This window comes from Protomyctophum bolini (assembly GCF_963924005.1).
Source record: "Protomyctophum bolini genome assembly, chromosome: 10".
In the NCBI taxonomy this organism is placed as follows: Eukaryota; Metazoa; Chordata; class Actinopteri; order Myctophiformes; family Myctophidae; genus Protomyctophum; species Protomyctophum bolini.
The window spans coordinates 9,008,187-9,074,867 of NC_137871.1; the positions used below are offsets into that span (position 1 = coordinate 9,008,187).

Consider the following 66,681-nt stretch of genomic DNA (forward strand, 5'->3'; position numbering starts at 1 on the left):
TGATGCTGAATCCATTTCAAACGTTCGTTTTGCAAAAAAACACTCATTGGGCTAAAAACGGCCAATGCCGTCATCACAAATGTGATGATGTCAGAAGTTGGCATGGCAGTTTTAAGCCCAATGAGTGTTTTTCTTTTGTTTTTATAAAATAAACACTTGCTAATTGAAAGAGGATAATTCAAGCTTTTCGTACAGCTGGAATGTTTGGTGAGTTTGAAGTCGTTTAATACAATCAGATAGGACTTTTCTGTTTGGATGTACGGGCTCCTGGGCTGTCAATGGGAAATTGCAGCTAGTTAATTACCACCTTGCTGGCAAGATGGGCCTGCCTTTCCAGTTTCCACCCTCGAAAAGGCTAATTGTGTTCAGGGACCACCCGATTCAAACCCCATGTTACACAACAGGACGGAGATAACTGAAAAGCTGACCTCGCCAGCAAAGACAACTATTCCCTGTATGTCTTCACAAAGCTGTAGGACATCTGAGCCCTTATCTGATGTCTTTGGTCCAGTGGGTGACAAAGAAATTCATAGGATCTGGGACCTCCGAATTAAACGGAAAGAAATAAGGTTACATTGATTGTAAGCAAAGAGAAACCGTTTGCATGGGAGTGAATGCAGGTAAATGCTAAGGAAAGCTGCAGCCCCAAATCCTCAGTCAACTTGCATTATTTCAACATTGTGTACGACTATCGATCCAGTCATTCTAAATGAATGTCTGGATCACTCAAATGTTAAACATACTGTAAATGAGTCTACTCATTTGCACAATAGTTTATAGAGGTCAAGGATTTCAATTTCCTAGAAAGCAAATTAATATACCTCCTGGTCAAGGACTCTCCAACATATCAACAATATATCTAAACATCTAATAAATAATTTATTAAATAATTGATTTGGAGCTGAAAAAGGCTCACCACTTTTTTAACACTGTCGTACGATACAGTATAATTAGACAGGTTCATAATTATTAACAGATTGAAAATAAATCTATTTGAAATCAATTTATCAGAAAAGTAATAGAAAATCGATAGTTACGGTCAATTATTCCTATTTTCTACACTGACCAGTATAGTGCCAATAGTGATGAAATCTCATTTCTTCTCTCATAGCTTAAGTCTTGGGTAATATTAGCCGTTCTGACCTGAGATCAGATTCTAAAAATGTCTTCTACATCCTGACAGCTTTCTGAAAAAGCTATGTCAGTCGTTCTTCGATTTTTCAAAAAATAGCAGACCTACAAGCTCGTAGCGCGCCACTCGGTGGCACGCTATGAGCTTGTAGATCTGATCTTTTTCAATAGCTAAAGCATAACATAATGCTAACACCAAAAGGGGTTCCCGCCCAGAATGGGTTTTAATCACTCAGCTTATCAGGTAAAAACCTTTAAATCTGTGGATCCATATCGTAGAAGACACCTAACATCCCACCATCATCCCTTTCTTGTCAGGACTATAGGGAGGATGTGACCAAAATAGTCTGTTCCTTGGATCTTGTCCCAGAATCTGTATGGAAGCTGCAGAGCGATCTGCAGGATGTTTTAAAACAATGTTTCATTTATTAAGTGACAAAGACATGGCAGGAAATTCACTGTGGTACAGTATATCTCAGAAGATCTGAAAAAGAAAAACAATAATCTGCTTCTGTCAGTGCTTTATCAAGCAACAGGATTTATACAATACAGCAAATTTGAGGTTATGCCACAGTTACCAGTCACAGATTACAACATTTTGGATTATAGCTGGTGGTAGTCTACAGCCAGTAAAAATCTAAAATATCACTACTCACCTTTTCTATGATCCCTGCTCCAAGACTAGGAATTGCCTTCAGCTTTCTTTCAGGGAAAGGGATAGAGGATAGAACTGAATCAATTTATTTGGGGGGGGGGGGTTCCTTATACCCGTTTAGGTTCCTGTTGATATTGTATTAACCTGTTATGCCGTTTTAGATATATCCTAGCTGATTGTTGAATCCTGATCTAGTATATTGACTTTGCAGAACACTACTCAGTCTGACCTTGATGTGTCTTTAAGGCTCCTTCGAGGATTTCTGTCTTGGGTCTTCCGTTCGTATATGTCGAATCTTTAAAGGGACACTTCACTCTTTTTGCAAAAATAATATGTTAATGAAGTTTAGAAGATTTTAGTAATCTTGTATAATATGTTGTTTTAGAAATTTTAACCACTTCCTTCCTGGACAACATGTAGTCCAGGAAGTAAGTGAGCCCAGTGTCCATGATGTCATGGACACTGGGCTCACTTACTTCCTGGACTACATGTTGTCCAGGAAGGAAGTGAGCCCGGTGTCCATGACATCATCGACTGATGATTAACCACTGACACGTAGCGGAGGTGATTTATCTATAAACAATGACCACTCGGCCATACATTATACCGCTTAATACACGGCTACTTGAATACATAAATTACTAAATTGACCCAAAGCGCACAGTCGGAAAACAATTGAATCCATGTTCGGGTACTGCATCGTCTATTCCTCGCTCAAATGTTTTCAAAAACCTTTTGGAGAGCAATGTTTAGCTGTAAATGACATTGTGTGTGTTTACATGGCTGTCATGTTGGAAACAGCAGTAAATCAGCGGGGCACAGCAGGTGCTCCGAGGGTTTGATTAGGCCTCGGTCTGTTATAGAGCGGAGCGGTCATTATCCAGAAATAACAGACCGCTGAATTTTCAACCAAGTTTAATGTCTTCTGCCCAGAGCCGTAGAAGAGTCGCGGCACGCTTTAATTTCGCCACAAAGCGGGGTGCTATATGGGCTATAGTTCCAAACATTGGAACTATCCCATTGAGATAGAATGAGCACTTCCGCATTCCATCGTTACAATGGGAGTCAGTGCTAGTGTCGTCACTCTCATACTAGATCACGCTGCTTCTGCCGTCCTCAATTTTGCGGTCACTACTAAAAGCTACCATTCAATCTCAACGGCCTTCCCCTTCATGCGGTAGCTGTTTTTTGTTCGGGGATATGACATACCTTTACTTTTATTATTTATACACTTATTTGCCCTCATATGATTGGACAATATACGGTGACGGGTGACATCACAATATGGATTTATATTGGCTATATTATTATTTGTTTAAGATAATTTGGGGGCTTTTTTGCCTTTGTAATACGGAAAAGTAAACCACAGTGACATAACATCACAGACAAACCCTTGGTATTGGCGTCGGTATCACGCAAGTGCGACAGAGTCAACTTCTCTCCGCTGGAAGGTCACAGATTCCCGGCCAGGAAACTGAATTCCTGACCGCCTTCTTGTGTACCGGTGGTTGGGAACCCCTGCTATAGAGAGTAGTTTAAAGAGATGGATGCCGGTCTTTGAGTCTGCTTTTTAATGGAAATAAATGGTATTCAATATTTACAGTTAACATTTTCATACCTAGTTGGGTATAAACACAAAAACATGCAGCTCACTTTTCATACAAAAGTATACGTGATGTCAGCTACAAAAACAAGCCGTTATTTAAAAGTCGGGGGGGGGGGGGCAAAAACCACCGGTCAGAATCCTACTGACAGATGGAGTTCAACTGGGTGCGGCGGTGGGAAGGAAATCATCATCCGATAATCAACAGCTCTAAAAGCAGAGATGAAGGGAAAAGAATAGGGGAAGTGGATGCAGAAGGCCCCAGGACGGTCGGTCACTGCCTCAGGAAGGCGGCCATGGGGTCGTCCTCCCGGCAGCGTTTCATTCGGAACGCCTCCAGCTCCTCCTCGGTGGGCTCCTTCACCTCCTGGAGGCTGCTGTAGGGCCTCTTCCTCTCGTCCAGCTGCATGAGGGCCTCCACCTCCTTTATCCTCTTGTCCTCGGCGCTGAGGGCCTGGGGAGACAAGAGAGAGAGTGAGACAAACATCTTAAGCCATTCTGACCCGAGATCAGATTCTAAAAATGTCTTCTACATCCTGACAGTTTTCTGAAAAATTCTTTCCATGTCAGTCGTTCTTCTCGTACTCAGTGGCACGCTATGAGCTTGTAGATCTGCTATTTTTCAATAGCTAAAGCATGACATAATGCTAACACCAAAAGGGGTTCCCGCCCAGAATAGGTTAAGCGTGACAGACGGATGACGGAAAACATTGTTCTTGTATCCTTCGACACCGTCAACGTAAAGTAATTCCCCCAATAACAGTAACTTTATGGTGTCTCCATTGCTTTCCGTTTAATCCATTGTTATTCACATTTATTCCAGTAAATAAACAGATGAAAAAAGGGGGGCCTCAAATTTGAGGAGCAGTAAATAATTGTTTCATTGGCAGCAGGACTGATTAAAGTTTAACGTGCTGAACCGTTCTAACTGCCGCCAACAGAGTAGACTGAGACATATTGAATTTCATTGCCTCCAACTCAGCCCGTGTCCCCTATTCATTCTACATGGATTTCTAAATAAAAAGGAAGAGGGTCGGGATGTAATGTGTGTTTGCCATTTAGATATGGCTGTCATTTGTCAAACTCGCACACGGTCAGCTTAACACATTGAGTACGCCAACGTGCATCAAAATAAAGGCCGCTATAGTGCCAGAGTAGTCTGATCGCTTTTACTCTGAAAGCCATGAACCGGAAATACTTTCTTAAAAAAATTGACTTGACAAAGTGAGCTCATAATCCCCGATCATCTTAATATATTTATATAAACTTCAAAAAGCGTTCATATTTTGCGGGAGAGACGGATGAGGAGCAGAAATGCAGCGCCAGCATATCGATCCATTCATCACCACGGAGAGCGCCCTGGATGAGGAGATACGAGTCATTCTTTCCGCCGCGCTAACATGGGAGTCAATGACAAGCTAATATTTGCACAGAGCGTTAGCATACGGCAAGCGAAAAGCGAAATGCCAAAAAAAAAAAAGGAATAATTCTGAATATTATTATCTCGCCCCGCGTCGTTTGGACGTCGCTAGGACGTCCACAGACGTCTAAGGTATTACTCGTTTCTGATCCTTATGACGTTTCCAGACGTGTTTTGTACAGAATGTGTTAATAATGCAGTGACAGCCAAATCAGGAAAGTCACATCCACTGCAGCGGTTCAGGCTCATACACTGTTGGGAGTGCATGGAGTTACAAATGGAGAGAGAAGTTCATACCACACGCATTCATACAAATTGTATTTATAACTTCCAACCTTTTGGGAAGAAAATGATACTGTGTGTTAAGATGAGACAGTTGGTAGATATGCATTGAATATTTGTGTACACACACACACACAGTGACACACACACACACACACACACACACACACACACACACACACACACACACACACACACACCTTCTTCAGCTTTTCCTTCTTCTTCTCTTCATCCTCAGAGTCACTGCTGTCCGAGTTGCGTTTCTTCTTGTTCTTCTTGCTCTTCTTCTTCTTCTTCTTGTCTTTCATCTTCTCTTGATGCATCTGGTGATCAGAAAACATTTTGACTGTTATGTTGATGACGTCATCAGGAAATGTTTATTCAAAGCTGCCTTAAGAGGAAATGAAAACACGAATGAAGAATAATTATGCAATCATCACATATTGCATGCATCCCAGCTTTTCTGGTCATTTGCGGTTGATGCATTTAGTTGCTGTATACTTTTTAGAGAGATGACTTCGGCAGCTGCGGACTTTGAAATCACACCTCAGTAGAGTATTTTTTGGATGTCTCTCCAGTATTAACCTATTTCTCTACCCATGTCGCTGCTTGCCAGGTAATCAGATCTCCTCTGACTAGATGATGATCTCATCTGCCCCACCAGACCAGACGTCTAATATAAAGATCTTATCTGTCCAGACGAGATGTCTCATCTCATTTCATCTGACCGGACCAGGCATCTCATCCCATTTCATCTGACTAGACCAGACGTGGATGATCATCTCCAGGTGTCTTCTTACCTCCAGCAGAGTCCTTGGCTGTTCTTCCTCCTGTGGTTCCTCCATTCCCTCCTCGAATGGAACACAAGCGGAGGTGCTCTATAGACAGATCATCAATGATTAACCATCAAGTAATCATATATATATATATATATTAAATGGACCAGAATGTCTGGTTTCAAGTCATGTAAATCAACTCACCGCCGTTCTGATCCCCGCCTCTCCTGTGCAGTAACTCAGTTTGACCATCGAGTGGCAGCACTTGTATCCCCAAAAGCCATCCCTCCAGAACGAACCCCAAATGAACTGCAGAATGAAAGCAAAGAATAACTTCACTGCCGAGTAGGAGATTCCCTCTACTCCTTAAAACGCGCCATAAAAGAGCATCCGTCTGCAATTTGGGACTGGACCTAGACAGGTCTTCTAGCTTGCTAAAAAATAAATGACCCCTCCCCCACCCACTGTTTTTTGTAAATATACTTTTACTGCTCGTAATATTGATGGTTTCTTATAGAATTATTTGTACGTCTTCATACGTCTTGATGAATCGAATACATTGAACCACAATGGAAACAACAAGCCCTCAGGGCTTTTTGAGTTATCCTTTCAGCATTATCGTTTTAACCGCAACTCTGTACTTTTTTAGCAAACTGTTAATAAAGTATTCAATCAATCAATACAAGCACATTTCTGGCCACAGATAATGTGACCAATGTTAACTTACTGGTGATATTTTACGGTAAAAACATCCGGCACAGTTATGCCGAATATGAGCAGTCGTGGAATCGCTCTCGACTGGAAATAATAATAATAATAAATAAATAAATAATAATAATGAAACGCAGGCAATGACTTCAAACACCAGCAGCAGATACCGTACATGCCGTACTAGTACTACAGAGAGCAATGCGTACAAAAATGAGCAAGAAATAAATGTCATCAAAACCACACTGGCTGGTGAAGAGACTATGCTGCGTACCATGTGGTTGTTGACGACGACGTCCTCCTCGTACTTGGAGCGAGCGACGGCCTTCTCCTGCCCCTTCAGCACGGCGCCGTGTCGGGAGTACTCCACGTAGTCCTCCGTCTGGGCCAACAGCAGCTCGCGAGGAGGAGCGTCCAGGTGCTCCTCGCCTCCGTACTGGTCAACAACAACACAGGACATCATATCAGCGCCACAGGACTGGGTCTCAGTGTTGTTTTCGTCGACTAAAACTAAGACGAAAAATGTTCGTCGACTACCTTTTTTCTCTGACTAAAACTAAATAAAAACTAATCTATGATGACTAAAACTAAGACTAAATATACTGACAATTTCGTCAACAAATAAAAACTAGACTGAAATGTTAGGAAGGGACTAGTGGACAAGAGATCCAGTTTTATGCTGGGTTGCATGCTGAAAATAGCAGATATACAATCACACAACGCGTCGCAGAGTGACGCGTTGTGATATTGTATATCTGCTATTTTCAGCATGCAACCAAAGTGTAAAATATGTCATTACAACGACATCAAAACACATTTTAGTCGACTGTGCAGGTAGATCACATGACATGTCCCTAAAGAATATTACATTTAAATATAAAAAACAATTTCTGGCATCTGCCTCTTGAATTACCGGTAAGTTGACTTGATTGATTGACTGACATTAAAAAAAGTGCTTGTGTCAGCTCAAACCCATAATGCAATACTTTGTTTTCAAGAGTGTTGCTGCGCAAAAATGTCGGTAGGCCTATATTGCAAATGAAATGCAAAAAAACCTCTACCTATTCCATTTCTCCCCTTTCCCATTCCAAGTGCTTTTGTCTTAAATATACTGATGGTGAAATGACCTGGCTGTGAGTATGTGTGACTTATACCGTGTGAGGAACTAAAGTAAGGTGTAGCGTGTAATGTAGGAGGTGTAGGGTGTACCCTTTCCAAGATGGTCTCCTTCTGTTTCTCTTTGAAGTCCTCCTTTTTGACTTTAAAGGACTGGTGCAGCAGCTCCAGCTTGGTGGGGTCGGCCTGCAGGTGCACCTCGGAGCCTTTCTCATACGCCTCCCAGGCAAACACTAACACACAGGAGGAAGAGAGGCAAGGGAAAATTAACCCATTCTGACCTGAGATCAGATTCTAAAAATGTCTTCTATATCCTGACAGTTTTCATTCTGACCTGAGATCAGATAAAAAAAAAAAAAAATCTTTTATGTCAGTCGCTCTTCGATTACAAAAAAATAGCAGACCTACAAGCTCGTAGCGCGCCACTCGGTGGCGCGCTATGAGCTTGTAGATCTGCTATTTTTCAATAGCTAAAGCGCGACATGATGCTAACACCAAAATGGGTTAATGTGATCAACAGACATGCCATGACTGAATCATTTCGGTCCGAACAGAACTTGTTTGATGTTCTATCCAGACTCAAACACACATATTATCAATATTATATTATTACACAAAACAAGCGGTGGGTAACCCCGACAATGATAGAACAAATATCATCTGGAGAAAGAAAAAAAAAACTATTAGGAACATCTGGAAAAACATGTGAAAGGAGAGAGGTGACGGTTATCTTGCAGAGTACTTACATTGTGTCTGAGCCATGGTAATCGTGTCCCCAGAGTAGCGCACAAAGTTGTCTCCAGCAAACCCCACCCTGTCAAATGTAAAAGGTTAGGATGAATATTTATACATTTTCTTTGAAAAGGTGTTGATTTATGATGTTTGGTAGCAACAGTAACGTACTCATCATCTGCCATGCCAGTATTGGAATAAGGGTTCTCCCTCATAGCTCTCGTCTTGGGATCATAATAGGCTGAATTGGGATCCAGGTTCCTCAGGTACTAGAAGACAAAAGACACCACGGGTTGACTTCAGGACTAGTGGGCATCTCTAAATTAATTTTCTGGGCCAATGAAGTAGATGTCCGTCATGGTACCTAGTACGGTCATGTGCCCGAGACGGAGATTGATTAATCTCCGTCAAATTAGTGATATCAAAACCGGTAACATCGCTCTAAAGCCTGGGAGTGCTTGTTGTGCGCAGTCCTCTGTGTTGCACAACAGCGACACGTCATCGAAAATGTTCCCTGCCCGTTTAGCCGACGACGACAAAAATCTTAAAACGTTAATAACTCGCGATCTAAATCATCCCGTTCAATTCTAAGAAAAGAATATGTGTTTTACGGGCCCCCCGCCGTTCCTTCAGCTTGAACGCATTATATACTGTAGGGCGGCCTACTGTAGGTACAATTGGTCAAACATGCATACATAAGCTTGTTTAATATACTGTATCTCCAGGCTGAATGCCTGCACCAGTGAATATAGAGACTCAAATATTATAACAAACATAAAGTTTCCAGATGTTCCCCATTTAGATAACATGATACGACTACATAAAACATAGCTTTCTTACCTTAGCAATGTCTTCTCTGATACGCAGATTTCTGACTGTGATTCGTCTCTTGGAGTCAAAGTTCTGACCGGGCATGTCGATGTCATCGGCATATTTATCATCGTCCTCATCCTCACTGTTGTGTTCCTCCTGCACAGGAGGGATGAGAAGTACAATCTAAATGTCAACACATTCTGACCTGAGATCAGATTCTAAAAATGTCTTCTACATCCTGACAGTTTTCCATTCTGACCTGAGATCAGATTAAAAAAATGTCTTCTATGTCAGTCGCTCTTCGATTTTTCAAAACATAGCAGACCTACAAGCTCGTAGGGCGCCACTCGGTGGCGCGCTAGGAGCTTGTAGATCTGCTATTTTTCAATAGCTAAAGCACGACATGATGCTAACACCAAAATGGGCCACATCCACAGGTCATGGAATAATAGGTCAGGTCATGTAATAATACAATATTTTGAGTGGTGCAACCACTCCTATAACCAGCAATGTCTGTCCCCGTCCATGCGTGTACCTATACCGAAGTATGTGTGTTTAGGGTGCTGTGGCAACACTCACTTTAGACGGGTCTGATTTTTTATTAATAAGAGACATTCTAGATTGAAGACTTACAGCTTGGTCCAGTTTCCCTGAAGCCAACTCATCCTGCAACTTCTGGGCCTTCAATGTCCGTTTGCACTGAAACGAGAAACAAAATGTCAGTCATGTACCGAATCTGAAAAAGGCATCCGACTAGGGTTGTAGTGTATATGATAAAACAAAGATGATCAATTATTCTTCTTTCACATTGATCAAGCGCTACGCTCAATATAAACAATACATTTGGTTTCAGGTCACCTACATTCATGTTGCAATCGTAAACGCAATGATTCAAATTGTCCACTAGATGGAACTGTATATTGATGGGTTAAACTATATCAGGGTAGTGGGCGGCTGCACGATTCTTGCTCAAATGTGAATCTTGATTTTCCTCCACAAGTTGCTGAACATTCAAAATGTGGCACCTGGAGCCAACTACTGTGGCTAAAGTGCTTGACTTAAACCTCTCAAAGTCTCTCTCAGTCTCTTGTAGCAAAAACATAAGAGTAACTGAAAGGAATTGGACAGCCAACTAGTGCTGCATGATTCTTGCTCAAATTTAGAAATAAGATCTCATGGGTGAATCTAGCTTGCGATCTTTTTTCGATTCATTTTTAGAAATTTAATTTTCTAAACCACGACCCCATTTTATGAGGGAAATCTTTTGGTAACTCTAGACATTTACAGTGCAGTTTCAAATTCAAAGTGGGAATTCTTAAAATAAAAGCATAAATTGTCGACCTTGAATATGAATATTTATAATAGAAAATGCAGGCAACCAAATGGATTTGATTCTATTAATACACTGAGTTACAAGTAAAGAGCCACCCGCTCATTACTATTGAACATAATAGTAATTTATAATAAAAAAAGAAGTCACCTTCCCAATATACTTGAATGACTATTGATTAATCATTTAACGTTAACAATCATGGATCAAAATTATTAATTTAATCTGCATGCCTATAGAGCACCGAAGTCTGACGTCAATATCGGTAGAGGGCGCAAATCCACAGGTTCATGTACTTTTTATTTGCATTATAATCCCCATAGGGGGGATTTTAGATCGCCTCATATAAGAACTGTGTTTGAAAAATAAACATGTCATCCCGGCCGCTTCACTCATATGGATATGAAGAATCAACTGACTGAGAGAAAATGCCATTGTTACTGCTACTGAATTAGTTGAATTTTCGCTAGAAGCAGACTGTATCATATATGAGTGACTGACTGTTGCAAACGATACAGAGACACCTCCATGACAATAACGCCGAGACAGCTTGTTTATTTTTGGATATCGAAGGGATGAGCGAGTTACGTCAGGACTTCGGTGCTCTACATCTGACCCATTAGAATTAACCATCTCGCGATGGCTAATTTGAGAGTAGATGAAGATCCTTATCCTATATATCCTTATTAATATTTTCACTGATATGTTTGCCCCAGAATAGGGACACTAGGGTTTGTGTGATGTGACTAGAAGGATTGGTGAGAACTTTGCTTACCTGATCTACTTTGGCATACTCTTCCACAATGCGCTCGTGGTCTTCAGGGTCGTATCCGTTCCAACGATCCCTCTTCCCATCGTAGTCCAAGTCCAATATGAGCTGAGAGTGCTCGTCTGGAGCCATTCCGAAACCCGTGTACTTTGCGCCGATTTTTCTGGGCCTCTGACAGAGACAAATGCAGAAATTGGTGGCGACATTTTTTTCCCCACTATTTGATATAGTTCAATTAGGTTCAATTATTCTACTGCGTTAAAAGATAAACGTCGTTTTAATTGTTTCAACATTTTTACCTCTAAGCAGTCTTTCTTCTTATGAGTCATTGCACCGCAGTTTTCACACGAACCCTTCCGGAACTTTGTGCTGGTTGGTTTCTGTTGAAAGGCAAGAACTCAAGTTCAAATACTATTTCTAATACACCACTGGATTATCCCATTTTGGGTGGGAACCCCTTTTTGTGTTTTAAACATTATGCTATAATTTAGCTGTTGAAAAATAGCAGCACTGCTATTTTTGAAAAATCGTTAAAAATGTGGCGCAAATCTTTGAATATATATTCTTTCAAAGTGAATGTTTTTAAAGCTGAGTCACTGTGTGCAAAGTTACCTCCTGCGTCCCTCTCTTGTACCACTCTCCAATGGTGGAGTACTGTTCATGGAGCTCTTCTTGTGGCCTTTGATGCTTCAGGGTGGGCCGCTTGGAAGGGTCGATGTACCACGGCACTGAACTGATATACTGTGGAATGTGAGGGTTAATATCCCTGGGAAAATAGAACAGGAGACACGTGTTTTTAGTGACATTGCAGCAGAACACTTTTAGGCCTGACATCGAACATTTTAAAAAATGTCTTCGAAATCCTGACCGTTTTCTGAAAAACCTTGTTTCTGTATCAGTGGTTCTCAAAAAAAGGCACATTTTCACGATTTTTCAAAAATAGCAGACCTACAAGTTCTATGAGCTTGTAGATCTGCTATTTTTCAATAGCTAAAGCATACCATAAGGCTTAAAACACCATTAGGGGTTCCCGCCGAAAATGGGTTGAGACTAGAAAATAGAAATGCGGTCAAATATCCATGATTTTTGGGTGGGTCAATATGATTTACTGGGGAACACCGAACACGCAAGTCGGGAACAATGTAGTTAGTATCACGTAGACAACTATTCCACAATTTCCAATTTGAAATTTGTGGGAGGCAACAGGCAACAGTCTGGCCGCGCGAGACTAGGAACGATGCGAGGGAATGTATGCACAGCTCGGTTATGCAATGCTCATCATTGTAGTGTACCCATGGCTACTGTACAAGGCGATACCAAACTGACGACATTATCGTCACGCATGGCAAAGCGTGATGTCTGCTTGTATTATTATTATAAACTGCAGCACTGGCAGTTAATGTCCGCTTTGTACATCGACATGTACATCGCTTTGTACATTTCAGATCGGCTATTTCCAAATGGCGTACAGTACAGTATAAAGTGTTTTGTAATTATATCAAAATCTACAAAGTAACTAAGGTTTTCAAATAATTGTAGCGAGTAAAAAGTACAATATTTGTCTCCGAGATGAATATTGGAAATACTTTAGTAAAGTAAAGGTACCTCAAATTTTTACTTATATGTACAGTACTTGACTTTACCTTACACCACTACTGAGAAGCAGAGACAACTTGTCTCAGAGTCATAGCACTTACTTTCCCTCCTCGTCCACCTCAGCTGGAGCATTTCCGAGTTTTCTCTGTTCCTCGAGTTCCTTCTTCTTCCTCCAGTCCTCTCTGGTCATCTTTTTAGGTTCATCATTCACGGCCACGGTGCCATCGGAGGGGCCTGCAGCGACCGCTTCCTCCTCCATGACGACTGGAACCTGCGACAGTTACTCGTGTTAAACTTGACTAACCCAATACCACTGTACTGTATATGACTGTTAGTACGTATATATGACTGTTAGTACGACTGTTAGTACGTCGGACCGAGCCGCTTGCCAACAGTTAAGTAATTAGCTAAATAACAATGAGAGGCAATCTTGTAGAACAGTGGTCGCCTGGTCGGTAAGCAACACCACCGAACAAATACATTTTAAGCGTATTTAATTTAAATGTGCATTATCCTCTTAGCACTAGCAGACCTGTATTTTCGTTGAACTGTACCCATTCTACAAACTGTTGACACAATTTTCAATCAGCTAGCGCTAGCATAGCATTAAGGACTTCTTAAGGTATGGACCAGAGCTAAGCTAGTCTTAGAAAGAATGGCTGTGATGTTACATAGCCATAGGTCTACTAAATTCCAAATTCACAAAGTTCACATAAATGTACGTAATAACATCTCAGCCATTCTAGGGCTAAAGTAGAGCTAAACACCAATACATTATTCATTCTCACCACCACGTTATGAGACTGAGTAAGAGTATCTGCGTTATTAGCCATAGAGGCTAATGTTACCTTACCATGGCTTTTCTTTGGTTTGTTTAATGTATATACAGCTATGTAATGTTCAACTCGAACACGCCGTGTTTTTGTTTACCTTGATCCACAAATGGAAACGCTGGAACTTGTATCACTATCTTCTTAGTAGTAGTCTCCGTCTACTGTGTTTACATTACAAGAAGAAGCTCACACAGCCAGTATATTTTTTGGCAGGACACACACCATCTTACTTCCCCTGCTTTGCCAATCGCAAAGGTGCATATTGCCACCTACTGGACCGGAGTGTAGACTATGCCCCAGACAGACAGTAACCTACACATTTTTATTTCACATTCCTTATTTTGGTATTTGATTTCCATTTTAAACTTGCATAGGCTCAATTTATGTAACATGTAGCATTTTTAGACATAGCACTGTATATTCCACTGTTAGGTTCTTAGCTTACCGTAAACTGTATGATATATATATATATATATATTATATTTTAGATGTATTTAGCATGTTTTTGTTCTTGCTTAGTGTAAATCGCTCTGGATTAAGAGTGTCTGCTAAATGCCTAAATTGTAAATTGTTCTCTGAAAGTACTGAGATCAAACATATGTTTTAGAGGGAGCCCTGGCCAAGACAGCTAGTAGCAAAATTATAAACATTTAAACATTTAAATGAAAAATATGTCTTCTCGGAAGGCAGATCTCCGCCAGGCCTGGTTGATAGAACCAGAATCCACAGAAATGTCAAAGGAAATGTGTAGGCCTACACACACAGGGATAAAACACAAAATAAACAAAGCAAGCATGTTTTGTATAAAATAATTTATTCATACAAGTTCAATACAAGTTTAATATGCACAACAAAATAGAATGGGGGGACGCTCATCTATTCCAACATTTGTATTGTCATTGTTGATGCCTGGCTACAAAAGTAGGCCTAAAGAGAACATTATGTAGGCCTATATGATTTATTTAGACAACTGATTCAAAGTAAAAATGGTCGAATGTCCAGTGTGTCTGGCCTACATTGTATTTTTCATCAAAGTCATGCCCCTCAACTGGCCTTAAAATAATGTACCCTGGTTTACAAACACTCTCTCGCTCTCTCTCTCTCTCTCTCTCTCTCTCTCTCTCTCTCTCTCTCTCTCTCTCTCTCTCTCTCTCTCTCCAGATCACGGTTTCTTTTTCTTAGGCTTGGATTTGGCTACCACTTTAACAGTGGCAGATACAGATTTGGACCCTTGCAGGTTCTGTGCGGTGCAAGTGTAGATTCCCTGGTCCACCTCCCTCACCCCATCCACCAGTAGAATAGACTGAGACTGTTGTCTGGCTGCACCCCCACCTACAGGCGACACATTGTCCTGCGTGTATGGAGGTCTGCCAATCTGCAATACAACAAACAGGTATACTCAGCATGAATACATATACTTTGTTGACTGTGGTCCCCTTGGAGTCTATCCTTGGTCGTTGTCCGTCCCCCCCCCCCCCCCCTCCGTTTTCTTCTCTATAACCAAAAATAGCACCAAGATGCCAGTGCAGCGCTTTGTTAGCTTGTAGATCTGATATCTTTGCCTGATGTTCACCTATTAGGCCTATACCCAGCCAGAATATAGAGACCCTACAGTTAACGGGTAATTTAACTTAACTTATGAGCCAATTAAGTGTGTGCTTACAAACAATTAAACTACTGTGGTTGGTTGGTTTCTAGGTTCACATAACAGCATAAATAAATATAAAAAAGTAAATAATTTGTGGCACAATTTCCAGAATCAATGTATTACAAGGTGTGCTTTATATAATAAATACACATTTGTATTTGTAGACATATGGACCGTTAAATGCAGAAATCCTGACCACATTCTCATTGAGCAGCAGTGTAAGTGTAATAGGCCTATCTCACAGACCTAGTGGTGTTCCATAGACATTACATGTTAAAAGACCTACATTCAGAAGCCATAAACAACGCTTTTTCTGAAGGTAAACTTTATTCTATTTGTTTTAGCGGTCTTAACATCTTGTTTTCCTCATAATAATATTGGTCTTTTACAATTTTAAGTTTTTAACATTTGGAAACGGCCTTAAATGGTGCAGAGAAAGCAGGTATAGGGATGTAGCTCTGGTCCATAGCCTTACATGGACCAGCACTTTGTAGATTTTGATATAATTACAAAACACTTAAATACTGTACTGTACGCCATTTGGAAATAGCCGATCTGAAATGTACAAAGCGATGTACATGTCGATGTACAAAGCGGACATTAACTGCCAGTGCTGCAGTTTATAATAATAATAATACAAGCAGACATCACGCTTTGCCATGCGTGACGATAATGTCGTCAGCCGCGGACAGAAGAAGCTGTGTTTTACGTCATTTCCGAGTTTTTAGACAGCTGGTGGATGGAAAAGAAGCTCCACCGTTTCCGGGAATCTGTCCGTCGCGGCAGTTAGCCGCGAGGGTGGAGCTTCTTTTCCATACACCAGCTGTCTGTCTGTCGGAAATTACGTAAAACACAGCTTCTTCTGTCCGCGGCTGTCGGCTCAAGCGTGTCCCTGCTGAACGTAGGTCTTTTAACATGTAATGTTTATGGAGTGAAGTCACGTCATCACCACTAGGTCTGGAAAGGGCGTGGAAAGGGAAGGGCTGTGAGATAGGCCTAGATAGCAGATAGGACAAGTAGCAGAGTTGCAGAAGAAGTCATGCTGTAAGTACAGTACCTCCTGTCCGGGGTAGTCCCAGGTTATGTCTACAACCACACCCTGCTCCCCTGTCACTGTGCAGCTGACCTGCAGGTTCTCTCCCTCAACCACTGAGGTGGATGACGCCTGGATCACAGGGGCAGGAACAGCCATGGGGTCTGGTGAAAACAACAGTTGAAATTATGCCTGAAGTCCTGAAATTAGGGGTGCAGTACTTAGTTTAGACAGTTTTTGGTTTAGACTAGTCATTGGTTAGACCAGTCATTAGTCCTACAACTACAACCTATCTCAAACCCTCATCCTAAACTAAACCTAACCTCCCACGGGGCAGCACACCTAAACCTAACCTTAACCCATGTCTAACCAATGACTAGTCTAAACTAAGTATGCGTCCCGAAATTAGGTCTGGTAATATTATATATTATATCTATCATTTGGGATTTGGGATATCAGTTAATTGTGAATTTATGATGGCATAAATGTTGTCTTTTTTCCTAGTTTTAATAGTGAGGTCACTTTACCTGACTGTTCTATAGCTGTTCTATTATATGCCTTTAACCACTTAGTTATTAGGCGGTACTGATGATTATTTATCAAGTCAATATATTGTGAAAGCACATTTGGAGAAAAACTGTGATATTTGATCTTCAAATTTAAACGAGGTTGGGGTTTGGCGGTAAGGAAAGGAAAGGTACTATGTTTACCCAGGGTAACTGGACTAAGCTCAAGAACTTGTTTACAGCCAGGCCCTGCTCATAGAACATTTCATGGTAGGGGTTCAATGCCTTGTCCAAGGGCACTTCAACGGTGGTAATTTTAACTAGCGACCTTCCGATATCAAGACCTCTCCGCAAACCGTTCGGCCACCGCTGCCCGGTATAGGCTGACCACATAATATGTCACCAAATAATCGCAGTATCCCCGGTTCGGTTCCATCCAGTGACCCGTGTGTTGCATGTCCTTTACCCTCTCTCTGCCCCCAGTTTACTGTCTTTCTACGCTATCTACACTAGTATACAAAGCAGAAACTGCTTTGTATAAGCTTTGTGAAAGGGGTGATATAATATAACTCACAGTTGACATAGATGAGCATGTACTTGGTGGAACTCTGCCTGAGGTTGCCCAGGCTGGCCACGCAGAACAGGGCCCCGGCGTGGTGTAGGCGAGGCCGGTGGATCGTGATGCCCCTTTGGACGTTGAAGGTGATCTCTGCCCCGTCCACCGCCACCTCCGCCGGGGGAAACTCGCGGTGAAGTGTCACCTTGGCGTCCGGGGACGTCACCTGGCAGGGGAGCACCGTCGGCCAGTTGGTGCGGAGTTGAATGACCTCATAGTAGTTGGATGATGGCACGAAAAGCTCCTGTGGGTCTACACAGGGCGTTACAATTAGTGATAAGATATGAGATGTCCCTCCTCCTTGGAACAGCACGTTTGAACTGCAATAAAGGTTATTCATCCCGCGGGGTATAGATGCATCCTGGGATGCAGGAGCCCATGTTTTTCATGCCCCCCCCCCCCCCCCCCCCCCCTTTTCTCCTCATTTAATTTACAATTAAAACCCCCCAACAATATAAATGATTCCAATCTTTTAACTGTCACAGTCTAAAAATGTCATATCTTTATTGCCCCAACCTTCTTATAGTGCCTCTCGTTAAATCCCATTTTGGGCTGGAACCCCTTTTGGTGTTAGCATTATGTTATGCTTTAGCTATTGAAAAATAGCAGATCTACAAGCTCATAGCGAGTGGCGCGCTACGAGCTTGTAGGTCTGCTATTTAAAAGAAATCGAAGAACCACTGACATTCAGAAAACTGTCAGGATAATAGAAGACATTTTTAGAATCTGATCTCAGGTCAAAATGGGTTAATGCAAGAGCAATTATAAGAAAATGTTGATGGCGTCTACATTGAATTCCCCCCCCCCCCCCTTCCCCCCCTGGTGCGTTCACCTCACCAGGAAAGAAAACGAAGACCTTGAGAGCTTTGTCGTACAGCCTCCTGCACTCTGTGTCTTCACAGTACATAGGGTAACAGGTGTACTCTCCTGTGTCTGCTCCTGTACTGTTCACTAATGTCAGTGTCCCGTACCTCTCGTGTTGGACAGTTCTGTGGAACAGGACACCATGCAGACACAAGATTAATACATAATAATAATAATAATAATAATTATACGGCAGGACTTGCTGCTGGCCATAATCGTTCCAGGAAAACCCTTCAAAGACTATTCGTGATCATTTAAAATCCAATTCAATCATTTATTTCAGACCTATATAGGGGGGAGCCATATCACAATAAAAACACAATAAAACAAGGGGAAAAAGAAAACCTTCCACAATGTTCAGTTTTTAACACACAGACAGACATGTGCGCCAATGGTTCCACAGAACTGCGTATAATGGTTGGTTTTAACAGCATTGTTGATGTCATTAGTCAGTCTGACTAAGATGCCCCACACATAAATCCATACGATTACGTAGCACAGCAGAGCAGGTGGGTTCATTAACGGAGGTATATGATGCATGTCAGAAGGAAGGAAGTCCGCACACTGATTCTTAGCTCTGCATTAGCTCTACAAATTGAAGAGCAAATCGTTCAGTAACAGGTTGTGTCTACATGTGTCTGCGCATCTACATCACCCTGCCTTTATTTACCATTGCTGAGTGGGTGATAAGGACAGGGAGCTTGTGCTTATTCGCTCACATCTTCTAATAGGACCAATCAGTGCTAGCTAAAGTGCCACCTTGTGCTGAACTTGAAAGGGAACTTAGCAGGTAACGCACATCGGCTGTTGGGTGCTGGGCTTCAGTTCACAAAGCGTAGAGCCCGCGCACCAAATTAGGTACAAAAACGTCTTCATTTGTCTGACATAGGATCTTCGATCCTGTTGTGGAATAGTAAGAGAGTGCCAGTGGCGACACGCTTTGATCTCGCCGCAAAGCGGGTGCCTATGGGCTATAGTTCCAAACATTGGAACTATCCCATTGAGATAGAATGAGCACTTCAGCATTCCATTGTTACAATGGGAGTCAACGCTAGTGTCACCACTCTCTTACTAGATTACTCTGGGTTAGACAAACCTCTCCACCAATAGTTTTCCTATGTGATAAAACAGTGTTTTAAAAGAGAAATGCCATGCACATATTTTTCCAATTGCATATGGCAGGCCTTGTTGACGGATTTGGAAGAGATCTTGAAGGTCTGGTTCCAAAAATGAACCAGTATTTAATGTGTAAAATCCACAATATTTACATTGGAAAAGAGCCCGGCTGGAAAGTGTCCAAGTGGGAGTGTAGGTTTGCATCAGAGGAAAAGGGCTCAAAGAAGCAGAAATTCAGAGTAGAAAATAACTGTCGGTTGACAGAATGGCTTAGCAATTGTGAGGCAGGCCATGTTTTTAACCAGCTATACCGTAGTACCTTCCACCAGCATTGCAGCAGGACTAATATTTTGCAGTTCTATTGAGAACAACAAATGAAATGCTAACTCATGTGCACAAGTCACTAACTTGAGCACTCAAGTAAAACAAATTCTCTCTCTCGTATATGAACACTTTTGCCACCTACTTTAGCCTCCCTTCATCGTCTTCCTCCAGGTATGCTGGAAGGCTCCACTGGACTGGCTTGCCCTTGCACCTCAACTCCAGGGTGTCTCCTGCCCGAACACTTAGGGTGTCACCCACCCTATGGAACTTCCCCCTGTTGAGCACCTGTATGTATACCATGCGTCAAACATGTGAATGTACATGTTTGGTATTGGTACCCTTCCAAAATTCACAGTAATTGGCACATGTTTGCATAATCCTTTTCATGTTATTTATTTGTGATTAAATGTATAGCGCTGCAGCGGCTGAACTGAAAGGGAAAACATGTCGCACCTGTGTCAAGAAGGTTTGTCTCGTAGCCGCCGGTGTCGCTTTGATCTTGGGTTTTGCTGTGACAGCCCCGGGCTCTTTAACAGAAGTTTGTCCTGGTTTGGGTGTAGTGGATTTGGGCTTTCTCCCTGGGGTGGGCTTAGGGTCTTGGGCATGTTGCTGACAATATCCTAGAGTTAAGTACATGCTAGTTGGGTTAGTGAACAGTAATATGCTGTATTTTGCTTATAGAGTAGGCAATATATGGTTTAAAGTGCCCATCGGAAACTAGCAATAACCACCCAATGGTCTGACAAAGAAGAAATCAAGGCAAGGGCACTGTAGTATATGCAAAGCTTATCAATGGGTACATTTGTCTATGAGATTGCAATGTCTGGAGTGAGCCTTGCTTAGCATTAGGCCAACAGAATTTTTGCCTACTGAACCCTTTGTATACTTCTAGGAATGCACAAAGTCAAACCACTAAACAAGGGAATCAAATCACTTACCTAATTCCAGGATTATAGCACAAAAGAACAGAGCACTCAATGCCAGCCTCCAATTTTTTGCCCCAAATAATGTCACCAAAAGCATGACTGACATATGGATTTGTATAGCGGCCTATGGATTATTAGTTCATGTAGTTCAACACACTTCACTATAGGACCCGCACTGGAGAAACAAGGATTGATGGAAGGAGAGAGAGAAGTACAAGGGAAAAAGAGGAGGAGGAACCGCAAAGTTGGTAGTCAGCTGTTTCAAAGACTCACACAAAATTCCTCCTCCTAGTCCGGAGAGTGGCATTAGTACCCCAAATTCCTCCTGGCTGGCTCAATGGAGCCTTTCAACCATCTCTGGACCAATGACGGCCCGGGGATGGAGGCCCCTCCGTCTGGAATAGCACGGGCCTGTTTGTTTAGCTGCTGAAGTGGAAGTGCTCTCGCACCATGGCTCTCCAAAAACACCCCACGTAGTACCTGGAGGAGTATACTGTGGTGTGCGGCTTTTATGAACCTTGGCAACAACATTTGTCACCCATTAAAGCCTTTTAATATAAGATGTACAAAACAAATCGTGTGGATTTGATCCCACCCGTAGTAGTGTTAAAACAAAACATTCGTACATTTCCGTGCTTACATATATCCATCTAGTCATATGTTGAAACATTTTACGTATAGTGCATTTAGAGGATATCACAACCAAGGTTGTAAAATATTATGAATGTCTTGAAACATTGATTGAGGTGGCTCTTTACTGTGTAAAGATAAGAGTTCATAAAGTCGGATCCTGTGGAAGACCATTAACCAACCATTAACCAACACCCACCATAAGAATCGGCATCGTTGCACTTTGATCCTTCTTAACAGGCAACGTAGTAATGTATTTATACAATTCTTGAACAGAGTGGCCGTTTGCTGAATTACAGTCCTGAATTATTAGTTTTCTTATTATTGAGTGGTGCAGCCACTCCAAGGAACAGCAATGTCCGTGTTCACCTATACCATATGGGACGTTAATGAGCACCAGTATATGACTATGAGTACCTGTTGTGCCAGAAACAGAGAGAGGGATAGTGCTGCACTGTTGCCTGCTAATGAGAGAGAGAGAGAGAGAGAGAGAGAGGTGGGGGGTTGCACCACTCAGTTCACACGGGTGTGATTTATTACTACATCTGGTTCAGGAACCTTTGACGGAGCAACTTTTGCTCTTGAATGACTAGCTTTGGCTAAGCCATGCTTATGAACATGACCCACTGACCAGCTAAACCCACGAGAAAGGTTCTATTGTTCTCAGGGAATCCCTGGGAGGTAAAAGCAGGCATTCTGGGTCTTTATCCCAGGAATGAAACTGGTCAATACAATTAAATGTGTTAATGGAAAAAAATGTGTACCAGATTGCATCTTATTTTTTTTAATTAAGATATACATTATATATATATATTTTTTTACAAATGTAACATTTATCTACAAGTATTCTACAGTTTTCATAGTTACACAAGTTAAAACAATAAAACGTTAAAATATTACAATTTGGTAAATCACCTCACCATTCTACTGTATATCAACATTCCATACCTATACGTTGAGTGGTGTACTTCAGAACACAAAAATGAATTGTCATTTCATTTATAAAGCAAGATTTAAATAATATTTTATATAATATATATTTTACATTTGTAAGTTGAAATGTAAACGTGTTGTCAAGCTGTAGTAAAAATGAAAAATGCCATTCCCTAGTTCTTGACTTATATTAAATCACACTGTACAAATTAATGTAGGAGTTTAGTACAGTGCCTTAGAGATGATGTTGTTTTGTAGGACAACCCAGAAGTTACTCCCCAAGGCAGATTACCAATCAAACCTTTAGATAAATTACGAGAATTATCTCTGTAGCAAACAAAGGCTTGTGATATAAATGCATTTTTCTCAACAAGCTAATCTTTACAAATAAACACACGTTTGAAAGCGAAAATGCATCACATAATATATGTCACATATACAGTATACAACATGATCCATACATATACAGTCTATTCAAGGACAACATAGTGACATCTTCTCATTGAAGAAAAATCATAAAATACAACCACAGACCGTATATCACTGTGTAATACAGTAACATCGGGGAATAATACAAGGCGATAGGTAGACTCTGTCCATCATTATGTACATGTAATTTTGACACCGATGAAAACTGAACAAATTTGGCACCACGGACCAAATAGAACAGTACTGTGTGCAATTCCAGTAGCTGTAACATCTCAACCTATCTGTCTTTCTCTGTTCCTTTCGTCCGCCAACAAGCCTAGAATTTCTCTTCTTTGATGACGTCATTGTCCGACCTGGCACTGATAGTTTCGATATTCACGTGGCTGGCCATGAGGCGCTTTCTCTGAACACTGTTGCGGATCCCATAGCCGAAATAGATGACGAACCCTATACAGACCGACATAAGGATTCATTACATTTCACCATGTAATAATTTCAATGAACCTTCAAACCTGCTCATGCAACGGCTCGTTCTCCCAGCCATTGTATAAACTGACTGCATGATCTTACCGACAAGCATCCAGATAGCGTAACGTATCCACGTCTCTCCTCCTAACTGGACCATCAGGTACATGTTGATGAACACACTCAGTATTGGCAGTGCAGGAAGAAATGGAACCTTGCATAGAAAAGAGGGACATATACAGCTCTTGTAGTCAACAATCGCACAATCATCTGTGTATTGTATATGGCATCTCTGTTAGGTGATAACACCCCAAACCCCCACCGCAAGACTAAACCCCTAGGCCTAGGGCATAGATTCCATTGGATGCTCCAATTATGTTACAATGACCATAATGCTTTGGTGCAATACCCCTCCTTGTGGAGAGGGGGGGGGGGGAGAGCGCACATGGAGGTATGATTTGTAGTCCAGGAAGGAAGTGAGACCACATTTTCATAGAATATAACGCATATTACACACGCGAAAACCTCCGGAAAGTGTTTCTTGTGTCCTAAACATCATTACACCCACCATAAGAATGGACCAACACGTTTCGGCTACCTGACGAAGGCTTGTAGCCGAAACGCGTTGGTCCATTTTTTTAGGATCTTTGCCATGCCATAAAATAAAGGCTTTTTCACTTTGGACTGGAACTGGAGTGCCTTGGACCCCTTTTTTATCCTTTCATGTTTGAACCCTCGCCAACGAGCAACTGTTTTCTGTTCACAACAAACAAAGGACCACGGCAGCGCGTCCTTCCTCTATTCAGCATCATTAAAATAAGATCTGGTTGCAAAAGTGGTGAAGTGGCCCTTTAGCCTCATTTTCCAGACCAACACACACCCATGGGTGCGCAGAGGAGTGCAAAAACATTTGGTAATTATACAACGTGGGCGTAAAAATAACAATTGCCTCAACTGGAAACTAGCGATGACACCTGAACACCCCTTTTTATAGTACCACTTTGCGATGTGTGCCACAGTGCCAGGTGCAAGAAAGGGCCCATAGATTTACACTTAAAATACCTACCATGAAAGAGGCCTTGACTCCACTCTGTGGATGTCTCCAGATAAAGAAGACGATGGTCACCAATGTGAGCAATAAGACGGTGACGAGTACAATGACCCACGCCTTCCCCTCGGCCAGAGCATCCAGGGCTTGGGTCAGGAGCACACAAAGGACAATGATGATAACAACTGCAAAGAAAGAGAGAGGGAGATTAGTGAAGGAACATTTGAATAAGCCCTATAGACCAGTACTTTTAAAACGTTTTGTGTCAAAGGCACACCACGGTTCAAATCAAAATCTCAAGGCACACATGTATTCACATCCATGCAAAACAGACTCTATTACACACGTGTTATCACTCTTATCGCTCTGTAAATGTTGGCACACCGTTTGGGACACACTGGCTTATAGACTCAGAGGGGTGACATGCTTGTGTTGTGTGTGTTGATACTTACTACAAGTTACAGTCAAGATTGTTACTGTTCTTGTGGTGACTGCAGTGGGTCCTGATGGAGGCTTCAGGCAGTTATTGTTTGATTCACCGACCTTCACTTCTTTCGGTTCATTTTCATCCGCTCGATACCTTGATGGCAAAGATTACAAATGTATTTTTAATACATTTATTTTGGTCTAGCAGACAACGACTGCATTTCTGGAACTTATTTTGGTAGCACTTCTTATTAAGCCCATGTTTATAATGCATTATATATATATATATATATATATATATATATATATATATATATATATATATATATATAATGCATTATAATCTGCGTATAGACACTGTATAATCATAGTTATAACAACTCAAAAATCCTCCTAATGCTTTATAACAATAACCCCAACAATTATAAAGCCTTTTACTAAATAAATGCATTGTAATCGCCACTGTATAATAATAACAAAAAACATTGCATAATGCATTGTAGTGTGAAAAAGTAACTACAGTATAAGCAGTGATTGGTTGCTTTAAGTAAAGGATAAATAGAATTAGTAAAGAAAGTCATTGAATCTATGGAACAATGAGATTTGCCGTATACATACCTCAGTATAAGAATGCACACCGCCACAAGAGTGTAAGCAAACAGAGTCCCAATGGACATCATATCCACCAGAGCTTTCAGGTCAAACACAAGGGCCATGATGGCTATAAGATACAAGGAATACAGATTATTATCATCATCATTATTTCAACACCATACAACTATCTTGGTGGAACATTAGACGAAGATAGCAGATCTACAAGCTCACAACGCCTCGCTACTATTTTCGGCAAATACTTTGGTGTAGATGGAAAAAAAAGGGCAGAGTGAAAGTATTGACGATGTAAGTGGTTAAATTGTGGTTAAATGTCTGAAAATACATATTAATTACACACTATATGACACAATTTCATATACTGTCTGTAGTGGGGTATGCTTCATCTCTATCTCAGCTAAAGGGATCTTTGGCTTGAAAAGCGTTGAAGACCCCTGCCCTATAGCCAGTATAAAAACAAAAACTATTGTACCTGCCACAATCCCAGATGAAATAGTAGCTATAGCAGGACTCTGGTTGGCACTGACTCTGGTTAGTACTGTGAAAAGCAGGCCATCTCTTGCCATGGCAAACAGCACACGGGGCATAGGGAACATGGAACCCAGTAGACTGGGGGAGGAATACACACAACTTTTTGTAAGATTTACCAAAGTATTACCAAAATATACATATTTTAATTAATACAAATGTATTTCAAGTTAACCAATCTGTATGGTAGAGTTAGTATCGTATGTTAATACAATACAACTATAGCTGCACGTCTGCAGTGGTCGGAGGTGGTCTCTCTACTCTTCCACTAAGACATTATAATTTAAAGTGGGCTGTATTTTGCGTGTCCAGGTCTTATTACTTAACTTAAGACCTGGAGGCGTGGTCAATGCTCTTGGAAACAAAATCATCAGCCACAGTACTTGAGTAACTGTACTTTACACCACTGGGTAGGACAACTACTGGTTAACAAGTTGCTGCCTTGAAATTTTAGTACGTAAAAGGTACGAATTGCAGCTTTAACAATAATGAACATAAGGAAAAGGGTTTATTCTTATGAGTCATTCTAGTCATGATGACATACACACACACACAAAACATATTCATCCACCTGGCCTTCATCAGTGCGTGTCAGCTTTAAACTAATATAAATATTGAAATGTATTTGATTCTTCTAAATTCTTTAAATGCTTTTCCCTTCTGAAAGGTAAGCGAATAACAGACAGACAAGACTAGGCTGGCATATATAGAACACAAGCAGACAGAGACTGCAGGCTGGCAGACTAGACCATGCAGTGCGCTCATGCACTGCACAATGACAGCCAACAGCAATGCCGGCCGGCGCCGGCCACCTCCATTTCTCACCTGGTAGAAAGGGCACAGAGTGACCCCACGGCCACTACGTATTTGGCCGGACCCCAACCGATGTACTCAAAGGCCACGGGCAGGGGGCTCTGCACGTTCAGCTCGTAGTAGGGCTGCATGAGGGTGAGGGAGGCCGACACGGCGAAATAGGCCACGAAGCAGATGAGCAGTGAGACCACGATGCCGATGGGAATCGACTTTTGTGGGTTCTTACACTCTTCACCTATATGCAAAGACGAGACACAAAGACGATGTTGTACATTTCTTTGTTTGATCAGAAGAGGGATGGATTGATTACAGTTCTGAGAGCAATTAGAGATTGCTTTTATTTATTTTTGTCATTTCACCCTTAATTGAGGTCACAACAGAGCATGTGTCACGGGTATAGCCATGTGTCACGGGTATAGGGTGTAGCCTTATATTGTCTTTGAATGGTAGTGTATGTGATTGATTGATTGAAATATTTATTAATAGTTTGCAGAATTACAGTAATTTGGCGGTGGCTCAGGGGTAGAGTGGCTGGTAACCGTAAGGTTGCCAGTTCGAACCAACAGAGTTGCTGTCGAAGTGTCCTTGAGCAAGACACTGAACCCCTAATTGCTCCTGATGTGCTGGTTGGTGCCTTGCATGCATGGTTTCCGCCGCCATCGGTGTATGAATGTGTGTGTGAATGGGTGAATGTAATGCACAATCTATATGTAAAGCACCTTGGTTAAAGGCGCTATATAAATGCACCATTTACCATTTACAGTACATTTCAAGCACAAACTCAATACAAAGACTGTTAACTGTGAGTGGACGACCCAATTAAGCATTACACTTGTTTACAAGAGGGTCCACCTTGTTCAATTCATCAAAACATTTAGAGACGTACAAATAGACACTTCTATATAGTCAAAGAACAGAACAGGAATTCATCATAAAGGAGGTAAAAGAAAAGAAACAAATACATTGAGGGGAAAAAGGGGTGGGCGGTGGGGGGGATTCAGAATTTACGGGGGCCAGTTTCGAATTGCAGACGTCCGTAGGTGCCTTTTGATAGCGGTTTTGAAGGAGTCAAGGGATTTGCATGTCTTAATGACTGTTGGTATAGGGCGTTCCACATTTTGTTTCGCCGAGACAGTTTGCTTATTTTTGGACCACAATGCTTATATGAGACGATTTTAAGATGACCCCATGTTATTCTCCATAGAGAAAAACTTCCATGAACCAGGGGATGAGCGAGTGACGTCAGGACTTCGGCACTCTGTGGTTATCGTACATCACGATTGGGGTGTGGCCAAGTGTGAGTAGTGCGACTAAAGGTCCTTACTTAATTTATTCGTGTGATTAATTATGATGAAATATTATTTTATATGTTTGTATATAGAGTAAGGCTATATCCACACAGAACATGGGTGTTATGAGGCGATAAAGCAACACGGCCGATTCGATTCTTGCTGCGAATATAGGCATCAACCTGTATGAATGAGCCTGTATCAAGTTTCTATCAAATATATTAATAGTTTGATGGGAAATATTTGGAGATGCATTTTTGTATTGTTTATTATCCGCCACACCCCCAGTTTCTAAAGACCTTTATTGTGGAGTTATTTTTGTCAGGTGAAACCTGGCTAATGAAAGCTCATGAAATGTAAGCGTCCTATAGTCATCAATGGGAGTCGCCCCCATGCTGCCTAAGCCAATGGGAGCCACCAAAACGTCGCCTAAGCCAATGGGAGCCGCCTAAACGCCTCCAGCCAATCGCATAGTAGCGAACTATAGTCATGATTGGCTGCCTCTTACGCTATGACACGGGCACGGTGGAAGTCTGCAATGCCCAGACCACACTCTCAACCATAGACATACCGGTATATAAACACCCCAGTGGAGCGGAGTGCCTTAGTAATAACACCTCCAAATGTTATGAGCAAACTGGAGAGCAGGAAAGATGCACAACGGAGACAGCGTTTGATTCACCTGACAAATATGACTATGTAATATTTCTTGTTATTCCACGATCCCTGTGGTTCACATACCAGTTGTAGCAATGCAGTCAAACCCAACAAAAGCATAGAAACAGGTTGCAGCTCCTGCCACGGTTCCGTCAAAACCATAGGGGAAGAATCCACCGATACCAAACTCACTTGATGTGGCATTGCTAATGGTCTGGTTTCTGGACGGGAGAGAAATGTTAGTCGACATTTAAAGCTAAACTTAAACACATTCAACCTGGCATCCCTTTTTGGGTATGTCATTATACTATAGGTGAAAATATTTGGCTGTAATAATCTCACATCGCGAGAAGAATATTATTGGACTTAAGTGGTTAAAGCTAAACTAAAAGCGAAACAATGATGTGATGGTATGGCTTTTAAACATGACTTACACCGTTGCGTTAAACACAGCCTCTTCAGTGATCTGCCAATTAGCGATGTCTCCCTTGATGAACCCAGAAATCACAACAAATACCAGCACCAGGATGTTGACGGCTGTGAAGATCTTGTTAATTGTTGTGGACTCCTTCACACCGAAGGCTAGCACGCCTTTATAAAAACAAAAAAAAGAAGAAAAGGAAAAACACTGCTGCTGATTTGGTGGTTGGTGGGGTGGGTATAAATGTATGTATCTGCATATTATATGTATCTGTATACTGTGTATTTCTATGTATCTTGTTTTATGAGGTCCCAAAATCTGAAATCTATATCACCACAATGTCAACTAGTGATGTGCGGGTCAGAATTGACATTATCACTATACCAGCCAGTTATAGTTGTAGCTGTGACTGATATGGTGATTATTGTAAATATCACAAACCCACATATCTGCATAGAACAGAGAAAATATGTCAACTATGCTCATTTAGGTAAGGATATCGAAAGGCCTAATCGCACGCGGATGCCACGCGTGTTAACCGGCGGCCACGTATGTCGGACTATTGGTACGTCGGAGTAAAGAAATTATCAGTTCGATAATAATTTTCCGAACTGTTGGTTTTTTTCTAGGATGACAAGTTGACCCGCGCATCAAATATATCAATGTTCATGTTGTGAACCGACAGTAAAACTGTTTGACTATACCAAGTTATGTGACATTATACCTGCTAATAGTATAATAAGACCAGCAGCAAAGAAGTCTGGGTAGGGTGCCAGGCCGGGTTGGCCCATGGCAACATGCTTCTCAAAGAACTTGGCCATGACACCCCCTATCAGGTCATCGAAAGTGCCACTCCACGCCCGTGCCACACTGGAGGTCCCTGAGGAGATAAAGGGAGGATATAACAATAATAAAGCAATCAACCACAACGCGTGGCCATTTAATGGCAGCCATAAATAGAGGAAAAACTGAGAATGTATCAGTCGGATTACAAATGACGTACCGTTGGACATATACAGTATGTCGTGTCGTTTAAGTAACATGGATGCAGTGAAGTTAATGAGCTGTGTAACCACATACTAAGGTCCATTTGCTAAATGCTCCGTTGTGAACATGATTCATCATAAAATTGCTTTTTACAACGGGTGAAAGGTTACAGGATATTATTAGATTCTAGTGTACTTGATGGTTGATCATTTATGAGGCTTTAGGTTCATGGTGAGTCGAGCATGTTCTCTGAAGAAAAACTAAAAACGCAATTAAATCCGTAGCCTGCACTTTTTTTGCGTTATTGGTCATGAAAATAAATGCCAATATTGTAACTATTAAACATAATACACCTTTTATGATTTCTTACACTATAAATATATATTATATATATATATAGGACTGGCCTCAGTAAAGAGGCAATCATATATACCTGAGCTATCAAAAAAGCACCTGTAGCTATACAGACAGCCATTAATCATCATTCAAATTATATTTAACAGCAGCAAGGCCAGTTGTCCTGTTGAATATTGTTTGAACGATGATGAAGTGACCCTTTTACTCTCATCAAATGAAGTGACCCCGTTGTTAAACTTGCCTATGACGTAGGAGAGAAGCAGATTCCACCCGGTGATGAATGCCAGCAGCTCTCCGACGGTCACATAGCTGTAGAGGTAGGCCGAGCCCGTCTTGGGGACCCTGGACCCGAACTCTGCGTAGCACAAACCGGCGAACACGGAGGCCACGGCGGCGATGAAGAACGAGATGATGATGCTGGGGCCGGAGGTCTCCCTCGCCACCTCTCCGGACAGCACGTAGACCCCGGCGCCCAGGGTGCTGCCCACGCCCAGGGCCACCAGGTCCAGCGTGGTCAGGCACCGTTTGAACGTGGACTCCTCATCCTTGCACTCCAGGGGTTTCCTCCGAGACAGGCTGAACAGGAATGACTTTAACATCCCACAAGGCATGGCTCCTCGTCCTCTCCCTCTGGGGGTATAAACCGGGGTGCTATATGAGAAGTTTGGTCAAAAGGAGGAAAATAAATGAAAGTGGAAGCTTACAGGTGGGAGTGCAACATGAGTGAGAGACTGAGAAAGAGAAGGAACGGTCGTGTGTGTGAATGCCAAGAAAAGAGTGGGTGGGGAGGGTGGGCAGTGGGAGGGAGGGGGGGGGGGGGGGGGGGGGGGAGGAGGACGGATCACTGAATGTGTCAGTGAATAATTGTCAGACCATCCGCACACTCAAAGATCTTGTTTTGTTCACACACAACATTCATTTATTGATTGATTTACTTTACTTCTTAGATAAAGCAGCCTTTCGTCAAACATGATGATGTTTAAATGATCACTATATAGTATATACTGTGTAGTGTATATACCATATAACATTCAGTGTATATAACTATTCAATTAATCAGCCATCTGGCTTTAATATGCAACAGATAGCATTTTCCTTTTCTCAAAACCATCAATATTTCATTATAGGGTTAAATCAAGGATAATAATAAAGGATTTATAAATGAGATTCGCTTACCTTCCGAATTATCGCCTGCTAAAGACGTGTGCTAGATCCAATTCATAGAGATTGTTACTCCACTAATTCACATTTTATATGACTTTTATATGTACTTTCTGTTATCATCTCTCTGATATGATAGTGCTGATGTCTGTTCTTTTTCACACAGCACCTACATAACGCCCTACCTCACTCCCTGCTCACTTACACTAAGTGAGATTAAAGTATTCAATTATGACACATTAACTCTATACTACATTTGTATAGCATTTTGTCAAATACTAAGTAGCCTATAAGTGCTAACCTCCTCAGGCTTGAAATGTTCTAAGAGCTGCGTTCAGGTGTAGATGGCATTCTGTCTCAATGTGACAATGTAACTTTTAAATGCAGTTCTGCCGCCTTTCGTCAGGTGTCCTTGAAAATGCATTTTTAACCTGAAACAGAAAACGGCAAAAAAAAGGACAATGACAATGTAATTAGTAGGCCTTTTCACTGTAAGACTAAATCATAAAACATCTAATTATGATGAATAGGTGTTCCCTTTTGTGTGTTTTATGTCCTGTGATCATTTGCAGTTGGTAGTAATTCTACCTTTTATATGTCTAGCTATTATTATTATTATTATTATTACATTTGTTTTGGTGCTGAAGAACCTATAGTCACATGCTAATTAACTTCTCCAAATTCTTTCTTTGTATAAAAGGGTTAAACATGTGGTTAGGATTACATATGCTTGAATGTATTAGCACTATCTGTGAACAACAGCTTTGGTAATCTTTTTTATGATTATGCTTTTAAGATAAACCAAATAGTAACCTTTGAGGCACACATGCTTCCTTGACTTTGGGATCGTCCTTCACATAACGGATTAGTATTAGTATTAAGTATTAGAGAACTGTGGTACATAGCTCAGTGAAATCAAATAAATGAGGGCTACATGATGGGATACATCGAGTATGCCGTTTTTCATCTTCAAATGCATTGTTTTCAAGAACTGTATGAAGTCTGTGTGTAAGTACAGTATCAGCTATACAGTAGTTTGAAGTACTACTAGTAGTTATTATTAAACCTTATTAAAGGAGTCATTCTCATTTTCTATCAATTACACACCCCATGAAGCCTTGAGTTTGTGGCCTTTTTATTTTTGTCGCAGTCCTAAACTAATAATTTGATGACCGGGTCATTGGTCAATAGGGGTCTCGACTCCGCCGGTCATCAAATTATTGGCTTAGGAATGCGACGAAAACTAAATAAATCTCCATGAATGCAAAGCTTCATGGCGTGTGTAATTGATAGAAAATAAGTAATCCTTTGGGTGAACTACTCCTTTAAGGCATACGTATGTTGGAACGACAACTGGTCTTAACAATCTGATCAGCTGAACAACGAACTGCCATTGAAGACACAAACAATTGCTATCACTATCCAATCAAATCATACAATACATTACAATGATATATTGTACTATACTATACTATACTATACTATACTATACTATACTATACTATACTATACTATACTATACTATACTAGTTGGGACATTCCCTTTCATCTGACTGGCACTTGGGCATCGAGATTGAAAATCGGAGGGAAGCTCTCTTTCGAGGAGAAGTAACATGTCTACAATGAAGGATTAGGGGTAGGCTATGTAGACTTTGTGCTACAAACGACACGACACCAGGGTCGAAATGACTCAATGGAAGAGTATAGGGACTTGGGAGACCACCTTCAACCACTGCAGATTTGTTATATTGCAACATACTCTACCATACAGATTGGTTAAATTAAGATTGTATTCATTAAAATAAATTCTGGATTGTACCACTAAATGGTAAATGGTCTATATGCAAGGCACCTGCTCCTTGGGAGAAGTTAGGGTTTCAGTGTCTTGCTCAAGGACAGACACATCAACATAAAGGCCAGACCGCACCAGTGCAACTAGTCGCAACTCCTTGAATTAAAACAGTTTTAAGGCCATTCCACAGTCACCAATGCAACTCCTTGTGCAAGTAGTTGCAAGTAGTTACATGCAACGGGAGTTGCGTTGGCGCGTGGACTGGCCTTTTAAGCCAGGAGGAGCCGGGGATCGTACCACCAAAAGAAGACAGAGTGGCGTGTGTGTTATTCGGCCGGAGTGAGCCCAACCACGACCTTATTATTAGGGTTATCTGGACGTTTGTGCACTAGCTAATGCTTACTTGCATTGCTTTTCGGCCTGTCTATCAGGGGTGTGTGATCTCAGTAGACCAATGGCGCTACCAAGATAATGAATCTTAGGAGAACAAAGCAGCTTTCATAGCTTATACACATGCAGCAGGCAACTCACATACTCTCATTGAGATAGCTTTCCGCTTCTTGTCTCCCATCAGGGGAATTCAGCTCACCTAATCCCTCCTGGCATCCGCCTCAGCACACAGGCGAGTGAGGCTGCTGCACCCTGCAGCTGACCCGACTACCTAACCGAGTACCTTTGACCAGCGCTTTGTCCACTATGTTTCCACAGATACCACTGGCTGAGATATACTGTACAGTACACTATGCTTAAAGCAGAACCGAATGTACAGTAGCTAATACTAGACCAACTTATGGGCAGGTGAAGCGTGAAGACCATGGTTTATGACCTGTGAGATCAAATTAAGGCTTGAATCACACCGAAGCTCAATCAATATACAATCCGCCGTAGACTGTAAGGATATATCCACATGCATATACAGTACATGCCATTTCTTGGGGTTTTTACGGTAGATAGTTGTGAGAAAATTGTTTTAAAAATTGCAACAACAAAAAAGTGCATATCAATCATAAAAATAAAAACATCTTGTCTAGCTTGCTCAATAAAGGCAACAAGTTTAAACTCAATGGCTCTGGCTGCATCACAATGACTGCAGAGGTTCCAAGACTGAAACATTGCGATTAATATTGCTTTCTTTATGCAAGTGAAGACAGTGTGCAAGAGTTTTGTATTGTTGGATCTCTGTACATGTTTACTCCACCAATGCACCTGTCACACAGATTGCATTCAGATGTGCAAAAGACCTTTGATTACCTTACCTGAATAGTGGAATCTGAAAGAAAGAAAGAAAGAAAGAAAGAAAGGTAAGAAAGTCAGAAAGAAAGAAAGAAAGAAAGAAAGAAAGAAAGAAAGAAAGTCAGAAAGAAAGAAAGAAAGAAAGAAAGAAAGGGGGAAAAAGCTGTATTGTTATGTAGACAGATAAATTCTTTACCTTGTCTCTTACCCCAGGAGAACTCGGGCTTGGTAAATACATCCACTCTGTTTACTCTGATGAAGGAAACATGATTTTGACAGCGATATATACAAGGCTGGCCTGTGTGACCCTCCTACTCAGTGGAATTAGTCACAAAGTGGCCTTTCTCACTCTGGGCCAGTTTTCACCATAATGTGCTCATTATTTGACACGGGCTACAGCAAATCCTATGCGGATGTCAAAAGTAGGGTACTTCTGTTCTCGCTTGCTGTTTTCGCTCGTTCGTTCGTTTGTTTGTTCTTTATTTCTTTCTTTGTCTTTCTTTCTTTCTTTCTTTCTCTTTCTTTCTTTCTTTCTTTCTATTTGGTACAATAACATTTGCAGCTTAACCAATATGTATATAATGAATCATATTGCACGATAAATAAATGCATTTGTTAGATGAGAAGTGTAATCTAAAAGATTACATGAAAGTAAGTAACCTATTCTGCCTGCCTGCATTTTGTCTGATTTACAAGCTTGTGTCCAATAAGGCTCATTACATTTTCAAAGCAGCAGAGGTCACTGTTGATGTGAACTGAGCATTAATGTATACTCCTCTATACTAGCATTGCTATATCAGCACATTCAGTCCATTTGGGTTGTTAGCTGACAGTAGGTTCTGAGGTTATATGCTGAGTCTGACATGCTTCCTACTAATCAATACAGAGTACAGACTGTTGCTCATGTCCCAGGAGGAAACCTGTAAATCGGATGCAGGTTGGGTGGGAACCTAGACATTGTGGGCTCCCCACAAATAGGCTAATTCCCCCACAAAATGTAAAGAAATAAAGAAATAAATGTATGCTGTGGAAAATGGAAGGATTACATCGACTTGGAGCGCCTCGGGATCCCCCAGGAGGAAATTACTAATGTTTCTCTGAGAGGGACATCTGGAGCTCTCTGGTGGAGCTGTTGCCCCCGCGACCCGACTACAGATAAGCGGTTGATAGAGGCCATGTATGCAGGAACAAGAGCCAAGGTGGTGCACCCCAGATGGCATCATGGCAACAGCGAGGAGTTTGACAGGGAGGCCATCAATGGATGAGAGCAGGATCTTGGCTTCACTCTAACACCAAGGAGGTCGAGACAACACCCCAAAGTATAGTCCTGAGTCCCGACAGACCTGCACTATGCGGACAACATCAGCCTGCTCTCCGACAACGTGGAACAAGCACAGGAACTCCTGAACAGAGTACAGTTGGAGTGTGCCACGGTTATTATGCTAAATGCCAAGAAAACTGAGGTTATCACCTAACATCTCAGCGGAACATCCACCTCTGACAACAACAGGAGGCACTGTGCTGAAGGAAGTCAAGGACAAGTACCTGGGCTCATGGGCCAACACAACCAAGCAAGACCTGAAAGTGAGGAAGGCACTTTTATGGAGGGCCCTGAATGACATGACCAATGTATGGAACTCCAACCTCCCCCGTCAAATCAAACTCAGCTTCTTCTACGCAACGGTGGTGTCTGTTCTTCTATACGGCAGTGAATGCAGGACCCTGAAGCCAACCCTGCAGAAGTTTCTTGACAGGTGCTACACCAGAATGTTGCGTGCAGTACAACATCAGCAAGAGTGTACAACTGTAGTGTACATGTTACCAACAAGATTCTGTTGAGGGGGAATACCAAGGGTGAGTCAGAAAATAGCAGCCAGGAGAATGAGACTATAGCAGGACACTGTCAAAGACATCAACAACTGCCAGGCAGTTCACGAGGACGTCCCACACAAACATGGATGTACTCAAGAACGACGCAGGAGCACAAAGTATACCAACGAACTGGCCGGATGTATGGAGATTATAGAACCGGGATGACTGGAAGCGACGGTGGACGACCTAGAGCGATGGATGGATGTGGAAAATGGTCGGGTTCTGACCATACCAGCATGCATTTATTCTTGCATTATTGAATAATAACCTTATTCACTAATGTAAACCTGATTTGAACATGCACAGTGCATTTGTTGTACGTTGTTTGTATGGGGAATGCGTTGTGTGTGCCTTTACTGACACAAATATAATTGTGCTCCTAACTTCCTATCAGATAAATTGTCAGTGTGTTTAATTACCGTGGTCATGTATACATTGGTCAGACGTGGCATGTTGAGAGCAGGATAGCAATGCAGACCTCAACTGTGGCCGGAATTGGATTGAAGTCATCAACCGGTTGCTGTATAATGCCTGCTGTATCTCGGGTGGCAAACACCTGAATATGGGGCGCGAGATACAGAAAGCATCTCATGCATTGCTGTCTCCTGCATTGCAGGCTCATCATCATCATTCGAGTGCCCTCGAGATCTACGACACAAGCAGGGCTGGACTGGCCACAGGACGTACCAGGCATATTCCCGGTGGGCCGCGACCGTATAGGGGGCCGCCATGATAAAAAAATTAAAAAAACAATTGACAGGCAGGCAGGCCAATAGGCGGCAGGCCACCAGGAAAGGTCCGGGCGTGCTGCCATTCTGCCATGCAGTGCCATTATGATAATTTCACTGTACCTGTATCAGTGAGTGACAAATAAACCCTCTACAAAGGGTTGTGTAGTTGTCTGTTGGTTTGTATCATTTATGTTGTTCTGTAAAAGTGGTGGTATTAGGGCTTGTTTGTTTGTGTGTGCCTCGACGGAGCGGGCGGTATAGAGTTTATGCTATATCTGCGCGCTGTTGTTTGTATTTGTGCTGCCAGGGGGATGTGGGGGGGGAAAAAATATATGTCAATTGTTGAAAATACTTATGTGTACTGTAAAGAAAATGAATAAACATGTTTAAAAAATTAAAATATATATATATATCTGCACGCTGGTTGTGGTGGGCCGGTCAGGCAAAATGACCGGGCCGAATTTTTGTCCCAGTCCAGCCCTGGACACAAGCTGCCACACCAAGTTCATTCACAGTCAGTCCTGTGTCCCTGTACAGTCAGTCCTGTGTCCCTATACAGTCAGTCCTGTGTTCCTGTACTCATTCACAGTCAGTCATGTGTCCCTGTACTCAGAACATCTGGAAATGTGAGTGGTCTTGTTCCTCTTGATGGGCAGGGTATAGTCTCCACAGAATAATCCGAAATGACCTGCTCTTTTGCTCTGTGGCAGTGTCCACTGTCCAGCAAAACTTTGTGCCACAACATACAACTGAGATGGGAGGTATATGCCTCCACAAATCTGAGCTTTAGTGGGATAGTCCCTCCATGAAAGATTCTGGACGCGCATGTGTCATGAGGAGTCAGGTTGTAGGCCTGCAATAGTTGGCCCATGGCTTGGTGAGGCAGGCTACTTTGGGCAAGATATGGATCTATTCTCCACACATGCCACATCTGTATGACACAAAAATGACCCATCCAGTGGAACATGCCCTTGTTTGTAATAGGAGTTTGAGCGAGTTGTGTCCGAAAGTTCCTTCCTGTAGAAGTTGTTGATGCTCGAATGCCATGGCATGGTTTATATATGCTTCTGAAGTATCCATTTGTCTGTAAGTATGGCGTGTCACTGTACCTCTATGTAGCCTCGGTCCCAGCAGGCTTTACTGACCTCTACGTCATGCTATTCCTCAACCTCTACTGGAATGGGCGTCTGAGAGGACAGAAATAGAACAGTCAACAATCTCACACTCGTGCCAGTATGCTATATGGCTCAGCCTCAGCATGCATTGATCTATAGTACCAAATTCACATTTCACAATAAGAGGGCAGCAGTTCTATCGTTTAAGGACAACATTCGTTTTTTTCATTAGGCTACTATAGTCCTAATATAGACCCCAGGAAATTACATCTGGCCAGAGAATATATTTTGTGGTGAGATGTAATTTCCTGGGGTCTAGTAGGACAAATAGTAAAAAATGAAATCGCTATAACATTTTGTAAAATAAATACATGCTCGAATGCCCCCACCCCCCTGTCAAAAACAGCTAAAATCCCTAAAACGTAAGAAAGCAGCAAATGAAAAAAATATATAACACTATAATCTTTTACTTTCTCTAACCTAAAACATGAACCAGGTTGAAAAATAATTAAGTTGTCCTTTAACTTGATTGGTATGCTACACTAACCTGACGCTGCCAGATCCAAAAAGCTTGCTACACAAATTTGTTGCCTCAATACCGCCCTCATCTGGCAGCGTCAGGTTAATGCTACACAATAACACAGCTGAAGTTATTGGCAGTGCACTGTCAGACTGAATACTATAATGTTTGTTGTGAACTTGTGACCCTCTCGATCAGTAAATAAATGTGGGGTGAGCTGATCAGTGAAGTTTTACAGATGTGCGCAGGTCAGGAGCAGCAGAAATGTTGCTGCGTCGTGAAAAAACAGAAAAAGCATCTGGCATTCAAATTCGAACGCGTGGTCTGGGTCTATAGTGTAAGCCTACTGGGCACGTTTCAGTTATGTCCGGATAGATCGCATCATAGCATACAGTAACAACATAGGGTTCAACACACTTTCAATTCCCGTAAGGCCCTACCCGTTATTGGACACGCTGCTTTAAGAGAGGCTGTCTGCGTTCTCTGCGACACCACGTCAGAGGACACAACGGGACAGCTGCTGCGGGACTTGAACCGGCTGATGCGTTGGTTGGAGAGGAGCACAGTCAGCAGAGAGAACGAGAGAAAGACGCAGTGTGTCAATTTCTTGCAAAAGGTAAGCTAAGAGATGGATTTGTACTTCATTGCCTATAGCTTCAAATTTAAATCGTCTAGAATTAATGCAATTCCCCGTTTAAATCTGCTGCTGCAGACGTAGTAGAATAAGTTTTGATAGTAGGCTACGTCACGTCATTATTGTATAGTGAGTAGGCTATAGTCCTACTTATTAGCCTACCGGTACTTTAGTTTGTAGATTAGGCTACCTTTAAACCGACTACAGTGGTGAGGATTGTTATTTAATTAGTCTAATATATATTATTTAAAATGAACATGTTGAGTATGAGAAAAGTATAGAACGTTTCATGTCTAAACATATAGCCTAAATATGTTTAAGAAAAATAACAGGGACATTATAAAGTTGGGCTAATATGGTAGCCTTCTTCTATTATGTAATTGGGGTGCAGATATAGCCTATATGGGTGTGGTCCTATACTCCCCACTCTTATAGGCTACAGCAGACTAGACATTAAATCTATCATTAAATTACACTGCAGGCTATTTTGGGAGAGCTTCATCTTGAATAAACTATATATATATGTTTTAATAATGTTTTAAATACCATATTATAGAAATTAAATGCCTCTCTATTTACTCATTATGATAACTGTGGAAAACGTGAATGTTACTATAGGCCTAGCTCTGATTCATAACCTTCTACTGCTTCTACGATTCACTATAGGCCTACTGTGAAAAGTGAAAGTTGTGTGCTATCCTTAATTTCTCTTATATATTTAAAAAACAAAACATATTTAATAATGTTTTGGAATAATAATTCAGCTTTATAGCGTTGTTCTTGCTGTAAAAGTTGTGATAACCATTTTCTTTAAATCCTTTTACCTGTAGCAAAGGGTTAGAACTATAGGGAGAAGTGAGTTCCCATGTTCATGGAAAACATAATGTCTTGACCAGGATTAAAGCCAAATCTTTCCACCAACTTCCTTTTTGGGCCAAATGTGAGGTCACCAATTTAAGCTAAATGGACTCCTTGTTTCTGCATTGTGGTGTTATATATGCATACGTATAGCTGTCCTCTCCGCCTAAAGCCATAAGAAGCATTGATACTTTAAAATTATGTGTATTCTTAGCTGAACGTGTACGTGTATTGAATTTAATGATTTCCTTCTCATAGGTTATAAACGACTGATTCCTGCAAGCACAGTGTTTATAGAGAAGTAGGAATGGTAAGTGAGGCCTCTCTCATTTCACATTGTGTCATAGATATACTCACTTATAATACTTTACTTTACTTTATTTGTTTATTTGGACAGGACAATGCATATGAATGGACGTCACATGGACATAAATACACTGGATATAGCACAGTTGCTCATTTTCATCCGCAGTCCTCAGAGGAAACACAAAACGGAAAAAAAACAGACAGTCAAACAGTGGAATACATTTACATAACATTACATAGCATTTTCAGATTGTATTTAAAAGAGGGAAATGTAGCACAATCCCTTATACGCAGAGGAAGGCCATTCCATGCTATACACAACCCTGTACTGAGAGGACATTTTAATACACTGAGTGAATGCAGTCATACACATAACGTGTCTTTTAGACATGGAATTTCTTTCTGTGAAGGAGATGCAGACGTCACAACACTGAGGTCAGTTGAATGCTAGTCTTTCATCGGCCAAAGCATGAACCTTGGAGCCATGTGACTCCTGTCATTGCTACCTATGTGTACACTAACTATGTGACTGAAAGACTGCACAGGACAGGATCAGTCCACAATGACTTTGCAGAATAGCAGCTGAAAACGTGTGGCAAACATCCAGCTTTACTGTAACGTTGTCTTTTTTCCAATAATTCTTCTCTTGTCTGATAGAAGGTTCACAGATCGAGGCTTTATGGTTTTCCCATATAGTTTTGCCCTTTTCGTGGGATGACAAAGAAGAAATAGTCAATTCTTAGCCAGTGTTTCAGGTAGAAAACATTGGCATCAACAATGACAAATATATTTTATTCACAATTAGGAGTATGTAACACGACACAAAACGGAATCGGTCTGAAATGCCATTTGAAAAGTCTGTTTACTCCAAGGCTTGTTGCTAGGGGGCTTGTATTTGTGGCCCTGTTGCTATGGGGGTGAAGCTGTCCAGCTGTCACAAGGATAGTGTCCGAGTATCTGAGCATGTGCAGGGACCCCCTTGGCTGAGTAGACAGGCCACGCCGTCGTTGGCTGACAGCCCCAATGCAGCAGGAATGCCTAGTGGCACTTTTCCAAGGCATATACTGTAGAACCAGCTCGATTAAAATCCAGTAGCTTCATTTTCCTGAGACAGCAGCTGCAGTTCCAGCTTTTAGTGTGTGGGTTGGGTTCTCTCAGACTCTCACTCAACCCCAGTGAATGAGTTTGTAACTGAATTGAGTCATAATGATATAGTACACTTGTAACTTGTAATTAGCTGGACATAATCATAATCAAGGCTCAGCAGTTTTTATACCTCCTATCGCATGGCGATATTTAATGTTTGGTCAATTTGCAGATCCTTTGTGAGTATTTGTTTACTCTGGTGCTGCTATGACAACTGATTTTCCCCCATGGGGATCAATAATAATAATAATAAACGTTATTTATATAGCACCTTTCATACATAAATGCAGCTCAAAGTGCTTCACAGGTCAGAACACAAAAATAGAATACAATAAAACACAAGCAAATATAGAATAATAGAATAATAAAGGTCTGTCTATCTATGAAGCAGCATAAAGTGACCAGGTATCTCTGTGTAACATGACTCCCGGCTACACGCACCCCCAGCCCAGTAACAACACACACACACACACACACACACACACACACACACACACACACACACACACACACACACACACACACACACACACACACACACACACACACACACACACCTTGTGTGCCCAAATTAGAGCTGACATACTTGGTCTGCGCCTGTTTCAAAAGTACACTTTTTCATTTGCCTCATTCCTTGAGAAGGCCTGGTCAATGAGGAGGAGGGCCATTTACATGTAAAATGGCCTTGTTTGTTCGAATAATGTACAAATGTATGAACAGGAAGGACTTTAGTGTCAGTTGTATTCAGTGTATTCTGTGAAATGTGTCATATAATCCCATATGGGATGGGCCAAAGTGGCATGACACGAAAATAAAAATGTCATTCATTAATTCATTCATTCTCTCACACACACACACACACACACACACACACACACACACACACACACGCACACACACAAATACACTTGACGCCCATTACGTAGCCTAAGTTAGCATATACACCTGACTTCAGGGTCACATCACATGACCTCATGAAGTACAGTACCACTGTACCAGCATTCCTCTCCTATGTGGAAAGTATAGATTGAAATTCCTTGGACTTAATGGCCTTTTAGTGAGATAGTAGATACATGCATCCTTCGACTGTAGTCACACACATCATATTATTAGGTGCTGGGCTGCGACAGTATGACAGTATAACAGACCCCCCCCCCCCCCCCCACACACACACACACACACACACACACACACACACACACACACACACACACACATCTTCATTTATAGATAAAAGACGACATTTTGATCCTGTTACAGTAGAGTATTTGAGTTCTATTCATTACAAATCTGAGATTTACTAAGCATTTTGTATTGCGGTGCATGGGCCACTAACTTAGACACAAACTTTTTGTCCGTGTTTTTGCAGGGTTTCCGAGGCATAATAACAGACGCCGAGGATTTTGATCCCAGCGCTGATGCTGAGAATCTTTACAATGCCATGAAAGGCTTTGGTGAGTATATCTCATTTCTCTGTGATGGGTTGGCCAAAGACACAAAACCACGTATCTTTTAATCTTAATCTATGTGCTTGTTAATGTAATCTTGTGCCTATACTAATTTTGCCTTGCCATCATTTCCTTCAGGCAGCGATAAAGAGACTATCATGGATCTGCTCACTTCCAGGAGCAATGCACAGAGGCAGGAGATTATTGCATCTTACAAATCCAGTTTTGGACAGGTAAATGAATGCATCACTACTTCCTTTTACTACTTTCTTTGCCTACTGAGGCGTGTATTGGGATTGATACACCTGCCAAGCAGGCTGGCCGAGGCCATTCTCTCTCTCCTACACAGACCACGTTGCCCGTTTGCCATATTATCTTTGTTTGCGTTGGTTTCAGTTCAGTTGCTTTTTGCACTTGCACGTACAGTACAGTGGCACACAGCCACACACACTTTACACTACTGATACCATTGACTGTTCTCATCGTGTACGTTTTTGCACAGTTCATGTAATGTTTGAGGGGCGCTAGCCCAGCCTTTGAGGGTTTGTGTCACTTGTCTGAACACAAAAATTGCCTGATGATTGGCTGATTACCCCATGGTGGGCTGAGCAAAGTGAGGGCAGAAAAGCGAAGACGCCAAAAGTGATTGGCCGGAATGACATTTGTGATGATTTGATTGGTTGAGCACGGGTTGTGATGTATGTATGATGATAAGAGTGCCCCTCACTTCACACAAGTGTGATTTTCTTTAGTTAAAAATAAAATAATGTTAAGTTTACTCCTGTGTTTCATCTCCCCTTTTGTCATGACGAGAGCCAGTTCATGACAATTATATGGCCGACCAATCAGTGCAAGCTAAAGTGTCTCCACATAATGTCACCATGAGTGCCCTCTCCATGGAAGGTTAAACTGGTGGCTGCGTTGATTGAATGCTATCTTTCATTGTTTTTTAGCCCCGATATGTTTCCTCAGTCCCTACACTCATTCTGTTGCTCCGGGATGAGCTACAGAAGCTACAGAGCTACAGAATCTCGGAGCTACAGAATGAGCCCTTCGCAAACTAACTTTGTGTTGCCTATTTGTAGATATATTATATTCAGACATGTTGGTGTTGGTTCCTTGTTCAACGCAAGGTCGGATGTTTACCAGGTATCATGATTTGTAGCACAAAAATGTACGCTGTTCTAGTTTGTTGATTATGATTCATGCAATATAGTCCTACCTACCTACATTTTTTAGTGTGGTTGCGCAACCACACTATAGTAATCGCCCGACTTTATTTATAGAGCAACCCCCAAAAACGTTGTATTTATTATTCCGTCCCCTTTGTGACGTCATGTTGGTCAATACATACATCATACATCTTCATCATACTGCACACAGAATTGCACATTTTCTAGTCATACGTTGCTCTGGATAAAATCATAGACTTGCTAAATGTCTACACTCTACACTGTTAATTATATGATGATATGTTATGTTAATCTATACTTGCTACAGTGAGTAATTATTGTCATATCACATTTCAGCTTCTGAGGGTACAGTAGCTCTCAAGGGCACATATGTAACCATGTAATGTCACTGTGCTGCAGGACCTGATTGATGACCTGAAATATGAGCTAACGGGCAAGTTTGAACGTCTCATCGTTAGTCTGATGAGACCCCAAGCATACCACGATGCCAAGGAAATCCATGATGCCGTCAAGGTATTGTTAGTTGATATTTATAGTATCATAATATATCTTTCTCATTATTATACTCACTTGAGCAATTGGAAGCAGAAACCATTTCACGTTAAATTTCATTTCTATATTTCCAGGGAGCCGGAACCAACGAGAGATGTCTGATTGAAGTCCTGGCCTCCAGAAACAACCAGCAGATACATGACATGGTAGCAGCATACAGGGATGGTGAGCCATTGTTTTATTCATTTTATGTATATCAATGAGATAAAAAGTCAGCAATGTTTATTTAAGAACTGTTTTGGTATTTTTTTAATTCATACTGACTTTATAGTGACTGGGTTTCTGGGTGTCAAATAGGTGAATAATCAGTTGCTTAAATCTGCTATGCATAATTTGTATGTCTTACCCGAGATTCAAACACGGGTCTCTTGCATGGGAGACCAAATATCTACCGCTCCTATCCACATTTTTCATATAGCCCATATAAGTCTTTGCGTTTGTGTGTGCATAAGTTCCTCTTTCTCTTGCTGTGTTGCCAGTTTTGCAAGAGAAACAAGTGGCCAGGTCTATGAAAACAAGCACAAATGAGAATAGCTGATCTACAAGCTCACAGCGACACATTGTGAGGTTGTACATCCGTTATTTAAAAACACATTGAGAATAAATCGAAATATTTTGAATATTTTTTAAACATTTTAATAAAAAAAAAGGCACAAAATATGTTCAGATGGATGTCTGTGGACAATTACATAGTATTCATCTGGGTTTCCTTGATGTGAAGAAATGTGGAAGCAAGGCCAAATAAGCAACCACTATACACTTCAAGCCCAAAAAAGGAAGGAAGAAGGAAACAAAGCACACACACACACAAGGAGCCCCAGTACGTTGGCGGGGTTAAAACGTGGATAACATGAAATCCCTGCATAGTCAGGGGAGATTATGACCTTATGAGCTTCTGGTGGTACTAGTTGTCAGCCAGGAAGTGTCGTACCCAACACCAGGGTATACCATTGATGTGCCTTTGTTTGGCCAAATTTTCAAACATTTTCACACACAATGTTAATGTTTTGCTGCATTCGTGCTCAGCGAACCTGACCAGGATAAACGTAAGAACTAAACAGTGCTGTGTTTGTCTCCAGCCTATGGAAGCGACATAGAGGAGGACGTGATTGGAGACACTTCAGGACACTTTAAGAAGATGCTGGTTGTTCTGCTTCAGGTTTGTTCAGCCGCAAGACAACTGTGGACTTGTTGTCGCAATGCATGCAGTCATTGACTGGAGTTGAATGTGTGTCTTGTGTGTGTGTCACTTGGTTGGTGACTGTTGGCATTCATTATTCAAGGGGACCAGAGACGAATCAGGAGTGGTGGATGCAGACTTGGTGGAGCAGGATGCACAGGTTAGCGTCCAATATGAAAATAGACCCAGTAGGACAACATGGCATAAGAAATGTACAGTACCACTGATCGGGGCCAGCTGTTTGCAAGGACAAACACTCAGACAGACCCTCTTATAAACAGTTGATGGCAATCGTCATCAACTGTAAACCAGAACCGCGACATCGCAGTTATGATTAACTACAGGGCAGCGCTCCGCGGATTCGTCTATAGACGGCTAGCCTCCTGCCCGGGGCCACGTCATAATACTTGTAATAAGTTCATTTCCATCCCTGCAAAAATAAATACGCTTTGTTGACGAAGACCAATAAGGGATCTCCGTACATGATTCTTTCTCTCTCCCACATGTTCAGGACTTGTATGCCGCAGGTGAAGAGCAGTGGGGGACAGACGAGGCCAAATTCATCATGATCCTGGGAAACCGCAGTGTGACCCACCTCAAGATGGGTGAGAACTAAAACGTGCTCTGGCTTGAAACTACCATGGAACTGTGGAATGCAGGCATACGCACCGTGAACTTTGAAGCCATTGGGAGTTACAGTACATGCCACATCAGCTGTCACGCTGTTACATTGTTACATATACACACGGCTATTTGTGTGCTAACCAGATATTGTGGGAATGTATGAACAGAACGCCTCGACCACTATTCCTACTCTGTTCATTTGGTTGTATTATGCATTGGAATTAGAATATGGCACGGGATGATTCGACTCACAAATGTCTGTGTCTTGTCTTGTTCTTGTAGCTTTTGATGCCTACGAACGTATCGCAGAGAAGTCTATAGAGGACAGTTTAAAGAGCGAGCTGTCGGGAGACTTTGAGAGGCTTATGCTGGCCGTGGGTAAGAAGAACCACACCACCTTCTATCAGCCAATTTCACTCTCTGCATTTTTCTTAGGACTAGCCGATGTGATTGGGAATGTCAAGTTACCTATTAATGCAGCCAGGCTTTGTGCCATGTCCTTTCCCACAGTCCAGTGCATACGGAGTGTTCCCATGTTCTTTGCCAAGCGCCTTTACTTCTCAATGAAGGTGAATATACTTAGTGACAACAGCAGCATGTTACTTTATGTGTCAACAGCATGCATCACTTTAGTTCAGTGTAGTATTTTATTTTCTTTCTTTCTTTTGCCTATACTTATGTAACCAAAATAGCAGGCGTTTTTACAGCAACACAACACAGAGCCTAGTAGCCTATGAATAGGCCTATCTCACAGCTATTCCCCGCCCCCTTTCCAGACCTAGTGGTGATGGTGACGTTGTAGCAGCTCTGGTCCATATAGCCTTACTCATGGACCAGAGCTACATCCCTACCTGCTTTCTCTGCACCGTTTCAAAATGTTAAAATGTAAAAGACCAATATTATTATGAAGAAAACAAGATGGTAAGACAGCTAAAACAAATAGAATAAAGTTTACCTTCAGAAAAAGCGTTAGCCCAGGCGGTGGCGTTACCGTCTGGGCACCCGACTGGTAATCCAGTCGCAGTGTGCCGCGGGTTCGATTCCCGAGCCCGACACGGCCTTTACTGCATGTCTTCCCCCATCTCTCTCCCGTTTCCTGTCAGCCTACTGTCTGTCCCTTAAAAAAAAACAATAAAAGGCGTAAGCCGCAAAAAAAAAATCTTAAAAAAAAAGAAAAAAAGAAAAAGCGTTGTTTATGGCTTCTGAATGTAGGTCTTTTAACATGTAATGTCTATATGGAGTGACGTCACGTCAACACCATTAGCTCGGGGAAAGGGGGCGGGGAATTAAGGGCTGTGAGCTAGGCCTATTAGGGATGAATGAATCCCTAATAGGAACTTGATTGTAATGGGCCAGTATAGGTCAGCATGCTCCCATGCACACCCTGATGGCCAGTACACCACTGATCACTATATAGCCTAATTGCTAAGTCAGATGATCACAGATCTCCACTTACTGATATATTTGTGACATCTCAATTCAATGAATGGGCTAAAACCAGGCGGAAACTATTTTGAAATATAATATAAACAATAACATTGCGGAAACGATGCAAATATTTCACGGCGGTCCCTCATATTGGGACAATATCAGGATTGATTTTCAAGAAAGCAGTAGGTGTAGGTTTGTTAGCGCTGGGTTTCTCCATTGTTCTCTTGCCCATACATTGAATGTTGTTTTCCCTAGACAATCAGTAGGCGGATATATCTGATTGTCTGGCTATGTGAGACTCTACTGCTCACATGGTATACAACAATAGTGCATATTACACATAGGAATAAATTAAATAACATAATGGAGACACTTCATTGACATTTTTACCATTTATTTATTATTCTTTCTACCGGCAGACAGCGAGATTGTTTGTATTTGCAAATGGATCAAGTGATTGTTTAAACTTTAATCAATCACTTTAAACTTTAAAGTTAGATATAACACTGACCTTCCTCTACCTGGTTCTAAATGGAATGTATTCTCTCATGTCTTCAGGGTCTCGGTACGGCTGACAGCACTCTCATCAGGATCATGGTCTGTCGCTCTGAAATAGACATGTTGGACATCCGAGAATGCTTCCGTCTCCTATACGAGAAGTCTCTTTATAACATGATTAAGGTTGGGAGCCAGCTATACTTCTATTGTGTGCTATTCAAAAACTATTCACAAGATACTGTGTGAAGGCTGATGTATACTTTGTCGCAAGTCCCTTTGATGCAAAAATGACATGTATCCAACAGAAAAGGCATTAAGAACTATTTTTCAAGTTGTAAATATGTCATTCTTGCCTAGCGGCACTTGTTAAAAGGGTTGTTTAAATAAATTACATTTGTATTAATGTGTATTTTTCATTCAACGATTCAGGATGACACATCGGGTGACTACAAGAGGTCTCTACTCAATCTGTGTGGTGGAGATGATGAGTAAGTTATGGCTGTATGCAGCAGCCACCACAAGGTGGCAGTAGTGCACTAATTATCCAATAACCTACCATCATGCAGTCTAGAGGGCTCTTGTGCAAAAAAGGGAAAAGAAAACAAAGTTACATCATGACACGGAAACTTGCTGTTTGAAATACTATTCCTAAAAAGGAGAGGTATCCATTACAGGACCACATCACACAAGAAAAATAATAATAAATATAATATAAAGATAGGCCTGCCGGCACAGAAGCAGCTATAGTTTGGAATATTGGATGTGACAGAAGGGTTTTTGGTGAGGTTATATTTTGAAAATAGGCAGGCTGTCTAACGCTGAGCGTATAATGCCATACCATAACTAAAACATTGCCCTATTATGTTTGTAAAGTTGTCTCCTATTTTTGTATTGATCATTACAGCTTAGCTGGAGAATTCTTCCCCGAAGCAGCTCAGATAGCCTACAAGATGTGGGAACAAAGTTCCATGACCAAAGTCCAGGTTTGGCCCCATAGATGTGTCATTGCATGTTTCGGCTTGGCTGATGGATGGCATGCATCTTTAATTACTGACCATGCTATGCAGAGATTAAAACAGGGTGCATTTTGCACCCCAAAACGCAGTTCATAGTTAAGGGTATACAACAGCGACCTCTGCATCCACGGGATGCACTACTGTACTGTTTTTTTTCTAGTTTATTTTGCTAGCTTTAGTTATAATAACCATTTCTTCTTCTGTTTTCTACATGAATATAACCACATTATACATATAAAATTTAAATAAAAAATTTCAAAGTTAAATGCTGCAATTTGTAAAAATGGCAAAATGTGACTCCTAACATCATTGCAGTGAGACTCATAAAATGTCCCTGAGACTCATTTCTAAAAGACCATCCCTGCATCCCAGGACTCGTTACATTGAAAACCGATTTACATCACTGCCGCTATGAGCTATTGATTGCGGGGCCTCAGAGTTGTGGCGATAATGCGACAATGCTCACACAGCAAAGGCTTTGTCTGTCTGACTGCAGAGGACAGGATCAGAATGCTGTTCATTTTTACAAATCGGAGCACTGAAATACCAGCGGTTCTTGTTAAGATGCTCTGTCCAAAAACTGGACCCTTAAGGGGCCAGGGAATGTCACGGAGATCTCAGCATTTTAGCCAAACAAAAGGCAGCCTCACAAAATGTTCATCTGATTCAGTTGTTCTTCAGTCTCCCTGCACCCCCCCCCCCTCCCCTCCCCCTGCCCCCTGACATTGGTGTCAAGGCATCTAACCTCAGCAGGGCTCACTCCCCCTCAAATGTCAGGGGGATATTGTCATAAAACCTTTGTGAAAATGCCAACCTTTGCATCATGTGTATCGCTCGCTACCGCATTTCGCTTTGCCTCTCCGCATTGTGTGTGCTGTGTGCAGCGTCTCGTGATGACGTCTCTGTATTCATATCAAACTTACATCCCTTTTTTCTGTCCCAGCTGAGACCAACCATCCGTCCCGCGTCAGGGTTCGACCCCGCCGCTGACGCACCAGCTCTGAGGAAAGCCATGAAAGGATTTGGTATGACGGCGTTCAAGGAAATTCAAACCTATTTATTTACCTATTATTATTATTATTATTATTATTAAAACAAAAAGCACAAAAACAAAACAAAACAAACAAACAAAATAGAAAATGGCGAGCAGCACATACACAATACAGTCAGTTATTCATTAGGGGAAAGAAATATACAAATATATCATGATCATGACATTTGCCTTCAGGCCTGCGCCATGGAGTTTTTAAGTGGAGTGCAGTGTGCGCAATACTGGGCCCCACTCTTTAAGCCCAAGGTTCATCATCTGCCATGGCCAAGCAAGCTGGGACAGTGACAGAGAGGTCCTCACTCAGGCCGTAGGTTTTAAGTCAGAGTTTCCCTCTCCTAGGCAGGCTGCTGACAAGAGCTATAAAGAGGTCTGTCTCCCCTACTATTTACCCATAGCTGGGGCAGTGGTTGCCAGGCGCCATGGCGTACTATCCGCACACCGGCGGGCCTGCATGCCTTGTCTCTGGGGGCCCACTGCTGCTCCGAGATCCCCATGCAGTTACCATGTGTGGCCACGAGGAGGCACTGCAGAAGTCTTGATGGTGGAGAGGCTGTGACCGGCAGACAAATATATATACACATACATATATACATACAGTACATACACAACACACATGGGCACGTCAGAAGGCAAATTGCAAGAGTACAGCTGGGGCTCTCCAATCCAATGAATCTATCAGCGGCTGCCATATATTCATATAAAGTTATTTTCTCTCTCTTTTAATTTGACACTGAGCCTTTTCCATTGGAAGTCTCTATACCACTTGAGTCACTGATGACTGATTTTTCGTGAATCCAATGAAACAAAATGCATTTTGATACATGATATATTATCTCTTGGTTGGTAACAGGAACCGATGAAGATGCTATCATTGACATTGTTGCGCAGAGAAGCAACGCTCAGAGACAAGAGATCAGACAGAGCTTCAAATCCCTATTGGGCAGGGTGAGTGAGCAGCATCACTGCATGGTGCCATTATATGAATATAATGTGGTGGCAGGCAGTGTTAACATGAGCATGATCATATTGGTCTTTTGACCTGTAAAATGTCTATGTCAGTGATAAGGACCACTGAAGAGAAGGCGGCGATCCGAGCACTCAAAAAAGTATAGAAATGAGAGGAAAAAAATCATGGTACTTTATTTATGATAATATTAAAATACCAATTGAGCACCTAGTTGATTTTCTTTTTTTTTTCGCTTTGCAATATAATATGGACCAATTGGATGCTCGTCTATAGGTGCAGAAACAGAATAGTCCAGCAAAGTCATATGATTCAAAATATACGCAAACTGACTGAAATTTGTGTTCAGCCTGTGTCAATTGTTTTGATCTATCCTCACAGGACCTGATGAAGGACCTGAAGTCTGAGCTGTCAAAGAACTTGGAGAGACTCGTCATTAGCCTTATGTTGAACCCAGCTGAGTTTGATGCCAAAATGATGAGGAAAGCGATGGAGGTGAAAAAACAACTCAAACAACAAAATGATTTAACAAGGCCGCTTCATGGCCTAGCAAGAAACCATATACTGTAGCACCCTGCTATTGTATACAACTATGCTATAAATTGTCATCTGACAACAACAAAAAAAGACTTCTTACTGTTACATATAGAGAGCCAGCAGACACACTTTTACTCTAAGCTGTATGGCCTCATTCTTGTACATCAATATGGTGAGCGTCTGCCTGCCAGTGCACTGGCTTGTGTTGTGTTGTAAAACTCTGATGTTGTGACAGGGGGCCGGTACAGATGAACACTCTCTGATTGAGATCCTGGTCACCAGGAACAATGAACAGATTCAAGCCATGAACGCTGCATATGAGATTGGTGAGAACCGAGAACGTTTCAGTTCCTCTGTGATACCATTATGTGGTCTTTTATTATTTTATTCTGTTACTAAAGGACTGACTGAATACATCATTGTCTATACACTTCTTCGGCCATATAAACCTAGACAATTTTCCAGTTAATAGCTATATTTTTTGATTTCTCATTTGTTTACATGTCCTCCAAAGACCTTAAAACGCTATCACACTCACTAAATAATTGCGTCAATGTTGGCTAAACGTCATTGTGCATTTAAGAAATAATGGATATAGTCCTTTGATACTCATTATGTGCAGTACATACATCAAATCATGGAGGGTTTTTGTTTTGTAGGCTATAAAAAGACTATGGAGGAAGCCATTCAGTCAGACACTTCAGGACTTTTCTGTCGGATCCTTGTTTCTCTGGCGCAGGTAAAACGTCTTCCTTGAGGGAAGTGGCAACCTATGTTAACTAACTTGTTTTTTTGTTTCCAGTAATTAACTCACTGGTTGCAACCAGGTGCTGCAGTACAGGAAATAGATGTTACTTTAAGTATGAACTATTTAACTTAGAGATCGAAATTAATTAATTAATTTTCAAAAATGATTTTAAGTATTCACATTACTTCATTTCAAAAATAGCTGAACTAAAACTCACCAATGCATATACCATAACATGTTAGGTTGTATATGAGCAATTTAGTATTAGGATTTAGGACTTAAGAAAATGTTGTTTTTACAAATTGTACCCTGTTCAATTCATAACCAAAAATGTTTTACTCTGTTCAGGGTACACGAGAGGAGGGGCCAGTAGACGAAGAACGAGCTGATGTGGATGCTCAGGTGACTTTACAGTGCGGCATAGTACTCACTGTTTCAATATCTTTTAAATACTGAATAGATTTTAAAGTTGCAATGGTTGCAATTGTTCTTTTTATTGAACTCCACAGGAACTGGCAGATGCTTGCAATGCAGACTCTGATGAAATGGAAATCAAGTTCATGAGCATTCTGTGTACCAGGAGTTTCCCTCATCTTAGGAGGGGTAAGTGCCAAGATTAAGGGACACATGAACTGCATGCAATCAAAATGATAAATAATTGAACAAAAAGAGTCTGATCTGTGATTCTTTCTTATACTGTATGTGTGATCATTAACGATACATTCTATCTTTTACAGTGTTTACAGAATTTGTACGAGCCTCCAATAAGGACATTGAGCAGATAATCAAGAAGGAGATGTCAGGAGACGTTAAGAATGCCTTCCTTGGAATTGGTAATTACGGAACTTGACCTTTTGGCCATATAAAAAAATGTTCCTCCAGTCCTGAGTGATGACAGTTACAGTACACCGGGGCTCCACCGGGCGCGTCACCGTCAGGGAATGTTCCCCTTTTAATCAATGAAGGGTGGCTCCACTGCCCGTGTTTCATTGCGTTGCGTTGCGTTGGTTTGCGTTGAGTTGCGTTGCGTGACTGCATTAAAATTGCTCCTGTTCGTTTTTTGACGCACCCGACGGAGACGCAACGCGCCCGGTGGAGCCCCGCCATTACAGTGTGGCTCATCCCCAGACATTTATTTCTCCTTCTCCTTTCCTTTGCAGTGCGTAGTGTAAAGAACCAGCCAGCCTATTTTGCAGACCGCTTGTACAAAGCCATGAAGGTAAATCTATGTGTGCAATGCATACATGCTCCTTTCAAGCAGATGATGCTTTTGTCCATTTTTAACACCAGGCCTTGAGGAATGCTAGCCACATTCAGGGTCTGTAGAAGCTACTCAAAGGGTCATGATTGTCATTGCGCATAGTATATCTCCCACTTTAATTCTGTGTATGCATTCTTTGTGTTGTATTTCTGTGATTTCTTGAATTGTAGCTGTTCCACTTGCTGTTAACCACGTACGGCCTATTTCATACTTTGTTGTGCGATGTTGTCGCTGAGGAATAGTGAAAATGGCAAATCTACAAGCTCACAATGTTTTGCATTGGGAGTTGGGACACATTGTGAGCTTGTAGATTTGCTATTTCTGCCATTTGTGGAAATTAATGGGTTAGTTAGGGGTAATGAGGACGGCAGGTTGAAAGTGGTCTACGATGTGAATAAACAGGCTCGTCTCCTCCTCAGGGCCTCGGCACAGACGACAGAGCGCTCATTCGGATCATGGTTTCCCGCAGTGAGATAGACCTTTTCAATATTCGCAAAGAGTTCAAGGACGCACAAGACGCCTCCCTCCATGAATTCATCCAGGTAGAAACCATGGTTGTAAGTGTCTATTGTCTATTTATTAACACCCTCTTGTTTGTAGTGTCTACGTGTGTGAGCTTCTGTGTGTCCTGACTCTATAGAGGAAGTTTTGTCCTCTCTGGGGGACAGAACACATCCTTCTAGTGGGGTGGTGGGGGGCGTGATGCTGTATATCTTCCTGTGGTGGACTATTAGGTCTGTGGCTGTTTTACAGGAATTTCCCTGTGCATGCTTGACTTCCTCTGTATATGTATACCTGTGCGTGATTGGTGAACGACAGAACAGACAGGAAGTACCCAATTGCAGCTCCATATTTACTTATGCTTAAATCACCCAGAAGACCAATAATGTCATTTAGGGTAACTAGGGTTATTTAGGGTAGTATATATTAGTCTGCCAGTGCCAGAATAGATGCCACAAATTATAAAGTTATATGCTGCAGCGTGGACTGTCACATTGTATATTTTATTTGTCAGATTATGTATTCTCATTTTATGGCTAAAATGAGAATATCTATTTCTTGTGTTTATTCGCACCCTCTATATTTTATTTCCCTCTATTTTCCTCTTAAGTGTGTAACTAACCTTGTGTTTGTTAAATGAGTTTCTGACTGTTTCCAGCATGTATTGCTTGTGTCACAGTTTCCCACAGCGACAGAATAACTTCTAAAAGCTTCAGACATCTGATGTAAACTTTACATTGTAAAGGACAATTCCTGTTTTTTAAATAACCATTTATTCCTCTTTTAATGGTATTACTATTTGGCATTTATCATCTCTACCTGGTATTTGACTTCCATTTCGCTAAGTAAGGAAAAAACAGGAATTCTCCTTTCATTTAGGATTGTCTTATATATTTCTGCCCAATTTTGTTTCTTAAAGCTGTATTTCTTCCCAAGGGTGATACCTCAGGAGACTACCGCAAAACCCTGCTGTTGCTCTGTGGGGGAGATGATGCCTGATGCTGGAGATGAAGCCTGATGCTGGTGTCGTGCACTGTAAATAGCAGATCTACAAGCTCACAACATGCAGCGACATGTTGTGAGCTTGCCTTGTATATCAGCTATTTATGGTGTACACAGATGACTCTGTATGAATGGAATTGTGGAGGGGAACCGTCAGTATATTTTTATTGTTTGTCACTAACTGCTGCCACTCTCTCATGCCAAACCAAGTGACCTACAGTATGACCGCCTAGCCTTCCAAGCAAATTGTCTGCTGTCACGCTCGTGTTTTCTTGTCAGTCAGGGAAACTTTTATTCTTTGTTTTTTCTTTTCTGTTTAGTTTTTTTTAGTTTTATAATGAACCCAAAATGGTATAATGAATGATGGTAAATTTAGTCTGCAATGCTTGGCTACAGGTCTAACTAAACCTGTTCCAGTCTTATCTTCTAACTTGTGACCGAGATGTCCACGTGTACAGTGACGAATGTATGATTTCAAGTTATCACATCTAACTGAATTAAACGAATCCAAATCGAAGTCATTGCTGTCCTCCTGCTTTTTGGTGTGCCATTGAAAACTATTTCAAGACATTTCTTGAATGTTATATTTAGGTTCACAGTGACTGAGTGGTTATAGTTAGAGATCCTTTTTGGCTCTTTGTACATTCTGGGCTGTGGGAGGGGACCAGTGGTTCATGTGGAGAGCTGGTAGGGCCAGTTCAATGATTAACTCTGTTGATATTGGCCATACCACTGGGAAGAGCAGAAAGAAATGGGAGATTGAACACCAGGAAACTCCCCATTCTAATACACTGCCTACTGAACAAACAAAATACAGTACGAAACTGTACAGGCTTTTAATAGCATTTCAGTGTTTTGTGGTCTGAGGCTATACTCTAAAACAGTTTGATATTTTATGGCAGTTATATACTCACAATGATCTTAATTAAGACACGCAAGGTTCTTCAAGACTGGTGCACCGTGCCGTTATATTGCTTTGTCTATCAGAGTACAATGTCAATCCACGACCATCATTATCCAGACCAACACAACAAAGGAACAAAGAAATTAAAAAAGATGCCTTGCAGACTCCTTCAATTTAATTCTAAAAGAAGCTGTTGCTTATGGTAGGTATGCAGCTTTCTTGTATACTTTGCTAAATGCATAACTTGTGGTATATTTGCACACATCTAATGTGTTCCTCATTTCATGCAACCTGGTTACAGTATATGTGTATACTTGGTTAGGCACCATGACAACACAGCTGTCAACTGATAGTGGCGTGAAACACATTCTCTGTTGGAGCCTCTGCGTCAGTTCACTGCATAGCAGGGTATGCTAGAGTGCAGCTGTTGTCAGCAGGCCATCTTTGAGTTAAAAGAGGAAAGGAGAAAAAAGATGTCTGAGGCGAGGAAATCCCCTTCAGTGGGCTAACATCCAAGGCAACAAAATACACTCTGCAGCATTCAAAGTTTTAGTGGCAGAACACAACCTCAAATTGCTCCATTTGATGTTAATTATCCGAGATTAAGAGATCAAATTCAATAGCGCATATACTAGTTATAAATTATAATGCAGTCCCTGTCAAAATATGCGTTTTTTGGTGAATTTCCTTTTGACAGCTTACTGCGCAGCACTTACATTTGTACAGGATAAACCACCAAATATTGTGATCTACATATTTTTAAGTGGTCATGCAAAAGTGTGGCTTTTGGCAGATTTTTGGACCCATCTTGGGCAAAGTAATGATAATTATGTATAGTCAGTAGGCTATAGCTGCAAGAGTCACCCACACACCTTTAATCTGCATTTGCTGCACTGTTCAAATGATTTTTGATTGATTGCAATCTTCATAATTATTACTTTGCTGTGGTCCATAGAACATGTGCATAAATTATTGTGTTCTTCGTGTTTGTAAACAAGGAGGAAATAAATGGGCTTGAATGTTTCTCACTTCATGTCATTTTACTCTCTAAAGCGGGCCATTGGACACATACCAGGTTCTGTTGACTGGGCTATGTGGAAATTCCCCAAGTCTCACTGTGAAATTGCTTCCCCCCATTCACCAGTTTCCTTAAAAAGTGCCTTTCCGACACACGCAGAATGTGTGGGTGAGTTTATGCTTGTTTATTCACATGAGAGAATTAGAGAGAACATTTTATTTATTTGTTGGGTCTATTTGGTTGTCGGTGAACTGAAAGGATTTCTTGTTTTCATTTAAATGGATGTCATCATATCTTCTTTGCTGTCTAACATGGACGGATGGCACTTTCGATATAGCAGTATATCTCCATTCTAATTATTATTGCAATTGTATTTATTCTCTTTTTTTATCTCTGCAATTCTGTAAGAGAATATAGCTACTAGTTTGATGTTATCTAATTCAAATTCATTTTCTATTTATTTATTTCAATGCTATAATTATTAAAGTGAATTTTAATAATGTTTTTGAGTCTAAAACATTTGTTAGATTCACATTTATAATTTGTCACTTAAAGTAAGAAACTTTTGTCATTGTTAGAAAGCAATTTGATACGGTTATCTCAACAAACTGTGTTAAAAAAGTTACAAATATTAAAACTTAAAAATCGAATGATAGATCTGAGAGAAATGTAAAGGAATAGTTTTGAGATGTCCATTAAAACGAGATCGTTTTGACATCCACAGGAGTGTATCTCCACTTTTGGTTAAAAAAGGGTTATATTATTATTATTATTTAACAATAATAATGCAAATAATTATTATCATACCATATACATACTGTACCATTATGCATTCACAGCCAATGTCCCAAGTCATCTGTTCTCTCTCTCTCTCTCTGTCTGTCTGTTCTTGTAAATATTTCCTCGACATTTTGAATAGAATAATTGTAATAACAATAGCAGTAGTAACTTTGAAATCATATTAATAATATTAAAAGTAGCCTAAATAGCAAAACTGCAATAATAATGTAAATAGAATAAAAACAATGATGAACAATTAGTATCTATTTCCTATGTATTTATGTATTGATATATTGATTGCCTCTAGCTGTGGCTATGATGGCAGTTTCCTGGGCACCTTTGGTGCTCTCCAGAGGTAGCCGCTTAATGATTTTGGTGACTCCATGGCCTCTCCTCTATCACCATCATTGTGTTACATTTGACACTGCACACTTCGTAGTATCTTGAAAAGTACTGGCTAAATTGTCATGACATCTGTCTCAAATATCTTTATTGTTAGAATACCCTGCTGATTTTGGTGACTGAATAGCCTTTCCTGTAGCGCAAACCTTTCTAGGCTATACTTGCACATAAGATATTTCAAAATGTCAAATGGCCAGATTGCCATGAAGCTTGCCAAGCACATTCGTGCTCCCCAGAGGACCCCATAGGCCTACTGATTTTGGTGACCCCATGACCTTTATAGCTCTGTGCCACCCGTAGGCCAAAAGCCAAGGCGCTCATGCTGCTTTTGTTTTTTGTTTGTTTTTGCTTTTGCTATTGAGGTGTGAATCCTTCAGTCGTTTCACAAGCCAGTCTCTTATTCCTTTGCTTCTGTAATTATATTTTTGGTGCCTTTTTTCTGCCTAGCTAGTACAGTAGAAAGTGACAGGAAACAGGGAGAGAGAGAGACAGTAAAGTCCGTTGGGCTCGGGAATTGAACTCAACACTTGCTGTCAGCCTGTCAGGCTGCATTAGAGCCTATGGGCTGTATTTTGCGTGTCTTAAGTACCAGGTCTTATTACTTAACTTAAGACCTGGAGGCGTGCACTGTCAATGCTCTTTGGCCACTCAGAATAGCCAAAGTAAGACGCCTCCAGGTCTTGAGATAAGTAATAAGACCTGGTACTTAAGACACGCAAAATACAGCCCTATGTGGTATGCCGCTTAACCACTACTAGGCCATCGGCACGCCCCCCTTTCTTATTTTTGAACAGTGCACTGCACACCGCTCCAATGGCTGGCTGCCATATGTCCCTATGTATGTTTGGAGTATGAACAGTTGCAAAACCGCTGGGTGACCTAAAGTGGCACTGTTGAGCAGCCTAAACACACACACATGCATGCACGCACGCACGCGCACACACACACACACGCACGCACGCACGCACGCACGCACGCACGCACGCACGCACGCACAGGTGAGTGAGGTCAGGGAGGAGGGCTTGACACACACGCACGCATGCACGCGCACACACACACACTTGCTGAAGGATTTAGGTATTCAGATTTTTATTGAAAGGATAGCAAGAAAGTATATGGCAGCAAGTTTGTACACTGTAGGTGCATGAAACTAATGTTGAGCTTCATCTTTGAAATCGTTTAGCCTATTGGACACCCATATTGTGACACCCATGTCCAACACCCATGAAATACTTTAATGTTCAGATGGGGAAACTTGTTCTGGACTCTGTCCTGCGGTTCCACGGAAGATAAAAGTCATAGAGTGTCTCGACAACACTTTCATGTGACAGTTTGCACATACTGTACAAACTTTCTAACAATTGTGACATATCTTTTACCGTCTTTTGGTGTGTGGGCTCTACCTTTCTGAAGTTGCACAACCGCGTGAATTCCGTTTGTGTCCGAGCATATAGGCATGGCTGGTAACGACCCGCCCCCATGACCAATATCCTCCTAATGCAACATCCTGCATTACCTGTTACTACTGAGAAGCTTCATGGACTAAGGACTTAGACAGGAATTCATGTTTATAATAATTGTTCAGCCTTATTACCTGCTCTCTCTGGGGAACCCTGAATATTATCTACCAGAAGGTGAAGCTGGAACTTTGTGTGGAGAATGTGAGTTGGATAAGACACTATTTGCTGTGCCTGTCCGATAATAGACTTCTCATGAATACATTGTAACAATCTGACCACTAATGAGCTGATCCCTGGACAGTTTCTCATGGAAATAGTTGTATGTATAGTGTGCAGGGAATAGAGGCTTTTGCTAGCAGAAATTAGGTGATATGCCATAGTAGTGTGTGTGTGTGTGTGTGTGTGTGTGTGTGTGTGCCCCTATAATCCTGTCCCAACATACTGGCCTTGTTGGCCTTGAATTGTTTCTTAATTCTGAATGGCAGTTTGAGGGTGACAAACGGTGCGTGTGAGTGCCAGGACACTACTCTTTCAGCGCCACCTGGTGGTCACCAGTTTTGGCTCTCCCAATTAGCCCATTATAAATAAAAGAAAGAAAATGTAATTATTCTATTATGCATGTCATGTGCATGTCATCACCTGCACACCAGATTAGAGGAATTTTCAAAATATGGATTTTTTTCTTCAAAAAACATCTCTGGTCTTATCGTCCATGGCAACTAGGAAATTCATGAAAAGGGGTGGGGGGGGGGGGGGGGTGGAGAACAAGGGACATCTATGAAACAATTCAAGTCCAACATGTATGTTAAAACAGCATTATAGGCTGATTCGTTTGATTCATGTGTTTTGGTCTGGATTTCTCCTTTAAGGTGTGCTCTACTATGTCTTTCTGCATATTTCTGGAGATTTTCCAATTGGATAATTGTTACTGGCACAATCAATCTGTCATAGTCAATTCAGGAGCCAATTGCTTCTGACCTGACATGGATTCCAGCAAAAGTACCTAGTATTTAGTCTTCCTAACATATGCTTGCAACTCTCGGGACTTTATTTTTCCCAAGACATGTTGTCAAATTTGATCCAGTTGATTCAGGGGATATTAATACAATCTGGGAATACATTTCTTACCAAGAATATTCTTCACCAATGTGTTTGTAATGGTGTCTACTAACATATCTCACATTGGTTTCTATTCAACCACCCAAGGAGTGTTTTTCGTGCAAAACTAATGCTCGGAATGGGTTCAGAATCATGGAAACCCCCTAGTTTGACACCTAGTTTGGCCATAGACCCCCTAGTTTGGCCATAGCCACTTGCCCAAATGTGCCCAAATGTGCTGACCTCATCACATTTGTGATGACGGTTGGTGAAGAAAGTTCTTGGTAAGAAATGTATTCCCAGATTTGACATTCTGATAATATCCCCTGACTACAAGTGAATAAGGCATGATAAAAATGATCAATAGCAGAGCACCTCTAACAATAATTTCAGTTATAGCTATAGTTAATGGTATCGTGGCCAAGAGTGGTTATGAAAGAAATTTGGCGATTCAGATTTTACGGGGGCCAGTTTCGAATTGCAGCCGTCCGTAGGTGCCCTTTGAGAGCGGATTTGAAGGAGTCAAGGGATTCGCATGTCTTAATGACTGTTGGTAGGGCGTTCCACATTTTGGTGGCATAGGAGTGAAAATAATGTAGTCCCTTGTTTGTGCCGAATCTGGGTTGCACATGGTTTGTTGCACTCCCTCTGGTGTTGTGGGTGTGGACTTTGTTGACATTAAGGAAGTATTTGGACAGGTACGGTACATCATGGTATCTTGGTGGTGTATCGAATCTTCGAGCCATTCCAGCCTGTCAAAGTGGGCAGGGGTGAGGTGGGTTGCTGTGGTGCTGTGGTACCAAGAGGTGCATGCATAGTCGAAGAAACCTTGTACGAGGGCTCCTGTTATAGGGTCTTCAAGGTGTTTTTGCTCTAGCACCCCTAGTGTCTATCTGTGCACGCCACTGAGAGAAGGCATGTGTCAGTGGAGTGGGATGTTCTGAAACCAGATTGGAACTCGTACATTCATTTATTTGTGGCAAGATACTTTTCAACCTGTTCATAGACAATTTTTTCCATCACTTTCGAGATGGAGCTTAGAATAGAAATAGGGCGGTATAGTAGTTGCCGGGGGCTAATTTACTCCCTTTCTTGTGCAGGGGGGTTACTTTGGCCAGTTTGAAATATTGGGGGACCTATCCCTGTTTGATGGAGAGGTTTACTATGTGGGTGATGATTGGAGCTATAGAGATGGCTGAGTCTCTGAGGGGAGTTCCTCCCCGTCCCCAGTTAAACCCCAGAGGAAAAAAAAACCCATAAGTTTCATTTTTGGCTAAGTGGCCCAGCCTTTATCCAATCAGGATAGAGAGGGGCCTTCCACCAATCATGATCGAGCTGGGGTGGGCCTTGGTGTGTGTGTGCTGTTGGCCTGTCGCGTGTCGTGTATCCCCCCACTGTAGTGCGTGCATGTGCACATCTTGTTACCGGGGCGGACCGGGGGGTTTTCCAAATCACCCAAATCACTGAATGCTCCTCCAGGAACACTGTGAACTGTGTGAAGTATTCTATTATGGTATATTATGTTATTCTAATCCCCACAAGTTTTCACTGTAATGAGTAATGCTAGTTGTGGTGGCATGCAATTATACAGTTCTTGTCAACTCAGCCAAAAACATGTCATTATGTAGTCAAGTAATTTTTCGAGTGCATTGAGAAGAGCTATTTAGTAGGCTATAGAATGGGGTCAAAGTGTAAATGGGGACCGCAGGTGAGGTGACCCCAGTCCAGGTGACTTAGTTGAGCTAGGGTTCATGAAAATCAAATGTGATGAGGTAGGTTGTTATGACAATGGGTTCCTAAAATAGAGGTTCCTAAAAAAAATCCTACCTATTTCCTGTATAAGTGTGCAGATTGGTTGATAGTAGTGCACGTTGTGCAGCCATTGGCCCGTCAGGCTTTCAATCAGTGCTGTTTCATACATTAAAGGTTTAGTGAGGGTATAGTCAAGATCCCATAGTCTGCTGGGGGGACGGTCGCAATGTGATTCGCCTGTTGGTTACTTGTCAGAACGTCTCAAACCGGTGAATCACATCTTGAATATCAAATAGAATAGAGCGCCACAGTCCCGCCCCCTTTCATGACGACGCCAGGCCCAGGAAATGAATCCCAATGCATTTTCCCATAGACATTTCAACATTTTAGACATTTTTAAAAGGTCTTTATTTAAAGACCTTTTAAGTGTCGTACGAAGCCAACTCGAGTCGTGACAAATTATGACAACAAACACAATATTTTGGACCAAATATTGTATATTGTATAATAGAGTATAATATACAATTTTGTATATTGTATATTAGAAAGTTCTACTATTAGAAAGTAGAAAAAAACGTCAGGTTCTTCTTCTTAAAAGGTCTTTAAATAAATACTTTGTAAAATGTCTATGGGAAAAATGCATTGGGATTCATTTCCTGGGCCTGGCGTCGTCATGAAAGGGGCCGGGACTGCAACGCTCTATAGGCCTACATTATAAATGTATCAGTTACACATAAAGACAAATGTGGTAAATTTACACAAAAACCGTTACAGTTAGCAATCAAAATAATCTTAAATTAAACGTAAAGAAAAATCTGATACAATTATTATTAAATGTGTAGGATGGTAATAAATAAATACTTTGTAATAGATTACTTTTCAAAACGAACCTTCAATGATTCAATTTCAGATTATTGTAGCTTTTATGTAGACCAGCGGTTAGCCAGCTAGCGAATCACATAACGTCTTTCCGGGCCATGGGATCCAGAGGTGGAATTTCCCAGAGCCGACAGAGTTTACGACAACTCCGTTCACTTCATGGGGCCAGTCCAATGGCGGCTCTTTTACATAGACTTCTATTGGCGAATAGTGACAAAGGCCTGAACCGGAGCTTTACGGAATGAGTGACAGTGAACCACGTGACTGGGCTGTTTTCTGCCCCCTCAATGTCGTAACTCTGTCTCACTCCATGGATCTGGAATTTCCCAGGTTACATCAAGGAGTATTGAAGAAGGAGAACACTATGGGACTGAGTAACACCAGCATAGAGTTATATTATAATATACTCTAAAGGTAATCTAATCTGAGTTCCCAGAAGTTTTATTTTACTCCTGGGTAACACAGAACTGGGAGGCAAACGAGCTAGACGTTTGCATTGTAGTCCTGTGTAGAAGCAAGGAAGCATGCTCCCTCTCTGTTAAATCATCAAAAAGTGAAGGATAACCCCCTTTCATTCACTGTCTACAGTGTAGACAGTGAACGAAAGGGAGTGTAGACTCTACACTACAACATATGATTCATTATTTTGAACTGGGAAATGTGAATGATTCAAATATATTGCATACTAAAATTGTTATTACTTTTTGATATCAGGAGGTGGCGTAAGAGACAAGAAATCAAGAATGAGCAGTATAAGTGACAACTGTGACATAAAAGGTGACAGTTGGAGACAGTCTCGCGCTCACAGCCCATACTGCCATGTGCAGTTCCTACTGCCTACTGTCCAGAGTTAACCCCTGGGGGTCAAAAAACCGTTTTTGGCTAGGTGGCTCAGCCTTCATCCAATCAGGATAGAGAGGGGCCTTCCGCCAATCACGATCGGGCCGAGGGCGGGGGAGGGCCTTGGTGTGTGTGCTGTTGGCCTGTCGCGTGTCCCCCCACTGTAGTGCGTGCATGTGCACATCTTGTTACTGGGGCGGACCGGGGGTTTTCCAAATCACTGAATGCTCCTTTAAAGTATATTGTACAGTGACAACTAAAGTCTCTGTAATGTTTATGTAGTACACTTGTACTATTACCTAGCTCCGTTTGGAACCTCAATATCTACGCTGAGCTACGCTTTAGCTCCGAGATGAGGTTTTGTCACGTGATATCCCTGGCTGCACTGCACAGGTCGAAATGCTGGGTCAAGCCCGTCCACAAACAGTGGATTAAAGCCCTTTTCGCAGCATTGATTAAACATTTCAGAACCGAGATACAGTTGATGATAAACTTAAGGCCGGCACATAACATTGGGGTAAAACAACCGCTTGTTTGTCAGCCAGTAGGCCTACCATGTTTTCCCAATGCAATCTTACGGAAGCAGCTAGCCTATACCTTGCATGCGAACAGGGGTTGACTGGACTACATTTTTATTTAAAGCCTGATTTAAGCAGTTGTTTTACCCCAGACGAAAACTTTTACATGCCGGCCTTAAGTTTATCAACTGTATCTCGGTTCTGATATGTTTACTTTTTGGAACCAATACTGCGAAAAGGGTTTAATCCACCGTTTGTGGACGGCCTCGACCAAGCTAGACCCCATTTCGACCTGTGCAGGGATATAACGGGACGGAACCAGTCATCTCGGAGCTAAAGACTAGCAGCGTAGATATTGAGGTTCCAACGGAGATGTCATCAATAAAATTATAGTGAATCCCAATCCTTCAAAACCGCTCTCACAGGGCACCTACGGGCAGCTGCAATTCGAAATTTAAATGATCGTAAAATGATCTGAACCCCCCCCCCCCCCACACCCAAATGAAGGTACATTATGTACTTAATATATTTTCTAATATGGCCCCCTTTGAAAACAGTTTGGACACCCCTGGTCTAGATCGAGTCTCTTTAGAGTCAAAAGACCAGAAAACAACGTGTGATGTAACTTGTGTCTTTCTTTGACAAAGGTCTACTCTAAACAAATCATAAATAGAAGTGATGCACCGAATATTCGGCCGCAGAAGATATTCGGCCGAAAATGGCAAAAAATGCATTTTCGGCCTTTTCGGTTTCGGCCCAAATAGGCACTGAATAGTGTATGCAATTAATGCATTCAAAAGAGTTGAATATTTTTTTTATGGATCCATAATAGTGATTATTATTTAAGTTAAGTTTTGCCATAACCATAACATAACATTTGTAGAATCAAACTCAGGTGGGTTAAGTGGGGATACTAAAACAGCGATATTCAGTTACACTTCAATGACTTCATACCAATAATACTGTGCGGGTGTAGTTATGTTAAGTGATAATTAACCACTTTCAACATGGCATTATAGGCAAAAGCTTTCTAAATCTTTCAAATTTCCCAAACATCTACAAGCTTGTAGGTCAACTATTTTCGCTATTTGTTATACAAACAAAGTATATAGACTAGTGCTTAAGTGGCATTCTGGACTAGACCTGTCTGGCTGGAAACATTGTGGTTGCAAGGACTGCACGCTACAGGACTGTGTCACAGTCATTACCAGGTGATTGAGAGATTATTTATTCTTATTTTAACTAGTGATGCACCGAATATTCA

The 66,681-nt window shown here is 41.5% G+C and overlaps 4 protein-coding genes across 5 annotated transcripts; 1 reads left to right on the plus strand and 3 right to left on the minus strand.

The window, feature by feature from the left end:
- Positions 1-3,348: 3,348 nt before the first annotated feature.
- LOC308322704 (pre-mRNA-splicing factor SLU7-like) lies at positions 3,349-13,996 on the minus strand. The gene is made up of 15 exons (XM_080774098.1): positions 13,862-13,996; positions 13,033-13,202; positions 11,948-12,101; positions 11,635-11,715; positions 11,342-11,506; positions 9,870-9,935; positions 9,264-9,392; positions 8,595-8,692; positions 8,438-8,505; positions 7,785-7,924; positions 6,850-7,011; positions 6,072-6,176; positions 5,892-5,969; positions 5,292-5,414; positions 3,349-3,843 (listed from the first exon to the last, which is right to left on the minus strand). The coding sequence occupies exons 2-15, from the start codon at positions 13,188-13,190 to the stop codon at positions 3,664-3,666; spliced, it is 1,707 nt and encodes a 568-aa protein (XP_080630224.1). The 5' UTR covers positions 13,191-13,202; positions 13,862-13,996; the 3' UTR covers positions 3,349-3,663.
- A 604-nt stretch (positions 13,997-14,600) lies between these two features.
- LOC308322587 (platelet-derived growth factor receptor-like protein) lies at positions 14,601-21,001 on the minus strand. Its single transcript, XM_080773954.1, has 7 exons — positions 20,810-21,001; positions 20,325-20,491; positions 20,014-20,156; positions 18,405-18,556; positions 17,526-17,819; positions 16,470-16,609; positions 14,601-15,139 (listed from the first exon to the last, which is right to left on the minus strand). The coding sequence occupies exons 1-7, from the start codon at positions 20,901-20,903 to the stop codon at positions 14,927-14,929; spliced, it is 1,203 nt and encodes a 400-aa protein (XP_080630080.1). The 5' UTR covers positions 20,904-21,001; the 3' UTR covers positions 14,601-14,926.
- A 2,104-nt stretch (positions 21,002-23,105) lies between these two features.
- On the minus strand, positions 23,106-31,003 carry LOC308322141 (cationic amino acid transporter 2; the record flags this gene model as incomplete). Its single annotated transcript, XM_080773335.1, has 11 exons — positions 23,106-23,236; positions 23,360-23,468; positions 24,321-24,487; positions 24,755-24,882; positions 25,347-25,449; positions 25,813-25,949; positions 26,694-26,916; positions 28,712-28,848; positions 29,062-29,218; positions 29,773-29,928; positions 30,634-31,003. 11 exons carry the CDS (start codon positions 31,001-31,003, stop codon positions 23,106-23,108), a joined length of 1,818 nt encoding a protein of 605 aa, XP_080629461.1.
- An 8,263-nt stretch (positions 31,004-39,266) lies between these two features.
- Positions 39,267-56,277, plus strand: anxa6 (annexin A6). Of its 2 annotated transcripts, none has more exons than XM_080774753.1 (25): positions 39,267-39,432; positions 40,567-40,618; positions 43,130-43,214; positions 43,347-43,441; positions 44,801-44,914; positions 45,028-45,118; positions 46,033-46,112; positions 46,237-46,293; positions 46,645-46,738; positions 47,040-47,135; positions 47,268-47,326; positions 48,747-48,869; positions 49,116-49,174; positions 49,591-49,669; positions 50,646-50,727; positions 51,604-51,698; positions 52,099-52,212; positions 52,490-52,580; positions 52,914-52,993; positions 53,351-53,404; positions 53,512-53,605; positions 53,740-53,835; positions 54,163-54,221; positions 54,683-54,820; positions 55,701-56,277. In XM_080774753.1, exons 2-25 carry the CDS (start codon positions 40,616-40,618, stop codon positions 55,761-55,763), a joined length of 2,001 nt encoding a protein of 666 aa, XP_080630879.1. In that variant the 5' UTR covers positions 39,267-39,432; positions 40,567-40,615; the 3' UTR covers positions 55,764-56,277. The 2 variants fall into 2 exon arrangements, with proteins under 2 accessions (XP_080630879.1, XP_080630880.1); XM_080774754.1 differs by having other exon boundaries at positions 39,282-39,432; positions 54,683-54,805.
- Positions 56,278-66,681: the final 10,404 nt, after the last annotated feature.

What these genes read in the sequence shown, in the direction of transcription:
- anxa6 (XM_080774753.1), top strand. An exon ending in TGTGACCCACCTCAAGATGG is followed by an intron (nt 46,739 to 47,039) that starts GTGAGAACTAAA and finishes TTGTTCTTGTAG; the next exon opens with CTTTTGATGCCTACGAACGT. An exon ending in GCTTGTACAAAGCCATGAAG is followed by an intron (nt 54,222 to 54,682) that starts GTAAATCTATGT and finishes TCTCCTCCTCAG; the next exon opens with GGCCTCGGCACAGACGACAG.
- LOC308322704 (XM_080774098.1), bottom strand. Translation starts at nt 13,190, where the DNA reads ATGGAGGAGGAAGCGGTCGCTGCAGGCCCCTCCGATGGCACCGTGGCC. An exon ending in ACAAGAGAGGGACGCAGGAG is followed by an intron (nt 11,716 to 11,947) that starts GTAACTTTGCAC and finishes GCCTTTCAACAG; the next exon opens with AAACCAACCAGCACAAAGTT. An exon ending in TCAGAGAAGACATTGCTAAG is followed by an intron (nt 8,693 to 9,263) that starts GTAAGAAAGCTA and finishes TTTGTCTTCTAG; the next exon opens with TACCTGAGGAACCTGGATCC.
- LOC308322587 (XM_080773954.1), bottom strand. Translation starts at nt 20,903, where the DNA reads ATGTCAGTCATGCTTTTGGTGACATTATTTGGGGCAAAAAATTGGAGG. An exon ending in GACAAACCTTCTTGACACAG is followed by an intron (nt 20,157 to 20,324) that starts GTGCGACATGTT and finishes GTATACATACAG; the next exon opens with GTGCTCAACAGGGGGAAGTT. An exon ending in GACGATGAAGGGAGGCTAAA is followed by an intron (nt 18,557 to 20,013) that starts GTAGGTGGCAAA and finishes CCTGTTCCACAG; the next exon opens with AACTGTCCAACACGAGAGGT.